The 72,089-nt window shown below is 36.3% G+C and overlaps 5 protein-coding genes across 5 annotated transcripts; 4 read left to right on the forward strand and 1 right to left on the reverse strand.

Annotated features, from left to right (window-relative positions):
- Window positions 1-14,427: 14,427 nt before the first annotated feature.
- Window positions 14,428-16,101, reverse strand: LOC113335714. The gene is made up of 2 exons (XM_026581730.1): window positions 15,511-16,101; window positions 14,428-15,432 (listed from the first exon to the last, which is right to left on the reverse strand). Exons 1-2 carry the CDS (start codon window positions 16,099-16,101, stop codon window positions 14,428-14,430), a joined length of 1,596 nt encoding a protein of 531 aa, XP_026437515.1.
- Window positions 16,102-47,294: 31,193 nt separating this feature from the next.
- Window positions 47,295-48,555, forward strand: LOC113335511 (ethylene-responsive transcription factor ERF017-like). The gene has a single exon (XM_026581546.1). The coding sequence runs from the start codon at window positions 47,469-47,471 to the stop codon at window positions 48,111-48,113; it is 645 nt and encodes a 214-aa protein (XP_026437331.1). The 5' UTR covers window positions 47,295-47,468; the 3' UTR covers window positions 48,114-48,555.
- A 41-nt stretch (window positions 48,556-48,596) lies between these two features.
- LOC113335715 (ethylene-responsive transcription factor ERF017-like) lies at window positions 48,597-49,370 on the forward strand. Its single transcript, XM_026581731.1, has 2 exons — window positions 48,597-48,653; window positions 48,894-49,370. The coding sequence occupies exons 1-2, from the start codon at window positions 48,597-48,599 to the stop codon at window positions 49,368-49,370; spliced, it is 534 nt and encodes a 177-aa protein (XP_026437516.1).
- A 1,927-nt stretch (window positions 49,371-51,297) lies between these two features.
- Window positions 51,298-52,433, forward strand: LOC113335564 (ethylene-responsive transcription factor ERF017-like). Its single transcript, XM_026581596.1, has one exon. The coding sequence runs from the start codon at window positions 51,451-51,453 to the stop codon at window positions 52,081-52,083; it is 633 nt and encodes a 210-aa protein (XP_026437381.1). The 5' UTR covers window positions 51,298-51,450; the 3' UTR covers window positions 52,084-52,433.
- Window positions 52,434-67,572: 15,139 nt separating this feature from the next.
- On the forward strand, window positions 67,573-71,174 carry LOC113335778 (beta-galactosidase 15-like). Its single transcript, XM_026581819.1, has 11 exons — window positions 67,573-67,751; window positions 67,851-67,946; window positions 68,032-68,144; window positions 68,241-68,310; window positions 68,417-68,653; window positions 68,757-68,951; window positions 69,060-69,628; window positions 69,729-69,945; window positions 70,042-70,266; window positions 70,360-70,571; window positions 70,665-71,174. The coding sequence occupies exons 1-11, from the start codon at window positions 67,587-67,589 to the stop codon at window positions 71,047-71,049; spliced, it is 2,484 nt and encodes an 827-aa protein (XP_026437604.1). The 5' UTR covers window positions 67,573-67,586; the 3' UTR covers window positions 71,050-71,174.
- Window positions 71,175-72,089: the final 915 nt, after the last annotated feature.

The following is a 72,089-nucleotide window of genomic DNA, read 5'->3' on the forward strand; positions in this document are numbered from 1 at the left end:
TTCAAGTCTCCACCGGTTCCTTGAGTAGTCCTTCGTCTTGTATGATGATTGTCATGGAGTTCTTGAGCTCAACTACACTTTCTATCCTAGTCCGAGACCTTAGCTATAGTATACTAGAAATCAAGACTTATAGTTTTAATCACTAACATTGACAAACATGCTTCAGATAGCAACGCATGCGAGTTCGACCGAGCAATGCTCTAACAATCTCCCCCTTTGTCAATTTCAGAGACAAAACTATCAATACATATGGAATACAAAAAATAAATAAATTAACTTTTGTAGCTCCTATTCCATACGCCTAATCTTCAACATTACTTGAAATCTTCGTCACTTCCAAGTACTCCAATAATCCCAAAGGTTGTTAGGTCAGCATCATCATTGTTGAAAATCCATAGCTATAAGAAAAAGAAAACAAGAGTTCTCAATCATTGTTATACAGTGTCATAGTATCATTACACAGCGTCAAAGTTCAATTGTATCACAACTTCAACAACAATACTATGGTGATATGTATCACTCCCCCTAGTCAATACTCCATCTCACATGGAAACCACTCCCCCTTACATAATGATCCGAAAACCATATGTATTTCTAGTGTGAACTACATATTAATTCTGCCCCCTTTTGTCAATAAAATTGGCAAAAGTACAAGAACGGGATCCTAATGAAATTTCCGAAAGAGACATTTCTTGACCAAAAGAAAGCAAAAATATATCATCTTATGTATATGCAATCATAAAGCCGAAGCTAAATGCATTCATCAAGGAGTTTGTAAAGATGCAAGATAACCCCTATAATATTCCACAGCCGCACTCCCCACACAGATTTGACAATTAAACACAAGTTCAATTAAGAACTCTCCCCCATAAAATGTCATTCCCGAAAGAACAACAAGAGCGACCTTAATTTCGAAGGAAAAGAAGGATTTCTTTGGACATAAAAATCAGATACAAGTATGAATTTGAATCCAAAAATATTCAATTAAACTAACCACAAGAGAACCCATGATTAATTTAATAGACAAATGCTCAACATAAGTGAACTTATGGAGACTTAAAAACATACAATTAGATTAATCACAAGAGAACCCATAATTAATCTAATCGAAATACACAACCAAACTAATCACAAAAGTAATCAATTTAATTGGTCATGCTCGACATAAGAAAACTTACGGAGCAAAAACTAAGTAACCAAACAAGATGATTAATTTAGTTGAATATGCTCGCCATAAAGTACCTCACGGAACAACAACATAGCTAATCATAAAAATAATCAACTTGGTTGTTTTATGCTCAACATAAGACACTTTACGTAGCCTCACAATAATACATAAAATATGGATCAGGGAAGATCAAAACCGCGGAATACACAAGGATTCATTCTATTTTCCATCACTATTCGCATAACGACATTCAATAGACATAATCCTTCCAAACAAAATATTTTAACCTATCTTCCATCAATAATTGACATAATAGGCTTAACTTTTGTATTTTTCAAAAGTCTATTTATTCTTTTATCAATACATGCATATCGACATACGAAAGACTTTACTTTTGACAACGTATGGGACAGTTATAGTTCACGGACGTAAATACACATATCCCATAAAAAATTTGCAAAATATAAAACCATAAAGATTAATACTGCAAAAATCATCTTCCAAACAAGTTTAGAATTTAAACCAATAAATCTAAAAACAAGAAGATGAAAACGTTGGACATAGCTATGTGTAATCACAATAATGGCTATTCCAAACTCTAGTTATTCTTCTAATAAAAACAAGAAAATAGAAGATTTACTAGGCAGTAAGACCTTTGAATAATTCTTTATCGTCCCCGAACTCCTTGTCGTCAACAACCATTGGAACATAAGGTTCATCAAGGTAGGAGTTTATATCAATAAACCTTCTCGGCTGATGCTGTCGAGCCGGGGCCTTCTGAATCTCATGAGTCTTATAGACAAAAGCCTTTATTTGTTGAATCTCCTTTCGCATCTCCGTCAACTCTTCAAGAACTGTTGGAGGCGACGCATCACACATGAGTTCAAATTGGAGGTTCCAATCGGGTGGTTGGATAATAGGGGCAGAAGTCAACAATGATTTAAGCTTCTCAAAAGATGTAACACAGACTTCATCAAATACAAAGGTAGTATCTTTAGCAAGTAGGTTCGATAGGAGTAAAGCAATCTTACTAAAGTCTTTGATGAAACGACGATAAAATCCAGCATGGCCAAGGAAAGATCTAACATCTGTTATATTCTTAGGTGGTCTTAATTTTGAAATTAGTTCAACCTTGGCTTTATCAACTTCTATTCCCTTAGAGGTTACCACATGTCCTGACACTATTCCATATTTAACCATAAAATGACACTTTTCCCAATTAAGGACTAAGTTCTTTTCTTTACAACGTTCTAGAAGTAGTGTAAGGTGGTTCAAGCATTCATCGAAAGAGGATCCAAAAACCGAAAAATCGTCCATAAGGACCTCGAGAAATCGCCCAACCATGTTTGAAAAGATACTTAGCATGCAACGTTGGAATGTTGTGGGTGCATTACACAACCTAAAAGGCATACGCCTGTAAGCAAAAGTACCAAATGGACATGTGAAGGTTGTTTTCTCTTGGTCCTCCAGTGCTATAGGGATTTGGTTGTGGCGCCGCCGACGCGGACTTGTATATAGATTGATTTATTTTTTTTAGGTTTATTATTTTTTTTTTTAGAATTGTTTGTTCCTTTTTACGTTTCTTTTTGTCTTTATTTTGCAGGTTCAAAGTGAAAACTAAGGACTTGGAGAGGAAAAATCTTAAAGCAAAAAGCGAAAAGAGAAGAAAAAAAGGACAATTTTAGGATTTAATTTTTAATTTGTAATTTTTTTAGAGTGTGTGAGGAAAACTGTAATTTTTTATTTATTTATTTTGGACTTTGGACTTTAAACAATTGGACTTTTTTTTTTAACCCTACGGAAGGGTATTATTATTAAAAAAAAAGATTATTATATAAACTGTGTGCAGGGAAGGACGACGATTACTATATCGTCTCGGCCCCTCGGGTTCGCACACGGCATAGGAGTCGTGGCCCGAGTCGACGACAACGGTTCATCGCCCGTCTGGAACGGGAGGTAAGTCCAATCGAAACACCCGCGAATCTCCTGCAAGCGGGTTACTGTCTGCCTTAAGGTGATAATTGTTTGAGGACGAACCAGACTGTCTTTATTTTCCTAGTAAAGGGCAAGGCCTGGCCTAAACAAGATAAGGGTTCGGATTTCATCGCCGTTCCCTTCTTGCCCGCCTTAGGAAAACGAAACCTAACGCGAACCCAAGCTTAAAATTTGGAATAGAACGATACCGATAGGGTAACGAGCTTAATAGGAAACTCGTTCGAAAAATATTGGTTGCTCTTTAAGCACACTCCAAAGTTCATGATGGTTTCTGTGAGTTGAATGCGTGACTGCGCCGCCTTGTGATAGCGGTGAGGCATTGGGTATCAAAGCTCCACTGAGCTTCCCTCGCCTCAATTCAACTTACTTTGACTCGGATTGATTCCAGAGGGGTTTGCTCAAATTGCAACGAATTCCCTTTCGAAAGATAGAAGCTGGTCTAGAAACAATCTAAGTGGAGCCATCATGCTTTTTGTTTGCTAGAAATCTTTAGGTTTGCTTTGGTGGAGTCGAGTCGGCCTTGTTTGTGATTGTATAGAATCCCTCTGTAGTTTATATTTCTTCGGTGATGAATCCTTTTGAGGAGACGCCACTTGAGATGACGTTGCGAGAATATATGTCTAGAAATTCTCGTTATCAAGAGACGTCTTCGGAAATGACTCTTGGTGAATATATGCGTAGGCAGCGATATATGGATACTCCAACTTTTATTGAGGAATCACCTCTAACGATCTATGAGAAATATTATAAACATAGACCATGTAGTTGGAAACAAAGATTGAGAATTATTAAATGTCAAAAAATATATTATGATGATGAAGATAGTGCTGATGAAGAATCGGAAATGTGTGGGAATAGTGATCAGGAATTTGTTACCCCAGTTGAGCCTTATAATGATTATATTATTTCTGGTTCAGATCCTAATAATTTTAAAAATTATTCACCTATTCAAAAGGACGAGGATTTGACTAGAGATACCCCCGTTTCAGACGATGTAGTATGTCTTGTTTATGAAACCAAGAAAGGTTTAGAGGAACCGGTTTATCCTGAGAATATAGTTTTAGAGTCATACGATTTAGAAACAATAGTCTTAAATGAACTCGTAGAGGTGAGTGAGGATGCACCGCAAGATTACAACTTAGAAGAATCAATTTCCCATTTTCAAGAATCTGATGACCTACAAATTAGGGAAGTTGTGACTAGTCTATCTAGAGACACTGAAAACTCTAAGTTTGGGGGTGAGTATCATCCTCCATGTGCTTTAACTCTTAGTAAGGTCCCTCACTTGGGACTTGACATCAATGCCTCAACCATCTTACAAGATTATCTTCATACTCGTTTTCCAGAACCTAATGATATCCAACAAGAGTCTCAACTGTTAGAAACCCATCCTCTGGTTGATGTGGTTAACCCAGACAATAATACCAATATTGATTTTGTTTTCCCACCAAATAGTTTTCTTCCAAATGTGGGAACATATAGATTTCAAATGTGTCGAATGTTAAGTTGTGAGACTAAACCTAAATGCCTTAGGAAATTAGAATCGACATATTTGCTTAAGAATGACCACTACTCTCATTGTGGTCAATTATGTAAGTCAAACTTTATTGACTTAGAGGATCCTCAGTTATTTAGGTTATTATTATTTTGTGATTCTAAGTTCTTATTTGAGTTTTTCCAGACTCTAGGACCTAATAATTTGGATCCAACCTATGAGGAAATGCATCCGAGGAAAATATTTTATTTAGACACTTTCATAGAACCTGAACCTGAACCACAATTAGATATAAATATCTTAATCAGGAAACTAGATAAGGGCATGTTATTCTTGTTCACTTTCTTGAGTTATTGTAGTTTCCTTTGGTCAACTCTATTTCGTTTTGAAGACCCACAGTTATTTCGACTGTTACTTTATGGTTCGAGTTGACTAATCCTTTCCTAAGTCTGGATGAAGACTTTAAACTTAGCACTTCTTGGGAGGTATCCCATGCTCATGCAACACGGTAATATCTTTCCTTAACTCTTTTTGCTTCAAGTGGTAACAATTTCTCCTCGTTCATGCTGTTAATTTTATCATTGGAAACATTGAGGACAATGTTAGATTTAAGTTTGGGGGTATGGGAAAATCTTTTAGTTGCAATAATAAACTCCAGAGCCTAGAAATTTATGCGTATTCAGGATGGCACTAACTAATCTAAGTGGATGGAAACATCTTGGTTGTAGGAGTTGAGGAACCAATCTGATTAGATGGAAACATCTATAGAGTCTATTCATAAAAGCATAGAGCTCAGATGTTAGAAATAACATGATAGTTGCACCATATCTCGTTGAGTCCTTTTCACTTCTATTTTCATTTTGTTTTTAAACTATTTTTCTCTAAGTGATAGGTGGGGCCCACGATTCAAGTTGTTACCAATGCTAGGGTGAATTAGAGTGATTGAGATACCATGAAGAAAAAAAAAAGAAGAAAAAAAAATGGTAGTTACCAAAAAGTTGAGAAAAAATAAAAAAAAATAAAAAATATTGAGACTAGACCATTTGACCAAAAGGAATAAATTCAATAAAGTCGACCACTGGTGCCCTTGTATATGCCAGTTGTGTTGAACTAGAGTTAGGTTATCGACCACTGGTACCCTTGTATATGCCAGTGTGTTGATATTAGTCAGACTAGTGTCTCAATCCATTAGGATAGGTTCATTTTGGCGGAGGCCTTCAGACAGATATGGGAAACGCCGTTCACTTAGTAAACATCAAAACCATCTATGTTTGTCTATATTCATCTCTTAATATTTCCATGTGATTAGTTTGACTCCGAATATGATGTCCATAGTGCAACTATCTGAGTAGATCTCTGTCACTTATATATGAATTTTAGTATGCTTGAGTGCAAACTCGTGTTCATCAATTGGAATTTCACATCAGGGTACTTCCTCTTGTAGTCAATAAGTATGCCAACCAAGGAGATTCTTTAGTGCCTTACAAGGTTCGTTGTAGATAGCTAGGGTATGGAGTATAAAGGCTTTGTGAGTACACCTCTGGTAAACCCTCCGGAGACAACACTCCGCCACTAGGGCCACCTAGTGGTTTAACGGCTTGCTGCACGTGCTAAGTGTAGTCATTTTACTTTCTAGATTAGATTTGCTCGAGGACTAGCAAATAATAAGTTTGGGGGTATTTGATAGACACATTTTTGTGTCTAATTTGTCCTCAATGTCCGTATTGTTGGAACTCTATTTTTGTACTAATATTGTGTTTTTATGTATTTTTAGGAAATAAACATTTTTGGAAAATTCGGCTCGAAAAGTTGATTTTGGCACCCCCGGAGGACAAGTGTTATTCGGACTCTCGCTTTTGGATAAGGGGTAACCTAATTACTAAGGGACACCCCCAGGTCACCCCCAAAGAAGCTGCTATTCGCACCCCAGTTCTGGTTAGGGGGAGGACATCTTCTTCCCAAATTCAAAAACCAAAAATTGGCGGGAAAAATTGTTCTTGAAGTGTCGTGACTAGGGTTGAGTATTTGAAGGTGTTCCAGTGAGATTCAATGGCCCAAATTAAACGGGTTTGTTCCTAGGGCCTAGATAGAGCTGGTATGGGTGTTGGATTCGGTCAAAATTGGTTAGATAACCGGTGGTTATCAAATCAGGGAAGATATTCTAAAATAGGAAAAATATTCTATTCTTGGAATTCTTGGATGGAAGAGACGTGCATGGGTTGATTCTATTGGCTAGAAACAATCCATACAGATCAAGGATGACGCGTGAGAAGAGATAAAACAGGGAACAATCCGTAACAAATCAGAGAATTAAAGAAAAAAAATATCGGAAATATTTTCATTCACTGCCGAGTAATGGGAAGATTTTTTGGATTAATGAGAAGTTATTCTTGGTCCATAGGTGTATAAGTATAACTCTTGGGTTAGCATAGAGGGTTGTCGAGAGTTTGGGGTCGAGAGGAGGTCTAGAGAAGCAGAAATCAAGAGTTGATGAAACTCTGTTGCTGCTGCTGCTGATGATGAAGAACACCAAGAACACGAAGAACGGACCTGCAACAACAGTCGTTTTTCTACAGTAATAACGACTCACACATGTGGGTCGTACGTCAGGCAGTCTTATTTTCCACAGCGTTTGCGACACAGCGGCAGCAGTCTTATTTTGTCACTGAGGGTCGTAATTCTCTGGTTTTATTGTATTTCTCATATTCTCATCATTTGTAAACCATTTTTGAGCCATAATAAATTATTTTAAGAGAATTTTTACTATGATGAGTTAAACCCCAACACTGGGACGACGGAGGAGGCCGAGCTTCATACATGGGTAATTTTATTAATTCTTTTTAAGACTTTTGCATTAAAAATTAATTGAAATATGATTTGATTAAATTGGGTGTTATTTGATTAGATGGGTCACGCTTAGCTTAGGTGATTTGATGTTCCATGCTTAACATTTACAATCAATGTTTTGAGAATCTACTTTGGCAAAATAAGAGTCCATATATGTTTTGAGCGATTATTGTTGAGAATAAATCATTGAGCCCTATGTTATGAAGATTGGCCGAATCATTAGTCCCAGTACCTCTCTACCAATTTTTCAATATTTTTGTATATAATTTTTATAAATCTAAAAATCCTTCACCTTCACAAGTCTTACAGTTCGAACCTTCATTACTACAACCCCCATTAAATCTTTAATCATTTTGGCGCCGCCGACGCGGATTTGTGTTTAGGTAGAATTTTTAGGTTTTTATTATTTTTTTTACTATTATTTGTTCCTTTTTAAGTTTCTTTTTGTGTCTTTGATTTACAGGTTCGAAGTGGAATACTAAGGACTTGGGAACAAAAAGCTTAAAGCTAAAAGCTAAAAGAGAAGAAAAAAAGACATAATTTTTTTTTTAGGATTTGTAAATAGGCTTTATCTTTCATAATTTTTGTAATTTTTGGACTTTTTATTTGGACTTTATTCTGGACAATTGGACTTTATTCTTTTTTTAACCCTACGGAAGGGTATTATTATTAAAAAAAAATTATATAAACTGTGTGCAGGGAAGGACGACGATTACTATATCGTCTCGGCCCCTCGGGTTCGTACACGGGATAGGAGTCGTGGCCCGAGTCGATGACAACGGTTCATCCCCCTTCTGGTACGGGAGGTAAGTCCAATCGAAACACTCGCGAATCCCCTGCAAGCGAGTTACTGTATGCCTTAAGGTGATAATTGTTTGAGGATGAACCAGACTGTCTTTATTTTCCTAGTAAAGGGCAAGGCCTGGCCTAAACAAGATAAGGGTTCGGATTTCATCACCGTTCCCTTCTTGCCCGTTTTAGGAAAACAAAACCTAACGCGAACTCAATCTTTAAAATCTGATTAGAAAGAGACCTATAGGGTATCGAGCTTGTTAGGAAAAAATTTCGAAGGATATTGGTTACCTTTTAAGCAACTTCAAAGTTCATGGTGACTTCTGGGAGTTGAAACAAGCCGCCTTGTAACGCCGGTGAGGCCTTGGGTATCAAATCTCCATTGAGCTTCCCTTGCCTCAGTTTCATCTCACATTAGATCGAATTGATCTAGAGGGGTTTCTCAAACTGTAACGAATTCCCCTTCGGGAGATAGAAGCTGGTCTAGAAACAATCTAAGTGGAGCCATCATGCTTTTTGTTTGCTAGAAATCTTTAGGTTTGATTTGGTGGAGTCGAGTCGGCCTTGTTTGTGATTGTATAGAATCCCTCTGTAGTTTATATTTCTTCGGTGATGAATCCTTTTGAGGAGACGCCACCTGCGATGACGTTGCGAGAATATATGTCTAGAAATTCTCGTTATCAAGAGACGTCTTCGGAAATGACTCTTGGTGAATATATGCGTGGGAAGCGATATATGGATACTCCAACTTTTATTGAGGAATCACCTCTAATGATCTATGAGAAATATTATAAACATAGACCATGTAGTTGGGAACAAATCTTGAGAATTCGTGAATATCAAAAATTATATTGTGATGATGATGAGGAGGAGGATGGTGATGATGATTATAATGATATTTCTAGTTCAAATCCAAATAATTTTAATAATTATTTACCTATTCAAAAGGACGAGGATTTGAGTAGAAATACCCCCATTTTAGACGATGATTACGAAACCGATGATGGTTTAGAGGAACCAGTTTATCTTGAGAGTACTGTTTTCGAGTCAAACGATTTAGAAACAATAGTCTTAGAAGAACTCGTAGAGATTAGCGGGGATGAACCTGACTTAGAAAAATGAATCGCCCACTTTCAGGAATCTGATGACCTAGAAATTAGGGAGATTATGACCAGTCTACCTAGAGACGCCGAAAACTCTAAGTTTGGGGGTGATTATCATTCTCCATGTTCTTTAACTCTTAAAAATATCCCTCACTTGGGACTTGACATCAATGCCTCACCCATCTTACGAGACTATCTTCGTACTCGTTTTCCAGAACCTAATGATATCCAACAAGAGTCTCAACTGTTAGAAACCCATCCTCTGGTTGATGTGGTTAACCCAGGCAATAATACCAAGATTGATTTTGTTTTCCCACCAAATAGTTTTCTACCAAATGTGGGAACATATAGATTTCAAATGTGTCGAATATTAAGTTGTGAGACTAAACCTAAATTCTTTAGGAAATTAGAATCGACACATTTGCTTAAGGATGACCACTACTCTCATTGTGGTCAATTATGTAAGTCATATCTGATTGACTTAGAGGATCCACAATTATTTAGGTTATTACTTCGTGATTCTAAGTTCGTATTTGAGTTTTTCCAGACTCTAGGACCTAGTAATTTAGATCCAATCTATGAGGAAATGCATCCAAGAAAAATATTTTATTTAGAACCTTTCATAGAACCTGAACCTGAACCACAACTAGATATAAATATCTTAATCAGGAAACTAGGTAAGGGCACGCTAGTCTTGTTCATTTTCTTGGTTCACTGCAATTTCCTGTTGTCATCTCTTTTTGGTTTTAAAGACCCGCAGTTATTCCGGCTAATGTTATACGGTTCGAGTTGACTAAACCTTTTCTAAGTCTGGCTGAAGACTTTAAACTTAGCACTTTTTGGGAGGTAACCCAATCTCATGCAACACAGTAATATCCTTCCTTAACTCTTTTGCTTCAAATAGTAACCGTTTCTCCTTGTTCATGCTTTTAATTTCATCTTTAGAACATTGAGGACAATGTTAAATAATAAGTTTGGGGGTATTTCATTTTGTTATAGTTTTGAAAGTGGTAGTAAAAGTTCGTTGCTCGGAGTTGTAAAGATTTAAAAATAAAAATATATACAAAAAATATTAACACTGGTTCGAGAAACTGGGACTAAAGATTCGGCCATCTTTCATTTTCAAGTGGTTCAAAATTTAATTCTAGGCGATTATAGTTCAAAACAAAACAAGTATTAACTCTATTCTTTGCCAAAGTAGATTCTATAAAATATTACTTGTATTTTATGAGCATGGCGCATCAATAATCCCTAAGACTAAGCATGCTTCATCAAATAAAATCACAAATAATTAATTAAAATCTTAATTCAATTAAAATTGGTGCAAAAATTAAATAAAGAATTAATTTAAATTACCACATGGATGAAACACGGCCTCCTCCGTCGTCTCAGTGCTTGGGGTTTAACTCGTCATGTCAAAAACACGCTCAAAATATTTATTTATTGTTCAAAGGGTGTTTACAAGGATGAAAATGGAGATGAAATAATAAAACAGTGAATGTGCGACCCACAAAAAGCGTCCAAAATCCACGACACAGTATAAGTGTTGTTGACGCAGTGACTCTAAGACCCACACCAACGACCCACGGATGTTAGTCAATTTCACTGTTGAAAAACGAATGCTGATGCAGGTCCGTTCTTCGTGTTCTTCATATTCATCATCATCAGCAGCAGCAGAAACCGAGTTTGGGAAAACTCGAATTTCTTCTTCTCTGGCTCTCCTCAGCCCCCCAAACTCTCGACAGCCTCTCTGTAGCACATTAGGAACATATTTATACGTAATTGAACCATTGAATCTCCTCCATTAACTCCAAATAATCTTCATTTACTCGGCCATTGAAGAAAAATATTTCGGAATATTTTCTTCCCTGAATTATCTCTATACGCGTCTGGAGCTGTAAATGGTGAGTATATTTTCTTTGTTTATCTTAAACACACTTCAGAATATAGCCAATCCCCATCCAAACACGAGCAGCACACTTCCAACTCATCAAAACCCCGTGAAATATTTTCCATGCACGCGTCTGCTCTGATTTCATCTGATGGATTTTCCAGCCAAATTTGATCGCATACAACACCCATATCCTTCCTGTCTAGCCCAACAGAAGATACCCAATGAGTTTCAGCCATTGAATCGTCCTGAAACTCCTTCAAAAATCGATTGGCAAATATGCCAGTAAATAACCAAATTTTCCCGCCAATTTTGGAATTTGAATTTGGGAAGAAAACTGGCCTCCCCCTAATCCAGTTCTGGTGTCCCTTTAGCAACTGGGGCTGAAATAGTAATTTTTGGGTGGAAATAGTAATTTTTCTGGTTTCCTCCGGGACATTTCTGGGAGTTTCCGGGACATTTCTGGGGTGCCTTTAGTACTTTTCTCCGGGGTGTAAATCATCACTTTTTGAGCAACTCTTTCCATACAAGGGTATTTTCTCCAAAAACACCTAAACAAACATAAAAACACCATAATGAGAACAAATGGGTACTAATAAAATACATAAAAGAGATCAAAATAGACACATAAATGCGTCTATCAAATACCCCCAAACTTATTATTTGCTAGTCCTCGAGCAAATTTATTCTAGAAAAGTGACCGAGTTAATCTCGGGTGGGTTTATCAGAGGTGTACCCACAAAAACCAATACTCCAGACCCTAGCTATCTACGCAGAACCTTGGAAAGCACTAAAGAACCTCCTTGGTTGGCATACAAATATTGACTCTAAGAGGAAGAACCCTGATGCGAAATTCCAATTGATGTACACGAGTTTGCACTCAAGCATACTAAAATTCATATAAGTGACAGAGCTCTACTAAGATAGTTTCACGATGGAAATCATACTCGGAGTCATACTAATCACATGAAAAAATTAAGAAGATGGAAAAAGAAATATGTAGATGGTTGAAAAGCGAACGGTGTTTCCCATATCTGTCTGAAGGCCTCTGCCAAGATGAACCTAACCTAAATGACTGAGATACCGGTCTGACTAATATTAACACACTGGCATATACAAGGGAACCAGTGGTCAATAACTTAAATCTAGATCAACAAACTGGCAAATACAAGGGAACCAGCAGTTGACTACACATAACAATAACCATTTTTTTTTAACGGCATAAATAGATATTTTTGATCCAAGCGCATACTTCTTGTCAGCAGATTACACGATAGTTCCCACGGGTCCTGCATTCCACGCTTGCTTAGGCGACGGAAATAGGGAGAACACACGCATATTGCTATCCAAGTGTTAATACTTATTCCGATTGGTCTAACTGGTCCAGTCTTTTTTTTTTTTAGTAATCTCAGAATATTTTATTAAGCTCAATTGGTGTTTACAATGAAGAGAAAATGGAGAAAAGGGTGAAAATCGGTAAACTGCAACGCTTATAAGCATTACAGAACACCGTTACAAAGAACGATAAAAGAGTGCTGCCATTGTCTGCGTAGCTGACTACGACCCACAGAGACCGGTCGTTGTCACTGTTGGGGAACGACTGTCTTTGGCCGTCTGTTCTTCGTGTTCTTCCTCTTCATCAATGGAAGCAGCAGCAGCAGAGAAAAATGGTGATTCTCCCTCTGCAGCCTTCTCTCCTATCCTCCCAACTCTCGACACCCTTTCTCCTTGACCTCAGTGAGCTATTTATACCCAACAACATCGATATCTTCCATCATAACTCCATATAATCTTCTCTTCAATTCTTTGCAGACGCGAGAATAATATTTTTGATTTTTTTCCTGTTTAATCGAAATCGTGTTTACCAAATACTCTCTTGGCTTCTGACGCTCTCTCAATCTTTCCTAGCTTAGATATATTCGAATCCCATGAGATAACGCACGTATATCCTCCAACAGAATCCAATATTTTCCAAAATATTCTCCCGTGAAAACAGCTCCCATGTTTGGACTTTGATCTTCTCTCCCGGTCATTTCAGCCCAACTTCATCGCTAAAATCACTTGCATTCGGCCTGTTTAGCCTTAACAGGCTTAGCCCAATGATTTCCAGTGATCGAATCTTCCAAAAACACGTCCAAGAATCGAGTAAAATTTCATGCAGGCGTGATTGATTTCTCCCGCCATTTTCAAATTCAAATCGTGAAAAGGTGTCCCCTTAGCAAACAGTGGTGTCCCCTTAGGAATTTGGGCTGAAATAGTAATTCTTGGGTTGAAATAGTAATTTTTCTGGTTTCCTCCGGGACATTTCTGGGATGTTTCCGGTACATTTCTGGGGTGCCTTTAGTACTTTTCTCCGGGATGTAAATCATCACTTTTTGAGCAACTCTTTCCATACAAGGGTATTTTCTCCAAAAACACCTAAACAAACATAAAAACACAATATTAGTACAAAAATAGAGTTCCAACAATACAGGCATTGAGGACAAATTAGACACAAAAATGTGTCTATCAGGTTGTAACCAGAGTATCCATCTAGGAAACAATAATGGTTGTGGCCAGCTAATATTTCTAGCATCTGGTCGATGAATGGTAGAGGAAAGTGGTCTTTCCTAGTTGCTGAGTTCAGCTTACGGTAGTCTATACAAACTCTCCACCTGGTAGTAACAGGGGTATGGATCAATTCATTATTTTCATTTGCAACTACAGTAATCCCAGACTTCTTTGGGACAACCTGGACAGCACTGACCCATTTACTATCAGAGATGGGGTATATGATACCCGCATCTAATAATTTGAGCACCTCAGTGCGGACAACTTCCTTCATATTAGGATTTAAACGTCTCTGCATTTCTCTTGAGGTTTTGGCACCTTCTTCTAGGTAGATGTGGTGCATACAATCAGCAGGACTAATTCCTTTCAAATCTTCTATAGTCCACCCTATTGCGGTCTTGTGCTCTTGGAGAACACTAACTAGTCTACTCTCCTGATCGGGCTCTAAGTCAGAGGCAATTATGGAAGGAAGAGTATTGTCATTACTAAGAAATATATATTTAAGTGTATCTGGTAGCGGCTTTAATTCAAGGGTGGGTTCCTTAACTGATGATGGGAGGGGCTTATCTATGGTCGGCGGAAGAGGTTATAGTTTACGCTTCCATTTCCCATATTTCATTACTGGCGCAAAGTCTAACAATGCATTAACTTCTTTAAAATGACTATCCTCATCATAGTAGGCTCCAAAGTGGGCCAAGCACGCCTCTAAAGGATCGCTAACAATATTAGTGGTAAAAGTATTCTCAACTAAAGAATCAATCATGCATATAGACTCATAGTGTTTAGGGTCCGGTGGGGCTTGTAACGCCTTAAAAGCGTTCACTGAGATTTTCTGATTCCCAAAGGAAAATTCTACTAGGCCAGTTTGACAATGTATGACTGCATTTGCAGTGGCTAGAAACGAACGACCTAGGATGATTGGGATATTTATATCTTGACTAGAGACAGGTTGAGTGTCTAAAATCACAAAGTCAACTGGATAGATAAAGTTTTCTACCTGAACCAAAACGTCTTCAATAATTCCACGTGGGATTTTGACTGACCTATCGGCTAACTGTAGTGTTATCCTAGTTGTTTTAATCTCACCTAGTCCAAGTTGTTCATATACCGAGAACGGTAAAAGATTCACACTAGCCCCAAGATCTAACAGAGAATTTTCTATCTTTTGGATACCTATAACACATGTGACTGTAGGACAACCAGGATCTTTAAATTTGACTAGGTACCTTTGTGAGATTATGGAACTAACTTGTTGGGTCAAAAATACCTTTTTATGGACACTCGCGTCTCTCTTGACAGTGCACATCTCTTTTAGGAACTTGGCCATAACAGGTACATGTTTTATTGCATCTAATAAAGGCAGGTTGATCTTAACTTGCTTAAAAATGTCTAGGATTTCAGCATCTGTACTAGGCTTTTTCTTAAAGAGTCTCTGAGGAAATGGTGCGGGTGGTATGTACACTCTCTCAGGGATATCTTCCTCACTTGGACTCTTAGCACTCTCAGGCCCATTAAGGTCTTTAGACGTAGTTTGGTCAACCTCAGTCTCTTTTTCAGCTGGACTTTTGTACTTAGGTGGTTCTACCGAGTTCTATAGAGTTTTACCACTCCTAAGGGTGATAACTGCTTTGACATGTTCATTGTGGTTAGAACTACCCGACCCATTAACCTGGTTAACTCCTTTCGGATTTGGAGTCGACTGGTTAGGAAATTTCTCGTTTTTCCTATCATTTAACCTATTTGACAGTTGACTTATCTGAGTCTCTATGTTGGTAATAGCTCGGTCACTGTTTTGTTGGTTACGTTGAACTTCATCGAACCTCTGTCCTAAAAGTTTAAAAGTTTGGGTAGTCTCGGCATTATTTTGGGCACTACCTTTAATAAAGAGTCTTAGAGTTTCTTCTAGAGAAGACACCTTTTGTTCAACTGGGCTCGGTTCTTGGACTTGAGTTTGGTTCCTATGAAAACCTGGTGGTGGGTTGCTAGATGGGCCACCCTGTTGGGCACCTTTAGACCACGAAAAATTAGGGTTATGTCTCCAACCAGGGTTATACGTATTAGAATAGGGATCAAACTTGGGTCTACCCTCAAATTTAGAGTTCATACCACCATGTAGGGCACTAACCTGGTCACGAGTAGTTTCAGTTGAGTAAAACAGGGGGAACTGAGGTCCAGTATGACTTTGGTCACCATAAATGGTACATGGATAAGTTCTGGGCTCACTGTTACAGCTCATAGTCTGGGTAGACCTTTGGTTCATTTCTAAGGCCTCTAGATGCCTAAGGATATCAGACCCATTATCAACTCTATTGACCTGTGGATAGGGTTCCTAGTTATTTCGGGATCCCTCATTGAAGCCCATTGACGAGTCTTTTCAGCTAACTCGATGAACTCGTCAAAACATTCATCTGGTTCTTGATGGGTAAATTATCCACCACTCATTGTTTCTACCTGCATTCGGGTTTCACTATCAAGGCCCTCATATAAGATTTGAGCCATGTGGGCTTTATCAAAGCCATGGTGCGGGCATTGGTATAACAATTCATTAAACCTTTCTATGTAATCATGTAGGCTTTCACCTATTTTCTTCTTAAAGGTTTGGATAGACTGCCTAACAGCAGCAGTCTTGTGGTGTGGGTAGAACTTCTTAACAAAGGCCTCTACAAGGCCATTCCAGGTGGTGATTGTTTTAGAGGGAATCAAATGGTACCACTCATTGGATCTCTCTTCTAGGGAAAAAGAAAACAAACGCAACCTAAGCACATCTTTTGTGAAGTTCGGATAATTCATTGTATCACAGATCATTTCAAAGTCTCTTATTTGGGTATACGGGTTTTCATTCTCTATTCCCCTAAATTTTCGAAGCATGCTAAATGTCCCAGGTTTAATATCAAAAACTTAACTGTAGTGGCAGGTAAAACAACCCCAGGTTCACGTGTCACTCTAAACGGGTTCAAACGGTCCCTAAGATTTTTGGTTGGTGGGACATCTTCGTCCTTTTCATTAACCATTTCGGAAAAAATAGAAGTATTACCTAGATCCGTGTAACGGTTCAGACTCAAATTAAAAAGGTCGTTTTTCTCAAGTCTATCTCCTACCCGTTTCCAACTTTGCATACAAACGCAAGAATACTAGTGAAGCAAGAAAATCGTGCACATGCAAATGCAGGGTTTACTAAATTAGGTAAGCTTGGGCTACCTCAGCAAAATATACTTAAAGGTACGAGGCTGAGGCTTGTGGAATTTCGGCTGGTAACTCTCGTAAGGCCCAAGGCACGGGTTCAGCATACTTTTCCACAGGTTTCCTAAATTCGGTAATTCTGACGATGCAATATGGTGTGTGCAACGTGTATTTTTTATTTATTTTTTTTTTCAAAAATAAAATAAAATATATATACACAAAAAGGAAATAAAACCTAAAAAATAATAAAATTTGGGTCTTGTTACTTACCTCTTTTGGTAGGCAATTCCACAATATATATAGAATATTATCTGCACAATAAAAACAAGAAAAATACCCAAGTAAAATCAAAGAAAATAAAATAAATTGAACAAAAACTAAAAAGAAAAAAAAGAAAAAGAAAAATCTAAAACCTAACCTAAAGGCAAGTCCGCGACGGTGGCGTCAAAAGCAGTTGGAGGCAACGCATGAAGATTTGGTTTTTACAAATAAAAACTGATGTAGTTTTTACAAGTGGTAAGAAAGAGATTCGTTGCTCGGACTTTTATGAAGATTTGGTTTTTGATTATTAAAAGAAAATACTAAGACAAACTAATTAAAATTGATTTTTGGTTTATCAAGGAGAGATGATTCTAGGGTTTTGGATTCCACTACTTCCAATATTTGTAAATTCAATAACAATTTCTTTGACAAAATACTCCTATTTTACTCAAAACAGTTTCGAACCCAATCTCATGTTTTGGAAGATATAACGCTACAAGCTCTTTTTTAATGACTCTCGTCTATATTCTAAGGCCTAATTTTCCTTCGCTTATAAAAGAACGGTATCTAAACTACCCAAAACAATTTTCACGAAGCATATAAAGAAGAGAAAAAATTTAATAATTTAAAAAGCACAATATTGGAGTATTTTTGTCAAAAAAAAAGAATTACTAAAAATTACGCATCAAAAATAGCTGCTTCCAAAACCCTAGAAAAGAGATTTAGCTACTCATGGATCGAAAATTGAAGAAAACTTGATTAATCATTATATTCAAAGAGATATAAATATGCTTACAATGATTTTTGGTCGCCAAAGGTATTCAGCCACGAAGCTGTTACAATAGCTCAGTTGTGAAAGATCTACTGCAACTAAAATAATGTACGATATTTTTCTTCTGCTGTTGAATATAAGACTGCCACTTGCCTGTAGAATTAGAACACCGAGCTTATTGGGCCATTAAACAGCTAAACTTTGACCTATCTACTGCTGGTGATCACCGTAGACTACAACTCAGTAAGTTAGAAGAAATTCGTAATGATGCTTACCAGAGTGCGAAAATTTACAAGGAGAAAACTAAGATATTTCATGATAAATCGACTCTTCGAAAGACATTTGAACCAGGTCAGAAAGTTCTCCTTTACAATTCTCGTCTACATCTATTCCCTGGTAAATTGAGGTCCCGGTGGTCCGGACCATACTTTGTCAAAATTGTTTTTCCTCATGGTGCAGTTGAAGTTGAAAATCCTAAGAACGGAGAAACTTTCAAGGTCAACGGTCAACGGTTGAAACCATTCATGGAGTTACCCAGTCATGCAATAGAAGAATCGGAGCTGAGAGATCCTGTCTACCAGGATTAATTTTACCGGTAACAAAGTCTGGCTGAAGACACTAAACTTAGCGCTTATTGGGAGGCAACCCATACATGGTGATATTAAGGTCCCTCTGGAGGACCCTGCTGTTGTTGTACATTGTTTTTTTTTTTTTCTTTCTTTCTTTCTCCCATGGAAGGATTGCTACGCTTCATCCAGGTACTATCTTTCTGACTTACCTCTTTATTCCTCTTGTCACTTCTATTTTTGGTACTGCACTTTAATTTGAAACATTGAGGACAATGTTAGGTTTAAGTTTGGCGGTGAGGGAAAAACTTTTAGTTAGTTTTTAATAAAATAAAAAAAAATTTAAATAAAGTAAAAAAAAAAAACTTCAGAGCCTAGAAATTTGTGCGAAATCAGGATGACACTAACCAATCTAAGTGGATGGAAACATCTTGGTTGTAGGAGTTAAGGAACCCAATAACATAGTCTATTCATAGAAAGACAGAGTTCAGGTGTTATAATGGAATCATCACACTACGTTCTGTTTTTATTTTATTTTATTTGAAATATTATGTTTCTTTAAGTGATTTGGTGGGGCCCATACATCGAATTGTTACCACTTCCGAATGAAATAAAGTGATTGAGTTACTAAATAATAAATAGACCAGACCAATCAGACCAAACAAAATAATAATAAAAAAAATTGATTAACACTTGGATAGCAATATGTGTGTGTTTTCACTGTCTCCGTCGCCTAAGCAAGCGTGGAACGCATGATCCATGGGAACTATCATGTAATCTGCTGACAAGAAGCATGCGCTTGGATCCAAAAGATCAAATCATGCAGTTAAAAAAAAAGTTAAAAAAAAATGGAAAAATGAAAAGTTTATTTTTGTTCAATAAAATCGACCGATGGTTCCCTTGTATATGCCAGTTGAGTTGATATAGAATTAAGATGATCGACCGCTGGTTCCCTTGTATATGCCAAGCAGTGTTGATATTAGTCCAGACCAGTATCTCAATCCATTAGGATTCATAGGTTCATCTTGGCGGAGGCCTTCAGACAGATATGGGAAACACCGTTCACCTTAGACAACATTGTTTGAACTATCTATCTCTATAGTCCATCTTCTTAATCTATCCATTTGTGGGATTCCAATTACTGATATCCATAGTGCGATTATCTGAATAGAACTCTGTCACTTGTACATATATATATGAATATGATTCGCATCAGGGTACTTTCTCTTGTGATCAATGAGAGTATGCCAACCAAGGAGATTCTTTAGTGTCATTCCTGAGTTCTTCACAGATATATAGGGTCTGGAGTAAAAGGTTTTGTGGGTATACCTCTTGTAAACCCTCCCGAGACTATAACTCGGCCTCTAGGGCCACCTAGGGGTTTAAAGGCTTGTTATACGTACTAAGTGTGACTGTATCCTCAACGAGATGGAGTTGTATGTTTTAAAATTAGTTTAGTTTGATTTTCTCGAGGACGAGCAAAGTCTAAGTGTGGGGAAATTTGATAGGTGTCTAAAACACCTTGATATTTATCTATTGTTTATGTTTATTTGCTAAGTTTTCTTGTAAATTATGTATTTTATGTTTGATTTTGAGTTTTAGGTACTTTGGAGCAAAATAAGAAGAAACGTCGCTTAAAAGGGGCTAAAGTGTCATTTCATGTGCAACTGCTGTTGGAGGCGATTTAGTTCTCAAGAACACCAGAAAACTTCTAAGAGTTTGAAGGAACGGCTCTTAGATTCCTCACATTCCTTCTTTTTCTTTTCAAGGTAGGAGCTAACGGAGATTTCTATTTTTCCTTCATGACTGATGGCTTAACAATCATATTAATATCTTTTTCATCAGAAGACATCATGCTTGGAGTATCCATACGAATGTGTTTGTGAGAGGAAATCACAAATTGAACTCAACAAGTAGTCTTGATATAAAAAGAGGTTTTGAGGAAGGAAAAAGAATGTAGGGTTTCGAAACCTTTAAACAGGTTCGTACACGTCCAACTCACAACCCTATAAAGAGTAGAATTGTGGATAATAACCCTCCTTTGTTGATAGACAGGGAAGAACAAAAACTAAGAAAAGAAGAAAGAAAAATTTTCTTAAAGCCTGATCGGTATAAAATCATTGTATCTTTTGATCAGGCACATGAGACAAGATTTTCAAAACAAGACAATCAAGTTGCGTTGCGGTGAACAACAATTTGTCCACCATTTTCCTCTTGAGAGGAATCCACGGACCTCTGTCTATCAAAACGATTCGACCATACTCTCTTCTCTAATGGTCTTGGTTTATCCTTGGAAACTAACTTCTTAGATGAAGATAAGATCCTACATACCTCAACAGTCTTCTGAGCACGTTTAAGATTATTTGCTAGTTGATTTGCTCTTCGTTAAAGTTTGTTGACATGCCTCAATTGGTGTTTGTACTTGTAACACCTTGAAAGTTCATGACCCTTTAGAGAACAATACGAGCACGTCAAACTAGGATAAAATTCAGGCTTCTGAGATGTGTACGCAGCTAGACACATGGTGGAACCTGAAACATTACAAACAGAGTTTCCAAGAAATGGGTAAATTTTTTCTTCCAGATTAGTTGGATTTTCTTCTGAAAGAATATTGAGATTGATGTATGTATTACTACAGTTATCAAAATCGATATGTTCACCAAGAAGTGCAACACTTGATTTCTCGTCTTCATTGGAATCATAGTTGTCAGATATTTCATCAAGAGTTGCAGCAAGACCTTTGTTCCTAGTGTAATTTCTACGATTTGGGCACTCGTTTGAAAAATGACCAAATTCCTTACACTTAAAGCACTGAGGCATATCCTCATCATCAGTTTCATCTATTTCCTTGTTTTTAGGAGGAATACGATTATGAGGTTTAACTGATGCTTTAGGCTTATCTATGGAGAACCGTTTACTTCTATTCAATAGAAAATCCCTAAACTGTCTTGTAATCATCGAGACTGACTTGTCAAGATCTTCATATGATGAATCTGTCTCAGAGTGATCATCTTCAGAGATATACACTATTTTACTCTTATCAAGTAATTTAGTGTTCTTTTGTGCTTTGAACGCAACATCCTTAGTTTTGGATGAATGTTCGTGATCAAAGATCTTAAGTTTCCCAACCAGCGTATTTCTGGAGAGATTATCAAGGTTATTTCCCTCAACGATGGCATGCTTCTTAGAGTCTTATCTAGATGGCAGCGATCTGATAATTTTCGTCACAATGTCATTTTCAGGAATAGTCTTACCCAATGCAACAGATGCATTAACAATTTCAGACACTTTGTGATTAAACTCATCAAATGTTTCTTCATCTACCATATACGAAGGTTTTCCCAATCGGAATTAAGGTTTTGAAGCCTATCTTCCTTTTCACTAGAGTTACCTTCGAATACGGTTTCTAAGATATCCCACACATCTTTAGACCTTGTGCAATTTGACACATGGTGCTGAAGATTTGGGGTAATGGCATGTATAATGGCATTCAAACCGTCAAAATTTTTCTTTGCAGCATTTATCTCGGTAGGAGTATATTCACCAATAGGCTTGGGAACGTTTGCATCTCCAAATGCCATGACGGGAGTATTATAGCCATTAAAAACATATACCCATGATTGAAAATCACGTGCTTGAAGAAAAGCTCGCATAGCAATTTTCCACCACAAGTAATTAGAGCCATCGAAGACTGGTGGTACGTTAATTGAGATAACACCTCTGTCCATAGAGTCAGATCGCTACAAACACATACATGTAAGGTCTTAAACGTGTTTGCCTGCTCTGATACTAATTGAAAAAGTGGGGGTACAATAACCACACCCAATATTTCGCTTAGCAATCTATATGGAAAACTCCAATATACTTTCTAGAGAATCAACTACACAGTCAGACTCAATCTAGATAAAAAGTATATCAAAGAATTTATATCTCAATCTCTCGATTTGATATATACTCAAGCAAATAGAAATCTGCGAGTCTTTATCAAATACTATAAAGATAACTTGGATGGTACCAAAGACCAATATCCAAGTGTCAATCAATTGAAATCAACAATCAAAAGGTTAGATATTCTAATTGATTGAACAACATACAACCTGTGATATTTCAATTATATAACAAAATATAATGCGAAAAAGAAATAACACAGACACCAGAATTTTGTTAACGAGGAAACCGCAAATGCAGAAAAACCCTGGGACCTAGTCCAGATTGAACACAAACTTTATTAAGCCGCTACAGACACTAGCCTACTCCAAATTAACTTCGGTCTAGACTGTAGTTAATCCCAATCAATCTCACACTGATCCAAGGTACAATTATGCTCCAACGTCTCTGATCCCAACAGGATACTACGTACTTGAATCCCTTAGTTGATCTCACCCACAACCATAAGTTTCTACGACCCAAAGTCGAAGACTTTAATAAACAAATCTGTATCACACAGAAAAGTCTACGGTAATAGATAAATCCGTCTCCCACGAATATACCTACGAGTTTTGTTCCGTATTTTGATAAATCAAGGCGAACATGAACCAATTGATAAACCAGACTTATATTCCCGAAGAACAGCCTAGTATTATCAATCACCTCACAATAATCCTAATCGACGCATCGAAAAAAGATATTGTGGAATCACAAACGATGAGACGAAGTGTTTGTGATTTCTTTTATATCTTGCCTATCGGAGATATCAATCTCAATCCAATTATTACAATTGTACTCGTACGATAGAAACAACAATATCAGATCACACAACTACGAGAAAGTAGTATCGGTCTGGCTTCACAATCCCAATGAAGTCTTTAAGTCGTTACCCTGGTTTAGAAGAAGAAACCAAAGGTTAAAGGAGACTCGACTCTAGCTTAGCACAACTAGTATCACACAGAAGGTGCGAGGATTAGGTTTCCCAGTTGCTAGAGTTCTCCCTTATATAGTGTTTCAAATCAGGGCTTGCAATCAATGTTTGCTTGGTAACAAAGCATTCAATATTCACCGTTATATGAAAACCTGATTTAGATTCAAGCTAATATCTTTCAACCGTTAGATCGAAAACTAGCTTGTTACACACAAATGAAATGCACGTTTCTAGGCTTGTGTAACCATACCCAAACTTGTACATTTGTTGGTTCAATAATAGTCAACCAAATGGTTAGCCATATGATCACTTTCATATCAACCATATTCTTCTTCACCATATTTAGTTCAAGTGACTCAAATGAACTAGTTAGAGAGTTTTTCAATTGTAAGGAAATCTTATGTAACTACACAAGATACAATCGAAGTAAAAACGAGTTGATTCACTCGAATCGGTTCATGAACTATATAGCCACGGTTTGCATTTTCATTCCTTAGTTTATATAAGAATAAGTTCACAAACATCGTATTTAGATATAACCTACTCAAGTTCGCGGACTGGGTTCGCGGACTTAAGTTCCCGGACGGAGTTCACAAACTCCAGCAGAAATTCTCGAGGTGAGAACTTCCGCCAGTTCGCGGATTTGGCTCGCGCCACCATGCCGGTTCTCTTGATCAACAAAGTTCGCAAACTTCGGTTCAAGGAATAAGGACTTATACATATATGTGTTTCCACAATAATGCTTATATCCTCCAATGGTTATATAATCTAAACTCTCATTTCAATCATTGGAACATTCTTAGAGGATGTTGATATCCTATAGTTGTTATTCACAAACTATTTTTCGTCAAAGTAAGCAATTTCCAAAGTGATTGAAACTTGTCATGACTTTCGTCACTAGGTAAAGATGAACTTGGTTAAAGCGAAAGCTTACCAACAAATATTTCGAGAAATAAATAGGCGAGATAAACTCGTCTCGAAATAGCAAATGTGTATAATCTAAGTCTATATAACAAAACGACTTTTGTCTCAAGATAGGAGATAAATATACTTTTGAGCGATACATAAGTTCAAGTCTCCACATACATTTTAGTCGATGAAGATCCACCGGTTCCTTGAGTAGTCCTTCGTATTGTATGATGATTTCCATGGAGTTCTTGAGCTCAACTACACTTTCTATCCTAGTCCGAGACCTTAGCTATAGTAGACTATAAATCAAGACTTATAGTTTTGATCACTAACATTGAAAAACATGCTTGAGATAAAAACGCATGCGAGTTCGACTGAGCAATGCTCTAACAAGTTCCATTTATTTGCAATTACACTAGATACACATACATGCTCTTCACTTCAATCCACTAAGTCTTCTTCCCTGCTACTCACCTCAATTATCCACTCTACAACGAAACTCAATTCTTGTATCTCTCAATTATTTGTAACTCAAGATAAATCCATAGATTCAACAACAAAATTGCATAACTTAACTAAATTCATGTTGAAGAACTATTACCTCAATTTAGGATAAGCAATTGAATTCAGGTTCTTCTTCACCTGGCTCAATTCATCAACCTCAGAACAGCTCATCAATAATCTTCAACACCAACAATGGTTATGTGAAAACCCTGACAAATTCCCAATCTTTTATTTTTCTAATTCGAATTCAAGATGTAACCCTAACTTCCATATCAATCATAACCATCTCAAATCTCCCCCTTAAACTTTCAATTTCATCTTCAAACTCTTATTCTGGATTTCCCCTGACCCTAACTTCACTGATTTCTCGAATTAGGATCTTATTTTAAAATCAAACCCTCAAATAGGCACGACCATCTTCTTCTTCATGTTCTAATCTTCAAACCTGGCTTTAATTTATCTTATTCATCAATTCTAAACAATTATCCGAGAAACCCTAATTTGTTGAACATCAAATCAACACAACACGCATCTCCTCATCAACGTCAGTAACATATACTACTTAATCTACTCCTTCTTATCAACCGACTCTCTCATCGAAATCTCAATTATCTCTCGGGTTCACTAGTAGAAGAAAAAGGAAAAAGAAGAAAGAAGAAAGAATAATGAGCTTATCTGCTCGGTTCGGTGAAGATAAAGCAAACCAAAATTGTTAAAGGCACCCGAAAACTTGATACAGGCGGCCAAGACGGCTAAACTGCAAGATGACTATTTTTTCCCTTCAAACAAATCTGATGAAATCTTATTCGTCCGGTATCCGAATGACACGCTCGAGTAGTCCATCTCGCATAACTATTCGAGACCTATCTAACGATACTAGTTTCGTAGCTAAATTATTGTCAGATTAATTTCTTTTAATTAACGTTGGTGTTAAAATAATCGAGTCATTAGCATCGAAATCGTCTCTTGACTAGTCAACTAGCGTTGACGAGCTTGAGAGTCCTTACATTCTCCTCACCTTATAACATTTTCGTCCTCGAAAATGGAACCGTCCTTCTGGTCTTCAAAACTCCTCACCTTAAAGAGAAACACTATCTCTCAAATGAATCTATAGTTTATCAATCAAAATTATCGACCTCAGGTATACTGATTTAAGCACTAACTGGATAATTAAGTCTATGTTCTTCACATTAATTTTCTATCTCAATAAATTAAGGGTTCTAAATATATGTCAAAAACACTCAAATAAGTTTCAAAATGAATTTGGGATCTATTAGTATTACTAAACTCACGATTCTCCAGTACTAGATTGACTAAGTGCCCTCAATTTTTAACTAATTATTCTCTAATTTCTATTGAAGATTCTAAACTATAGTATTGGTTTAACCTATAATTTTTTACTTCATACTATATATACACACAACAACAAAAAAACGAACTCAATCATTCAATCAAATAAATCTTTCACAACCCAACCCAGTTCTAACTAATCTGGTTATTTATATGGTACTAAGCGCTCCGTCTACGATGTGGTCGGGCCACATCCAATGATTATGTGGCCCATCTTTATTTCTTGACACCTGTATAACCTAAAAACCTGCCCCCTCTAAATCCCCGTAAAGCATTCACTTTTTGAGAAAAAGTAGGAAGTTAATTTCTTTTTTAGTTAAATAGTTGTGTAATAAAACAGTTTTTAAACTTTTTTTTCTACTTTACAATATGTGTTAAAATATAAAGATGGGCCACATACTTGAAGTATGTGGCCCAACCACATCGTAGCCGCTCCGGGTACTAAGTATGATCTATCATTTCCCATGTAAGATCTAATAGTGAGCTCTGATACCAAGTTGTGATGCCCCAACTCCTAAAATTGCTTATCTATAGGATTACAACCTAATTGAAGCATCAATCCATATTATCAATCCTAAGAACCATCTTCACATAAAGTGCTAACAAACAAACCCAAACTCTCTGATATAGTATGTTTGAAAGTCTCTCATGTTATATAAATATATAAATGTGTTGTTTTACAAAATAAAGAAAGAATACATATAATACAGATACACGACAACACTATACTCGGTAGAGCACTAAGATACGAAAACGGATATCTTCACATGCTTCATTCCTTCTGATTACTGAAACTGAAGTGGGAACAAGTGAGCACATCGTCCCAAAGGGTTCCCAAAGAAACATATAACTTCTAAGTAATCACTAACATGATTCACAGTTCAAAGAACATAAATTGAAAAGAAGAGTAATGAATCTAAGCATTAAGCATTTCATGCAACAAGAAACAAGTGTTATCCTAACCTCGCCAAACTCATTGGAGAAGACGACGCGAGAACAACCCTAACCAATAATAATAACATCATCCACACATAGTTCCCATACAAACCATGATTCAGAATATTACCATCAAGATCAGAAAGTTAGTCAAACAAGTATAATATGCACACGAGTGATTTCCTTCAAATAGAATAATATATATAATATCATAACAGATGAATTACCACCCTACTAGGTAATATTCAAACAAATGTTACCGCCCTACTATATTAATAAGCAATACTACTAAAACGGATGAATTACCGCCCTACTATGAAATAGTTATAATACTATTAAAACGGATGAATTACCGCGCTACTAGGTAATATTGTCGACAGATGATTTACCACCTTACTTAACTTAGCTAAGAGCTGTGGGGAAACACAGACACTCCTTGCAGGGAAACCTCACAATGCATATCACAAATAATACATCGAAGCAAACATGGTACATACATATAAAACATATACGTCATACTCAAAGATACATGAATAATACATCAAAGAACACGCAATCATGCACCCCGATAGTAAGGACTCATCATACTCGCAGATAAAGAAAGCTTAATGATTACAAGAAGGTTATAGAGTTCCCACCTGTTTTGATGACAAGCCTCGCCTACCTCGAGATCTTCAATCCACTGGTTCATCTTTTGTATCGATCGTTGTTAATAAAGACTAACTGTTAATCACACAAGCACTCTAAGAGATAAGCCAAAAGGCTCACACGAGGCTCGTATCATAATCTCATACAATTCTCTAGTTATAGGCTAAGTGAACTATCTAATGGTTCTAAGCCCATTTATGGATTTACACCTTTCCATTCTTTATCTTTAGCATAAATAAGGTTCACTAATTCAATTGGATCGTATTTATAGTTCATTCAATAGGTCTCATGAATATCTACAACTTGTAGAAGGAACCAAAGGCTAATTCGGACCATAAGTGGTCCAATTCATCAAACTATGAAAACTGGCCAAAGCCCAAGCCCATGACCCGCGGCTTACTCCGACCCGACCCATCAAACCGGCACGTTAACAAAAGGTTTGGTCCAACAGAGTCATCTGACAGTCGTTAACGGTCAACATGGTCAACTAGTAGTCAATGCGAGTCAAAGGTCGAGTCAAATAGGGATCACTGAGTCAGCACAGGATTGACTCAGGCAGAATGACTAGGTCAGTTGACTAGGTTGAAAGACACAAGGCCTAAACCCTTGCACAGGCCAGAGCTATTGCTCAGGCCAAAGATTACAAGTGCACAATCATTGTGCAACACAACTCTACAATACCACTACACATATCATTCATCCAAAACAACTTCATAATACATTTTCAAATTCAATTCAACTAAACTTCATAATTTGACTACGACTATAAGCTTAGCCTACCTGCAAAAGCAGTAGCTGCTCCACATTCTTTCTACATTCTACTATAACAATGATCTACATGATGGAAGCAACTCCAGGTCTACAATCTTTGGTTAAACACACACTCCTTTCAAACCCTAAATCATTGCCTCTCTGCCAACAGATTCAAGTACCAGCTCATTCCACACACGTACACACCTGTAATTTCTCTTACAATCTATACTTCATAGTCTTACTTCAGCCATAACCCTTATGTCCACACTATAATTCAACTCTTTCCTTCCACTATCAGTTCCATTTCAACAAGAACATCTCTACATTCATTCATACAATTCAGCATAATCCATTTCAGGCTTCTTTTTTGCATACTACATCACCACCATTACAATATCACTACCAAGTTCAGTTCACATTCATTACTGCAAACCCATCCACAACTGTAATCTTAGTTCGACAATATCCCAACTCCATTTTCATTTCACCTGCACATTCAAACTCCACAACTACAACTCCAGCAGCCCATGCAGCCGTGAATACCAACACCAACAGTTCCATTTATGTGCAATTGCACTAGCTAGACATACATGCTCTTCACTTCAATCCACTAAATCTTCTTCCCTGCCACTCACCTCAATTATCCACTCTACAATGAAACTCAATTCTTGTATCCTCTCAATTATTTGTAACTCAAGATAAATCCATAGATTCAACAACAAAATTGCATAACTTAACTAAATTCATGTAGAAGAACTATTACCTCAATTTAGGATAAGCAATTGAATTCAGGTTCTTCTTCACCTGGCTCAATTCAGCAACCTCAGAACAGCTCATCAATAATCTTCAACACCATCAATGGTTATGTCAAAACCCTGAAAAATTCCCAATCCTTTATTTTTCTAATTCGAATTCAAGACGTAACCCTAACTTCCATATCAATCATACCCATCTCAAATCTCCCCCTTAAACTCTCAATTTCATCTTCAAACTCTTTTTCTGGATTTACCCTGACTTCACTGTTTTCTCGAATTAAGATCTTATTTTAAAATCAAACCCTCAAATAGGCACGACCATCTTCTTCTTCATGTTCTAATCTTCAAACCCGTCTTTAATTTATCTTATTCATCACCAATCGAACTTCTAAACAATTATCTGAGAAACCCTAATTTGTTGAACAAAAAATCAACACAACACGCATCTCTTCATCAACATCAGTAACATATACTACTTAATCTACTCCTTCTTATCAACCGATTCTCTCAGCGAAATCTCAATTATCTCTTGGGTTCACTAGCAGAAGAAAAAGGAAGAAGAATAAAGAATAATGAGCTTATTTGCTCGGTTCGATAAAGATAAGGAAAACCAAAATTATTAAAGGCACCCGAAAACTTGAAACGGGCAGCCAAGGCGGCTAAACTACAAGATGACTATTTTTTCCCTTCAAACAAATCTGATGAAATCTTCTTCGTCCGGTATCCGAATGACACGCTCGAGTAGTCCATCTCGCATAACATTTCGAGACCTATCTAACGATACTAGTTTCGTAGCTAAATTATTTTTAGATTAATTTCTATTAATTAATGTTCGTGTTAAACTAATCGAGTCATTAGCGGCGAAATCGTCTCTTGACTAGTCAAATAGCGTTGACGAGCTTGGGGGTCCTTACATTTAAGGTTTCTTGGAGCTTTCAAGATACTGTTTTCAAGCATTTTGAATCATGGAAGATGAATAATCTTAAAGGAAGGTGTAAGAAGATATGGTGGCTTGTTAATTATGCTATTTTTTAGCAGTTATGGAAGGAGAGGAACTCAAGAAACTTTGGAGGAAGGCATAAGTTAGTTCATGAGCTTATTATGCTCATTAAAAACACTGTGATTTTATGGTGTTTTGAAAAAGAGGTTTTTAGACGGGTTTAGTGTTAATCAAATCCTATTTCACTGGGACACTGTGATACACATGTGATGTTTGTGTGACTGAGTCCATGGGTTTGTAATTTTTTTCACTCTTTAATATAACCTTCTTTTTCAAAAAAAAACTTTAATCTATTTTTGAACGACCGAAGGGAGGCCTTCTATGTGTTCACTATGGGAGCCAAAAATGCAATTACACGCAACGCTTTTTTTCAATTTTTCCTCGCAAAAATTGAACGTCGATTGGTGTTTTTTCTACGAAATTGGATGGACAATCGGAGAGTCATCAACCCCCGCTATGGCTATGCGCAATCAAAACGATCGGAAGTCGAGCGGATTGACGGTAAATGCGGCGTGAAAAATGCAAAAAAACCGTCACCTATACTCTCAATTTTAATCCCGACCATTGATTACCAGAAAAATTCAGCTAGACGATCTAAAACTACCGTTGTTATTACAAAATTGTTACAAACAATCGTTACAAACAATTGTTACAAAATAAGTATCATATATATGTTATTAAACTACAGTTACCAAAATTGTTGCAAACACTTTTACGAAATTGTTATAAAAACCCATCCCCTTATAATTCCACCGTAACACTTCCAAACTTCGGTCGGCCCCCCACCGCATTGCGGTAATCTAGTTATAAAAATATTTAAAAAGAAAAAGGAAAAATAAATACCTCATATCTAATACCGGATTGTGGTGGGCTAGCTAAATGTGCCTGTGCAGCCTGTCCTTCTGATGATGTTATCCTCTTTCTTTCTGCTTGTTTTTGCTTTAGTCCGGTGGGTCTACATTTGGCTGTCCCCTCCCTCTGTACTGATGCTTTTTCTGCTCAGTAAAACAAATTTCTTTGGGAACTGATCTAGTCACAGTTTTCATTTTTGGCCACAGTCGTATGGAGAATCCAAATTTTGCCACGGTATTCTCACAGATATTAACTAGCCAAGTGGTTGGTTATGCATAGTATTGATGTGGATGGCCTTTTGCGCCTAACATGACAAAAACAAATAAATAAATAATAATAATAATAAAAAAATTAACCAATCCAACATAATTGAGCTTCTTATTTCTCCCTGCCTCGGACTTTGACCCAACTGCCTTATTTTGACTCCCCCGCTTGTTTGTCATAACCAGATCTTGTTTGATCCTTTTCAAAACCTTCACACAACAAGCCTTCCAAAACTGCCAAGGATTGTTTAGATGATCACTAAGAAAGAGTTTATTCTGTTGGCCAAAGATTGTTTAGATCAATTTGTATACAGTACTATACAAACCGCGCGCTTTGGCAGAAGTCACCAAATTCAATATGTGGTCCTTCATAGGAATTAAAGTAAGGAAAGTTATTGTGATTTTTACACAAAACAGAAACATCAAATCGTTGATGTCTAACCTGAAGTAGTCTCATCACATTTGTTCCTCTTGCACTTGTAGTGTGAAGTACTATAACACGTTCATCTGGACTCAGTACTCCCCAGTGGAGTATGGATCATCATGTTCCTTCTCACTCACTAGCATACTCTAACCCTTGAAAAAACCAGTATCAAAGGCTCTAGCGGCTTTTTCCGGTGTATCAACATGCATGATCCCAAAATGGAACTTATATTATGCAAAGAAAATAATTGAAACATGGGAGACTCGAAGGAATTTCCGGAATAAGCAGCTACAAAGAATACGCTTGCTACAAGGTGCAAATCTCATCTGGTTTTTGCCTAGTTTACATTTTTTATTAATAACAAAAGTTTTGATTACAAAAGTATAAGACAAAAAAGGCCAAATTAAAAGAACCTATACTATATTCCTTCAACAAGTGCAAGTCTAGTGAGCATTACACTCTTCGGGTTGTGTAACTTCAAGCATGGCTATTCATTGATATAATCTTCTCCGGAAACGTGGATATATATTTTTTTTTTTTTTGAAGGAATAAATTTCTTGATTTCATTGATAAAATTTCAAATATATCAAGAACGAAAAACATGAAAAATTACATAGATTCTGTATCACAAAAACAAGACAATTGTGATATAATATATATTGTTGGAAAACGATTAAATAAATATGATTTTTAAGGTTTTAATAAAAACTATAATTTATTGTTTTCTTTTGTGAATGAAAAACTTATTAGTCCCACACCGTGGAGTTTTCACTTTTTAATTGTTTTAAGAGACTATATAAGCTTTTTAGTCCCACATCGGGGAGTTCATCTTTTTTAAGTTGTATTATTCCATTATATAAAGAAATTCACTACTTTTGTAAAATCTATGGGAAAGGGGTTGCTCTATATTTTAGAGGGATCCCCAAAGGAAAATATTTTATACTCCCTCCGTTTCCAAAAGACAGTCCGGTTTGACTTTGTCAAGATATTAAGGAGACTATGGTAGTTTACATTACCACCCTTAATTACTTGCCTCATTTATTTCAATAAATATGTTAGTAGGAAAAACTACCAAAAATTGTATTGGGATTGTAAATAGAAAATAAAAAAAAGGAAACTAAAACATATCGATTTATAAAAACAGTATCAATAAAGATTGTACTTATGGAGTATAACCTTAATAAAGAATTTAATTTGGAACCATACATATATTGTCTTCAAAAGGATATATTTTTTTCCTTTATTATATTTCATTAATATTCTAGATTGAGTCTCATTAAAATATAAATTATGAATATAAAAAACTCAAGGGTATGTTAGAGAGTTCATTGGAAAAATATGACTATAAACAGAAGCTGGACACATTTTTGAAACATACCAAAATGGAATGGAGGACGGTCTTTCAGAAACAGAGGGAGTATTGTATTCTTATGCGTTTGCGATTTTCCTTAAGGGCTTTTTCGGAGTTGCCAAGCTCAAGTTGAGCATCTAATACATATTCTAGTAGGTGTAGTAGGGTATTTTATCCCGGAGATAGCCGTCCTGTGAGGGCTATAGCATCACTCTTGAGTGTAGCCGGGCGCTAATGTCTTAAGGGAAACGTGTTGAACACGTGACTCACTTTGTTTTTCCAAAGTTTTGCCTTGTTGCTGTTGCGGAGATCTGGAGAGCTCGTTCGTTTCATCAAATCGATCACTTTCATTATAAAGGAGCTAAGTATCAATAAATTTTGCTTATTTTATTTTTCTTTGTTTTTGATTATTGCACCCAACAATCTTAAGACATTATAATTTGTAATAATCATGGATATTAATTGTGAATTGAAAAACAAAAAACAAATTTTTGGTCAGCTATGGAGTTTCGAATTTATCTCTTAACCTAGAAAGATTTTCGATGAAACCTTTTGACCGAATGTAGTAGACATCATGATAGTTATCCACATAAAATTTCAGAATTTTCGGAGTTGTAAAAGTATTTATTTGATATTTTGCAAAACAGAAAAACGTTCCTGAAAAATTCTGTTGGGAAAAAATTTGTTGTTAACTAAAGTAGTTTTTATGGGGTAACCATGAGTTTTTTGAAATGGTGATTCAAACGAAGTTTGTAGATCTAGATGTTATCTTCAAAAATCATATTTTATTTTCCGATTCGGAACTAAGGTTTGTGAGATGTGGTGTATTAGGTGATTGGCCTAGTCAGAGTATAAACGAAGATTGTGACATGAAACTGGAAAGGGACATGGCTAACAGGACCATGTAGATGAACACAAGTCTTCCAAAGCTGACAAAGGCGAGAACATCAAATGCGAATATAAGCGTAGTCTTCATAAAAAAGGTATGTTTCGTAAACCTGAATTTGGCATTACTTTAATTAAGGATGATTGTTATGTTCGTAAAATTCCTGGCCATACGGCAGTAAAGTGTAGACAACATAAAAACCTTAATAAGTAAGAAGTTAATGCTAATTTAGTTGCAATGATGTCGGAAGTTATTTTAAATAACCAATGGGAGAGACTGGGTGGACTCTGGAGCCACTAAGAATGCATGTTTGTTGAAACAGAGACCTGTTCACCTCTTATCATAGGATAAGGGATGTCGAGAAACTATTTATGAATAACTCATCTGCGACTGAGGTTGCATAAAAGGAAAAGGTCGAGCAGAAGCTCATATCTGTAATATTCTCACGTTGAACGAAGTTTTCATGTTCTGGGCAAATGCAAGAATCTTGTATCTTGTTCTGTTGTAGATAGTAAAAGATTTAAAATTTCAATTGAATCTGGAAAACTTGTTGTAACTATGCAGTGATTTTTTAGGCAAGAATTATAGGACTTTGGGTCTATATAATCTTAACGGAAAAACTGTTGAAGTGAACAAAGTTGATTCTTGTGATTTCTTTGTGTTATTGAATGTTTTGTGTGGTACACTTGGAACCCTGAACCCTGAACCCTGAACCCTGAACCCTGAACCCTGAACCCTGAACCCTATAAGTCAATGCTTAAACTGGCCAACATAGGCTGCGTACCCAAATTTAGTTTGGATTTTGAAAACAAAAGTGAAATCTGTGTAGAATCAAAATATGCTATGAAATCTTTTAGCAAAAATATTCAGAGTAATTCTAAGCCCTTAGAATTAATTCAGTTAGGCCTAGTTGACATGAGTTCAACCCAAAACCACTAAGGTAAAAGATGGTTTATAACTTTCGTAGATTATTGTACGAGGTACTATCTTGTATACTTTCTTAGGGATAAGGATGATGCCTTAGAAGCCTTAAGATGTACAAACTTGAAGTTCAAAACCACTTAGAAGTCTTGAACATAACAACTGTATCCTTAAGGATATGATAATTTCCATGTTGATTAGTTCAGGATTCCCTGCGGCCTTGTGGGGGAGGCAGTCCTCTTAGCTAGTATATCCTGAATAGAGTACCCTTTTAAGGATCAGAGAAAACTCCATATGATTTATGGAAAGGTAGATGACCTCCTTATGCATGCGTCAAAGTGTGGGGGTGTTTGACTAAGATTGTCATTCCTCTTCCTAAAAGAACTAGATAAAAACCAAAAAGTTTGATTATGTCTTCATACATGGTATGCTGAGTATACTTCTACATATAGATTTTTGGTTATGTGTTCTGATTTTTCAGACTTTGGTGTGATTTTTCTGACTTTGTTATGAATATTATTACAGAATCTAGGGATGCTGAATTCTTTGAACATGTTTATTCTAAACTTGTACCTCATTAGAGATGTGTTGTTGATCCACTAGATTTATTTTCAAATAGTCAGAACTTATTTTAAAGGAATATGAAGTTGATGTTGAGCCTAAGAGAAGTAAAACAATTAGACTTGAGACTTCTTATGAAACCGACTTCATAACATGCTTAGCTTAGTCTAAGCCCCAGACTTGTAAAGAAGCCTTTATATCTACTGAAACCTCATTCTGGTAAGAAGCTTCATTTAGTGAAATGGACTCAGTCCGTAAGAACCAGACTTGGGAGCTTGCTAGTTTACCTCCAGAGAGTAAGACCATGGGATGTAAATGAGTCTTTAAGAGGAAACCATAGGTAGATGGAACTGTGGAAAAATATTAAGCTAAGTTGGTAGCTAAAGGCTATAATTTAAAAGAAGATGTATATTTCCTTGATTCTTATTCACTTGTGACGAGAATTACTTCTATTGAGATGCTAATTGATATTGCTGCCATAAACAAATTGGAGATACATCAGATGGATGTTAAGACAGCTTTTCTAAAACCGTGAATTAGATAAAGAAATTTACATAGACCAACCTGAGGACTTTGTAGTGAAAGGTTATGAAGACAAAGTTTGTAAATTGAACGAATCTTTGTATAGTTTTCAAATAAGCACGTAAACAATGACATGGAAAATTTGATCATGTGATAATGTGTAGTGGATTTAAGTTAATGAATCTGACAAATGTATTTACAAGTAACTTGTTAAGGATGCATGTGTGATTGTATGATTGTATGTTGATGATATGCTTATAATTGATACAAACATAGATGTGATTAATTCCACTAAAAACATGCACTGAATGAGAACGTTGACTAGAAAGACTTATGCTCTTCTGATGTAATCTTAGGGATGAGGATTAGAAGATAATCAAAAAAATTATAGTCTTAGTCGTTCTCATTATGTTGAATTTGTGCTTATGAGATACAATCAGTCTGATTTTAAGCCTGCGTGTACTCCGTACGATTCTTCTTGTAGACTCGAGAAAAATAAGGGTAATGGAGTATCTTAAATTGAATACTCAAGAGTTACAGGATGTCTGATGAATTTAATGAACTGTAAGAGTCCAGACATTTCCTATATTGTGAGTAAATTAAGTATATATACTTGTAGTCCAGAACAAGAGTATTGGGATGCACTTAGTAGAGTATTATGGTACCTAAAATACTCTATTACCTTTTGTTTGATTTATGAAAGGTATATTGTTGTCCTTGAGGGACTTTGTGATGAAAACTGGATAGTTGACTCAGAGGAGTCTCAGTCTACGAGTGGATATGTTTTCACTCTAGCAAGAGGGTTTGTTTTTGGAAGATTTTCAGACAAACATATATTGATCAATTTATTATGGAATCTGAGAGTATTGAGTTAGATAAAGCACGAGAGGGGGCCGAGTGCCTAAGATGCTTTTTAGAAGACATTCCCCTCTTGCATAGGCCTGTGCCAACTATATATATACATTGTGCTAGCCAAGCTATAATAGCTAAAGCTAAAAATAACTAATCTCAATCGGCATTATTTACATTGATTGGATAAAGTCCAAGGAGAATATCGCACAGCCTTTGACGAAAGGTTTATCCAAAGAGATAGTTAGAAATGCATCGAGGGGGATGGGGCTTAAGCTCATAAATTAAACTTGCCATGAAGGATACTCAACCTTGCTGACTGGAGATCCCAAGATCAAGGTTTCGAATGAGACAACTTATTTGTGGTGGGTAAAGGTAAACACTATCAGAGAATTTCATTCTCTGTCCCTTCCATATGGTGTAGACGTGATAGTGTGACTGCATGTGAAGGATGGCTTTTAAGAAGTCTTAATGAGTTATATAGTTTCAATTTAAGATTGAAGTGGGGTGTAGCAGTAACACTCTTTATGGAAACTCACCTATCTGAATAAGGAAGTAGGGCCGCTTCCTATGAGAATAAGAGCTTTGATTCTCTAGATCATTCTGTGAAACAGGATATGTCCAGGGCCAAATTGGACAAAACGGCACGAGCTTGGCAGCAACCTTGGAGATATCATCCGTGGTTGTTATTGCGAATTACATCAAACGCTAGCAGTTTAAGACATAGTTCACTGTCTCTAGCAAGTAATTCTGGTAATATCTCACTAAGCAAAGGTTCAAGACCTCATGGACACCTCTGCCTAAAATGATATTTCCTGCATTTTTTATGTGATTTTCGTTTTGATGGTTTTGGTATTACTGGAACTTAGGACCTAATGGTCACTGAGGGTTCACTGGTCCATGCTTTTTAACTTTGGTGAAAGGAACCTTTAGTCTTACTTGTGAGGAACTAAAGATGAAAGATCTCTATACTATATGATTTTTGCAATCCATAGTATGACCCTGGGGTCAACACACTGTTGTGTGAAGGAGATGATGTTGGAATGGTTAGTATGACTTCAACATGCACGATCTATCTGTCTGTTCAGTCAGTTCGGGTCGTGAGATTGGGTTATTGATTTACCAAGATCTATCTGTGTTTCGTGTTTTATTGAGTTTTCATTCATGTGGGGGATTGTTGGAAAACGATTAATTAAATATGATTTTTAAGGTTTTAATAAAAACTATAATTTATTGTTTTCTTTTGTGAATGAAAAACTTATTAGTCCCACACCGTGGAGTTTCCACTTTTTAGTTGTTTTAAGAGACTATATAAGCTTTTTAGTCCCACATCGGGGAGTTCATCTTTTTTAAGTTGTATTATTCCATTATATAAATAAATTCACTACTTTTGTAAAATCTATGGGAAAGGGGTTGCTCTATATTTTAGAGTGACCCCCAAGGGAAAATATTTTATATTGTTTTCTTATGCGTTCACGATTTTCCTTAAGGGTTTTTTCGGAGTTGCCAAGCTCAAGTTGAGCATCTACTACATATGCTAGTAGTAGGTATAGTAGGGTGTTTTATCCTAGAGATATCATCCTATGAGGACTATAGCATCACTCTTGAGTGTAGTAGGGCGCTAATGTCTTAAGGACAACGTGTTGAACACGTGACTCACTCTGTTTTTCCAAAGTTTTGCCTTGTTGCTGTTGCGGAGATCTGGAGATCTCGTTCGTTTCATCAAATCGATCACTTTAATTATAAAGGAACTAAGTATCAATAACTTTTGCTTATTTGATTTTTCCTTGTGTTTTGATTATTGCACCCAACATATATAAAATACATGATTTTCATATAAGAAATTGATGATATTAGGGGGATGGCTTTTGAATTCTGATTCAACCATTTGAACTTGTCTTCTTCTTCAATAAGATTGAAATCTCCCATGAAATAAGAGTAATATGCACTGTGCTTCATCATGATCCAAACCGGTAGTCGTTGATCTTCATGGAAATATAGACCTACGTCACGCTGAAATAAATCGTTTTCAGTGATCCATTTGAAACGATTATCACAATCGAAATAAACACCCTTTAGGCTATAAAAACAAACCATTAAAATAAGAAAAACCCTAGAATTTAATTACAGAAAATCACAATAAGTAGTGATCGTTTTATTTAAAATTATAAATATTAAACTAAATATACCCAAATCTGTGTGGAAGATGATAGGTGTTGTAAAACACCTAATTTTATGTCTAGTATTTATGCTTTCTTTGCGAGTTTTCATGTAAATTATGTATCTTATATGTGAGTTTGAGTTTATTAGGTGTTTTGGAGTCATTGGAGAAAAAGGAAGTGTAACTCGTTTAAATCTTGGATTTCATCTCATCATCTTGGGGAGAGCGAAAAGACGAAGCCCGTGGTGAAAGAATGTGACTGTTCCGATTTCGCATGAAAAAGTTACGAGCAAAATCATTGATTAAGCTTGTCAGTTCCCTAGAACTGACATTACATGTAAAGGGGAGTTTTGGAGGAGAGCGGCGATTCTACTAGGGTTTGCTTTCGTATATTTTTCATTTCTTTATTTTATGAAAATGATTATAATGAACTCCATTACTATGAGTAACTAAACACAATTATTGGTTATGGGATAAAAGTTGATTTCTCAAGCATGATATTTAAATCAATGGATTAGTTTTGTCTCAACTTTATTGTTTATGATTCATTGTTAACATTGTTGCATGATTTGAGTGCTAGTTTGATTGAGTCCGGAATCAATTAGATTGGTCTTCATATCTATTGCTAGATTAGGTTTTATTATACGAAAAAGTGATAAATTCCTGATTACAAGTAGCATAAATGTGAGTAGTGCTTGTAGTGATATATCCTACTAGTCACATATGAATCATAACCTTAGTTAAATCGAATTAGTGATTTTACACGTTCGGTTGCTTTGATTAGTCTTATTCCATAAAACTTATTGCTCTTAGGGAGTTAAACTTAATTGTGCTTTTACACTTTAGGTTGCTTTCTAGGTAGAATTCACATATGCATCTTTTAATGTGGTTGTGACGAAATCAGGGAATTAGCGGGATATTCTTGCGATCAAGGTATCCTAGGACTTTTAGTAAATGAGAGATTAAAATACCAATTCTAGTCATTGATGAAAATACATGTTCGTGAATGATACTATCCCGTAAAAAATATCTTCCTCTTATTGATTATTTTCATATTTTATTGCTTTCAATTATTTTTATTGTTTTGCTAAAACAAAAATCCCCCCCCCCCCCCCCTTGGTTATTAAGAAACTGAATTTATAACAACAAAAGCCTCTTTGTGGGAACGAACTCTTTCTTACCACGTACTTCATTTATATTTAGTAGAGTGAGAAAGTGAAATTATTTTTGACGCATACGACAGCGATCAAATTTTGGCGCCTTTGCCGGGGAGGCATCTGCTTGTTATATAGTTTTGATTTCTTATTTTTACGTTGTTTTTAATTTCGTTTTGAGAATTGTGTTTCAGGTACCTTACTGAAATACAAACTGGGAGAAGCAATGGGTGATGCAAATCGCACATTCAAGGAGCTAGCTTCTCAGAAGTTGGATCAACAACAATGGTGTATTGAAGCAACTTCCAATTTTGATATCAAGTCAGGATTGATCAGTCAAATACCAAAGTTCCATGGATGTGTATGGGAAGATCCGAACAAGCATCTTATGGAGTTTCAATGGTTGATGACAAACATGATACCCAATGGGGCTAATGCAGATGAAGGAATGTTGCGTGCTTTTCCTTTCTCTTTACTCAATGCAGCTAAAGATTGGTTATGTTACTTACCGCCTGGTAGTATTACAACATGGAATGGGTTGAAGAAACTTTTATTGGAGAGATATTTTCCTGCGTCGAAAGCGACTCAAATTCGCAAGGATATTTGTGGGATGAAACAAAGTGTGGGGGAATCGTTGTATGAATGTTGGGAACGGTACAAGAGATTGGTAGCAAGCTGCCCTCATCACCAATTTATTGACGCAATGATTATCCAATACTTTTATGAAGGTCTCCAAGCAAGTGATAGGAATCTTATTGACGCTGCAAGTGGTGGTGCACTTATGAACAAGACGGTGACACAAGCTAGAGAGTTGATTGAGAGTATGGCAGCAAATTCTGAACAATTTTCGAGTCGTGGATCAGAACCATCTACCAAGGGAGTTAATCAAGTTGACGAGATTATTAAATTACGTCAACAAATGAGAAATATGATGGCAATGATGCAACAAATTGCAGCAGTGGTTGTAAAACCATCACATCCAACTTATGAGAACGTAGAGCATGTCAATACTATATTTTCAACTCAGCCGTATGGTATTCACTCCAACACTCACGAGCAAGTTGCAAGTACAAGTTATGTTTACAACCATCCGAGTGAGTTCCAACAACAAGTGCAACAACCGCAACAAGCCTAAAATTCAGAATTGGCAAAGATGGTTACTTTGGTGGAGGCTCTAATGTCCGTGGTACAACAATAATGCAATTAAGGATTTGCAATCACAAGTTGGTCAACCACAACCACAACAACAACCTCAAAATCAAGGGTCCAATATGAAAGAGTTGCTGAAATCTTTTATGCAAAGAACAGAGGGTGCGGTCAAGAACTTGCAAACACAAGTTGGTTCAATGGCCGAGGAGATTAATCAGTTGTATGCACAAAATAGTGAGAAACTCCCTTCCAACCTCTTAACCCAGGAGATTGTGTCAATGCTATTATGTTTGGAAGTGGTACACAACTTGTGAAACCTGAAATTACTGATTCGGGTAAAGAAGAAGCCCAAAAGGAACCAGTTTTGGAGGAAAAGGATGTTGATTTCCCTAAAACTCCCGAGGTAACTAAATCCAACTCTAAATATCTTCTTTCTACTTAAGGTCCTCCTTTACCTTTTCATGGCAGGTTCGCTAAATCTAATAGGAAGGTGGAACAAGATAGGGATATTTGAGATGTTTTTAACAAGGTCCAAGTGAATATACCACTCATTGAAGTAATTAGGAAATCTCCTCCCTATGCAAAGTGTGTAAAGGAATTGTGCGCTAACAAACACAAGCTAACGGGTAATGAGGTAATGAGTGTGGGGCAGAATGCTTCGGGGTATCTTCGAAAGAAACTCCCACCTAAATTGAAAGATCCCGGTAGTTTCACAATTGCATACACAATTGGAAAACGAGGTTTACAAAAGCTATGTTAGATTTACGAGCTTCCATTAATGTTATGCCTACTTCTATTTATGATGCTTTAAACCTTGGTCCTCTTAAGAAAACCGGCATAGTTATTTAACTTGTCGATAGATCTAATGTTTACCCGAAAGGGATTGCTGAGGATGTTTTGGTGCAGGTAAAAGGACTAATATTTCCAGTGGATTTCTACGTTTTAGACATGAGTGATGTGAATTCATCCTCGTCTACACCTTTACTGTTGGGTAGACCATTTATGAGTACCGCTAGAACGAAGATTGATGTCCACAATGGCACCTTGACTATGGAGTTCGATGAAGAGGTCATTCACTTCAACATATTTGAGGCGAGGAGGCACTTTAGTAACATTCAATCAGATTTCCATAATGTTTTGGAAGCCGGCTAAGGCTTAGCAAACAAGGAGGTAGTCGGGCTGACGAATTTAAACCAAGCGCTGCATGGGAGGCATCCCATTGGTTTTGTATCTCTTATCTTTTATTTTCTTTTCTTATCTTGTTTTTTTAGCTTTTTATTGTCTTTTTTTTTTTTTTTTTATTTCTTGTCATATTTCATGTAAGATTTCCCACCTTGACTTACTTTGAATGACTCAATTTACATTGAGGACAATGTAAAGTTTAAGTGTGGGGGAGTAGTTAAGCTTGCATTGTAACTTTCTTTGAAATTTTTATGAAATTTTCAACTTTTGTGTAAAATAGTGAATAAAAAGCTCCAACTTGTAGTTAGTTTAGAATCACATAGTATACATGTCGCTAAGAATACATCGAGATTCTCATAAGAGTGACAGAACTTAGAGATGACAGAGAACATGATCGGGTTTCTTACTTGTATGAGAGTTAAAGTTGGATTTAACCATCCCAGTGGCAAATGAGGTGCAGACTGAATTCAGTATTAGAGTAGTGGTCCCCTATACTGGAGACTACCCATGTTACATCATGAGAGGCACCGACCTTCACTTCTTTGTACCTGTCTAAATATGTGCTTTTAGAGTGTGTGTCACCGTACGTAAACTCCGGGTAGAATGGTGAGATACCCAACCTCCCACCAATAGAAGCACTATTTTGATCTCTTGAGTGCTATTTTATCAATCATGAATGGTGACATCGAATTGCTAACTTACATACCACTTGTAATCTTGTTCGCAGTTAGCACCATCCACTTTATCTCTCTCTACACCAATAGGTCCATAAAAACACCATCATCATCAACAAGAGGAGCATCACAAACTTGAAGGAAAGTTGAAGACGTTTAAGGTTTACAAGCAACAGTACAGAAATGAGCAGATTTCAGATTCAAGTAAAGCAACAAGACAAGGAGCAGAATTTTTACAAGTTGAAGACTATTTTACAAGAGCGAATATTATCAAGATGAGAATTTAAGAATTTTATGATATCGAGACATACAAGTTGTGAAGAATCGAGCGGTAAAGTACTTACACCATGGCCTTTGTACTTGCATTTTTATTTTATCTTTATTTTTATTTGTTGATTTGTATTTTATTTTCTCTTGTCTTAAATTTAAAAAAAAAGAAAAAAATAAAAAATAAAATATTCATTGCATCATATTTGGTTTGTTTAGTTCGTTTTTGGTTTTGTATTCATTCAATAAAGCCAATGGAAGAAGAAATAGTTATAATGGAGTTTCAAACAACAAGGAATTAGAGGAAAGAATCACAATGTCAAGATTCTTCGAAGTTCAAGATTTCATCATCAAGAGTTGAAGACCGAAGACGAAGATGAAGACAAGAATTGAAGACCGAAGACGTTTCTATGGATGCTGTGAGAGTGGTGCTAACTGCACGCCGAACGGATAACGAGGTAAGTAAAATATGTGGTTGATTTCCTTTCTTAGAGATCGTCAGAAAAAAGGGTTTTCAAAATGAATAAAATATGTGGGTTTTCAAAACAATTTCTTGTGAGGCAGAGTCGCAGGATTCTCTCTTAATTCCTACCTGAACACATGTGTGACCCATAAAAAGATGTTTATTATTGAGAGCAACTTCATAAAACCCTTTCTTGTGAGGCAGAGTCGAGACTTTCGATCACTCCGAAGCCGAATTTCTTTCGATAAGGTATGGTTATTTCTCTCTCAACTTTTAAGGATGAGATTGTGTTCATTTATGTGTCTAACTTCTTATGACTAGTGTGCAGAATCCCTATGTCTTCTTAGCGCGTTGGATGCTATCTTTACGGAGAACTAGTAAGTTGGAAGAGTAGGTTTTGTGGATATATCTCTAGTAAACCCTCATGAGATGGAGTTGTTTGTATCCTTTAGAAAAAGTTTTGTTTCATTTGCTCGAGGACTAGCAAAGTCTAAGTGTGGGGGAATTTGATAGATGTTGTAAAACACCTAATTTTATATCTAGTATTTATGCTTTCTTTGCGAGTTTTCATGTAAATTATGTATCTTATGTGTGAGTTTGAGTTTATTAGGTGTTTTGGAGTCATTGGAGCAAAAGGAAGTGTAACTCGTTTAAATCTTGGATTTCATCTCATCATCTTGGGGAGAGCGAAAAGACGAAGCCCGTGGTGAAATAATGTGACCGTTCCGATTTCGCATGAAAAAGTTACAAGCAAAATCATTGATTAAGCTTGTCAGTTCCCTAGAACTGACATTACATGTAAAGGGGAGTTTTGGAGGAGAGCGGCGATTCTACTAGGGTTTGCTTTCGTATATTTTTCATTTCTTTATTTTATGAAAATGATTATAATGAACTCCATTACTATGAGTAACTAAACACAATTATTGGTTATGGGATAAAAGTTGATTCCTCAAGCATGATATGTAAATCAATGGATTAGTTTTGTCTCAACTGTATTTTTTATGATTCATTGTTAATATTGTTGCATGATTTGAGTGCTAGTTTGATTGAGTCCGGAATCAATTAGATTGGTCTTCATATCTATTGCTAGATTAGGTTTTATTATACGAAAAAGTGATAAATTCCTGATTACAAGTAGCATAAATGTGAGTAGTGCTGTAGTGATATATCCTACTAGTCACATATGAATCATAACCTTAGTTAAATCGAATTAGTGATTTTACACGTTCGGTTGCTTTGATTAGTCTTATTCCATAAAACTTATTGCTCTTAGGGAGTTAAACTTAATTGTGCTTTTACACTTTAGGTTGCTTTCTAGGTAGAATTCACATATGCATCTTTTAATGTGGTTGTGATGAAATCAGGGAATTAGCGGGATATTCTTGCGATCAAAGTATCCTAGGACTTTTAGTAAATGAGAGATTAAAATACCAATTCTAGTCATTGATGAAAATACATGTTCGTGAATGATACTATCCTGTAACCAATATCTTCCTCTTATTGATTGTTTTCATATTTTATTCCTTTCAATTATTTTTATTGTTTTGCTAAAACAAAAATCTCCCCCTTGGTTATTAAGAAACTGAATTTTATAACAACAAAAGCCTTTCTGTGGGAACGAATTCTTTCTTACCACGTACTTCATTTGTATTTAGTAGAGTGAGAAAATGAAATTATTTTTAACGCATACGACAACGATCAGAAGATCTTAATATTCAGATCAAACCATAAAAATTGAGACCTATTCAACAAGGATTGAAGAAGGAAAGGGAACAGTTGGGTATTTTTTTCTCTGGAGCAGTTTTGAGAGAGAGAAGTTTTTGAAACGTGGATATATTTGACTCAAAAAGAAACCACATATATTTTCATCCCATGGCAGTTGGTGTACGTCGGCTTTCTCTATAATATAGTTTGTTCTCTTTTTGTCAAAAATAAATTAAAAAAGAAGGGAATATATATATATATATATATATATGTCATGTCTAGGACGGATTGTGGTGGCTACTCATGAAGTGTCTTTCTGCCTGTTTTCTTTTATCCAAATCTGGTGGTCCCTTTTTTGTAGAGTTGCTGTTTTGATCAGTATTACAAAGTTACAAACATCTCATCTCCTGAATTGGTCACGGTTTACTATTTTAGTCACAGTTGTATAGAGAATCAAAACTTTGCCACAATATTGCCAACAGTTTTTTTTTTTTTTTTGTTTGAGACTTGGTCATGAGAATCAACTAAGGAAGTGTTTGGTTATGCGTAGTATTGATCTGGAAGATGGCCACTTATGTGAATAATTTTTTTTTCCAACCAAACCAAACTAGCATAGCATAAATTAGGGAATGGTTTTGCTGAGTTGAGTGCGCTACAACATCAGTAGCGAATTTAGGTTCTCAGATCTAAGTTTTGGCCATTTCAGTGATCATCTTTATCTTACTCCATTGCGTTTCTTCTTAATGAAAATGAATTTAACTGTCGTCTGATGCATATAATTGTTCGACATGGGTTGAAAGCCCATTCTACTTTGACCTTCTTGCCTGCTGCATATGCAAGTATCCTAGGATCCTACTACAACACTATTATCACCTTCGAGTTAAAACATTTGGATGTTGATCCCGATGATCACGATTATAAGACTCACAACATGAATAGGGAATATGTAATTTAGAAAATCAACATCCCACCCTTGCTAACCATGCAACTACGGAAGATTGGGCCTCAATTTCATTAGAAGAGGGACTAAGCTTTACCTTTAACGAAGGAACCCAGTGATCCTCCCAAATATAAGTGTCGAACCCATCTCAAATTTCCCAAAACATGTTACCATACAAAATGACAAACAGATAACGAGACAGGGGTTGCCTTCTCTGAAACTCCTTGAGGGGGTGAACAGTACTTCGCAGGGGAGCCATTAAGGAAAACATATATCGAAGTTGTTAAAATGCTCTGCAATGCAAGTGCAGTTTTGATTACACAAACAAATTTGATAGAACTCACCAAGTTCAACAGGTGGTCCTTCGTAGGAAATAAAGAAAGGACAGTTAAAGAGATTTTTTATAAAAAACAAAGACAAAAACATCAAATCGTTGTTGCCATCCTGAACTAGTCCCACCACCTTTATACTTCCTCTTCTATTTTGTACTATGACACTCTGTACCGCGTTTGTAACAACTCAAAACCTAGTTACTCTTGTCTTGTCCATCCACGTGCCCGTTTCAATATCGTTTTTACAGTCTGTATCTAGTTTGCAGTACCTCAACACGGTCATTTAGACTCACTCACTCTCCGATGAATCATGACTTTCCTTCTAACCAGTAAGTAGCCGCCAAAACAATTACATATATATAGAAATTATGGCAAAGTCATGCAAAGGTATTCAATCATCAAACTCATTCATGTACGCACTCCAATCTTTCAAAAAAAAAAAAGAAAAATCTGTACGTAACCAATTTATCATATTTCCTAATGAGTCGGAACGATGCAGTTGATAATTCATCATCGTCATCGTCCCCAAGTCTTAGAAATTGTAAAAGTAGGGATCAATCTAAATATAAGGGTATAACGAAACGTAAATGGGGTAAATGGGTATCGGAAATTCGACTACCAAAAAGTCGAGAACGAATTTGGTTAGGTTCTCATGATTCACCGAAGAAAGCAGCTAGAGCTTTTGATGCTGCACTGTTTTGTCTACGCGGTAAAGGAGCTAATTTCAATTTCCCCGACAATCCTCCTAATATTCAAGGTGTCAGCTCACAGATGACTCGAGCTAAAATTAAAGAAGTTGCTGCTAAGTACGCGAATGAAGAAGAGGAAGACAATGAAGATGAAGATATAAATCGATTAGAAAACGAAACTACTGTTAACAATAATGGTAACAATGGTAATGTGGATAAGGAACTCCTGGACTTGTTGTCGGTTTTGGGGGGTACGGGTGATTATACGTCAAGTACAGTTAATAATGAGTCGGATTTCTGTGATTATTCCGGTGCTAATGATTTTCCAGGAGATATTTTGGCATTGACATCACCACAACGAGAAGTTTGTGGTGATTACGAAGATGAAAATGATGGTGATATTTTTTATAACCACTCATCTCTTTGGAATTTTTAAATTAGTCAGATAAACTAACTCGACCAAGTTTTAGTGTGGCTAGTTTTATGGGTATTTCTGGTGCTTTTCTCTAGTTTAAGTTCCTAGTTGGCATAGAAAATTATATCAAAATCAGAATGGGATTACACCCATCTGGCTTGCTGAAGCATAGGAAATTATATTAAACTTAAAAGACGGGGTTATACGTGGGAGTCATATTATCTTTGAAGACGTTGTGGCTGCATTTAAAATTATGGTCGAGCAGCCTTTTGGGACCAAGAAATATTGAGATACGAACTTCACCATTTTTAGATTTTAATTTCAACCGTTGATCTTTGACGGTTGGTTTTCAAAATGATAGATGATCGTCGTATATATTTTGAAATATGCTTTTTTTTGGTAAAAAAATATATTTGTATAAAAAATATAAGGTCAATCTATTATGCCTGGGCATTGGTTTTAAGAGATGAGGACCCAAAATTTCCTAATTAATCCTATTAATCCATGAATGACCTGGAAGAATATACAGAGCAGAAGAACTGGGAGATGTCTATCGTGAACGTAGGTTATTCAACAATATACATGTAGCCGAAGAAAAATAATTAAGGAAAGTTGCACTCAAAAATGTCAAGTTAATCTTCAGTTTTCAACAGCCTTCTCATTCATATACAAATAAACTTAGATGGTACTTTGTATGCCTAGTGGATAACAATTTTATTTTTTAAGCAAAATCATTGTAAACGTCAAATATTCAAAAATAAAATTCCAAATTTCTAATTGGGTAGAAAATGTGGGTTCGAGCGGAGTTATCATTATGATACGGTACTTGATAATTCATCATCGTCATTGTCCCCAAGTCTAAGGATTAGCAAAAGTAGGGATCAATCGAGATATAAGGGTATAACGAAACGTAAATGGGGTAAATGGGTATCAGAAATTCGACTACCAAAGAGTCGAGAACGAATTTGGTTAGGTTCTCATGATACACCGAAGAAAGCAGCTAGAGCTTTTGATGCTGCACTGCTTTCTCTACGCGGTCAAGGAGCTAATTTCAATTTCCCTGATAATCCTCCTAATATACAAGGTGTTAGCTCACAGATGACTCGAGCTAAAATTAAAGAAGTTGCTGTTAAGTACGCTAATGAAGAAGAGGAAGAAAATGAAGCTGAAGATATAAATCGATTAGAAAACGAAACTACTAATGATAATAATGGCAACAATGGTAATGTGGATAGGGAACTCCTGGACTTGTTGTCGGCTTTGTGGGGGTACGGGTGATTATACGTCAAGTACAGTTAATAATGAGTCGGATTTCTGTGATTATTCCGGTGCTAATGATTTTCCATTAGCATTGACATCACCACAACTAGAAGTTTGTGGTGTTTACAGAGATGAAAATGATGGTGAGGTTTTCTATAACGGAAATTGGGTTAATTGCCTAAATATTTTTAAAACATGATTTTAGCGGAGAATCAAAATTAATATGGGTGAAACGGAAACCAAAAAAATGGCAAGAATGAATCTAGATTCATCCTGGCTTAAATTTTAAAAATAGCGAGGGTGAAACTGGATGCATCCTGATGTAAATTAAAAATAAGAAAAATCATTTGAAAATAGATAAGATGAAACTGTTTTTATCCTGGCTATTTTTACATTCCCGTCAATTTAAACAGTATCAATTTTACATGTCTTTTTCACCCAGGATGTAAACTATTTCTAACAAATTTTTCACAAAATTGGTTAAAAAGACCAAAATCAACAATTTCTGGGTGAAATGGACAGTTAGATTTTGATACTGTTTAAATGGACAAAAATGTAAAAATAGGCAGGATGTAACCAGTTTCATCGTGTCCATTTTCAAATATTTTTTCTTATTTTTAATTTACACAGGATGTATCCAGTTTCATCCTTGAATTTTTAAAATTTAAGCTAGGATGAGTCCAGTTTCATCCTTGCTATTTTTTTTTTGGCATTTCACCCAAACTATTTTTTACTCGTCCATTTGAACCGTGATTTAAAAATATTTGGACAAATGACCCATTTTCCGCAAATATTTTATATAGCCTAAATGACAATGAATTTGAAGTTAATATTTTGATGAAACGTACCTTTTATCGTATTATAGATTACTACAAAGAAAATGAGCACAATCCGAAACGTATAACACCACCGTCATCATAAGTTTATGCTATGTAAAATATGTTAATTGTATAAGATAATTATGAAGATCCATCGAAAATCTTATTTGAACACCATCTTAAAAGATTTGTACTAATTTTTAATAAAACCTAAATAACAATGAATTTGAAGTTAATATTTTGATGATATGTTTCTCTTATTATACAATTCGAGATACCAAATTCAACCATTTACCGACCTTAATTTCAGCCGTTAATTTCCAACGGTTGATTTCCCAAGTAGTAAATGGTGGTGTTATACATTTTGAATTGTGTTCATTTTTGCAGAATTGTCTAGTTTATAAGAATAACAAATCACCAGAATATTAACTTTAAATTCATTATCATTTGGGATCGAACAGAAGTTTGTGCAAATATTACGGGAGAGCGTTTAAGTACTTCATTATAAACTATTCCATAATTTGCCACAGTTGTATAAGGATCAAAATTTTGCCACGACATTGCTATAACAAAATCTGAACTCTTCTGAGACTTTTAAACTCTTTTGAAACTTAGGTTGGAGAAGTGGTCACCAGAGTTAAGCAGCAAACTCTTTGGCTATGCGTGGTATTGATGTGGATGACCTTTTTGTGTCTAACACAACTTAAAAGCTGCTTTTGCAAAATCTTAAAAGCCAAACAATGGAATGGTTTTGCTCACTAGTGGGAGCTACAACATCAGTACCGAATTTATGGACAGTAGTACAAAAACCAAACTCACCGGGTTCAATATATGGTCCTTCATAGGAATTAAGGATAGGAAAGTTACAGAGATTTTTATGGTTTGCACAACACAAAAACAAAAACTTCAAAATCATTGATGTCAACTTGAACTAGTCTGATCGTCACGTTTATTTATTTCTACCGCGTTTATGTAATCTTAAACTCTAGATCCTTTTCTTTTGTCCATCCACTTGTCCGTTTCTAGACTCTTTTTACGGTCTGTTTGTAACGTGCGGCACTTCAACGCGTTCAGTTAGACTCACTCACTCAGTCACTCTCTCATGGGTCGTCACTTTCCTTTTCACTCACAAGCCGAGAAAACCAGCAGCCAAAACCATTAGGTATATATAGAAATGGCGAAGTCATGCAGATGTATTCAATCATCGAACTCATTCATGTACGTACTCAATTTACCATATCATATCCTTGCAACATTTGAGTTTTTAGCTAGGGTTCATAATGATTCGGAACGGTACAGTTGATAATCCATCAGCGTCGTCATCATCATATAGTCATACCAATGGTAATAGTAGTGAACAGCAGTCTAAATATAGGGGCGTAAGAAAACGTAAATGGGGTAAATGGGTATCAGAAATTCGACTACCAAATAGTCGAGAAAGAATTTGGTTAGGTTCTCATGATACACCGGAGAGAGCAGCTAGAGCTTTTGATGCTGCACAGTTTTGTCTACGTGGTCAAGAAGCTAAATTCAATTTCCCTGACAATCCTCCGGATATTCAAGGTGCTAGCTCGTTGTCTCGAGCTGAAATTCAAGAAGTTGCTGCTAAGTACGCGAATGAAGAAGAAGAAGTACAACATAATGAAGATATAATTAGGTTTGGAAATGAACATACTAATGATAATAATGTTCATATGGATTGGGAACTCTTGGATTTATTGTCAGTTTCCAGGGATACGGATGATACGCTGAGTATGGCTAATGGTGTGTCGGATTTTGGAGTTTTTTCCGATGCCAATGATTTTCCGGGAGAGTTTTTGACGCTATCACCACAACTTGAATTTGTTGGTGATTACGAAGATGAAAATGATGGTGGAGTTTTTAGTCACCACTCATCTCTTTGGAATTTTTAAATTATTGAACCAACTCGGGCGAGTTTTAGTATGCCGAGTTAACGATTTTTACGTAGGAGTTTGTTTAATTGCATACAAGTAGTGACTGTGGATGGCTCCTTTTTGTGCCATCCTTTGAATCACAGTAAAACCCTTGAGGCTATGAACTCGAGTCGACTTTTTTTCAGACAATAGTGATCAGAGTCAAATCGGGTAATTCAGTGTTTATTATCACGCCCGGTTCACGGTAGAGAATATCAGCCACAGTATGTAATTCTTGATTCTTTCTTCTCGTTTTTTGTCATTTTGTTTTAAATGATTTTTCTTAAAAACTTTTCTTTATAGAAAAGTGGTGAATTGTATTGTATTTTTGAAAGGTTTTTTTTAAGGGCAAAGCAATATTAGTCAACCAAAATTGATACTAATTATTAAATTATAGTAAAACAAGAATGTTGCATACTGCAGACACCCGAGTATGTTGGAAATAAATAAAATTCACTCAAATTAATACTTCCTCCGTCCCATTATTAAATGACCTAGTTCAAGTTTGCATAATTTTTAAGGCAAGTAAGGAGAAAAGTATTTTTAAGCATTTTTTAAGTATATGTTGGATAATAAATAGTGAAATTTTGAAATGGTTTATCTCTCAAACTACACCACGGATTTTCGCAAACTTCGTGCCATTGAATAGCATTTTAAAACACCTATATAACGAATATAAACATGACTATCAAATTATACATATTTCTTATATTTCTTATAATCAATTAAAGGATAATTTTAAAAATATCTCCTTATTTAGTGATAGAGGTCACTTAATGGTGGGACAAAATCTAAAAGTAACTAGGTCACTTATTAGTGGGACGGAGGGAGTAGTATAAGAAACTACCCACACATTGTCATAGATCGAGTCAATTTCAAATAAATGTTGCGACATTTCCAGCTACGGAAAGATATACTAATCTGTAATCATATAAACTTCCTTACCACAATTAGCTTATTCGACTGAACCATGATCAAGCATGATGGGTAATTCAATTTCCCCCGGCATTTCAATTAGAAACTTTTTCCGTAGTCGGAAAATCACAAGGAAGTAAGGCACTAGTCGACCCAATTTTTATTTACCAGAAGCCTAGTCAATAAACTGTAATGTGTTGAATTGCTAACTTTTAAGTGATCAACTGCTTGTAATGTATATGTATGGTTGCTACTCGCTAGTTTCAGCACAATAAATTCATTTTATTAGCTAGCATAAAACAAATGTGTCAAACAGAACGAATTGACATGCATGAATTCAACATAGATCAAATATGATACGCCAAGGGTATAGCTAGAAGGAGAGAAATGGGTTTGGTGCCTAAAGGGCTGGAGGATCTAATTCTTGATGTAAAATCGATATTGGTGTTGTGGAAATCAGATGATGGCACTTTCCACTTGATTCAATTGAACGGCATTCTGTTAGAACAAGTCTTATGGTGGAATCCAACCATCTTCCATCTTCCACGCCACCTCAGCACTTGGAATTGTGGATGGAAACACAAGTGTAATGGTGGAATAGTAGAAACGCTATTCTTAATGGAGCTAAAAAAACGCAATTAAGAATGAAGCTAAAAAAACGCAATTAAGAATGGAGTTTTTTTTTTCAGCCGTTAGAGTTCAACAACTCATTTTAAATATACGGATACAAAAAACGCAATTCTTAATGGCGTTTTTTTAGCGCCAATCTTATTTGCGTTTAGCGCTATTCTTATTGGCGTTTAGATGGATTCCACGAACCTTTTCACCAAACCATGGAACCCTCCTTGGATTTTTTGTGAAAAGCCCTAACTTGGAAACCACTAAATTTGACATTTCATGATTTTTCCACACTTGGAATAGGTTGGATTCCACCATAAGAGTTGCTCTTAGGGTGTTGAAACATAGCCTTGAGCTAATAGTGATGGTTGGCACATCCTTTTTGTTACAGTAATGATCTTTTTCTCCAAAATAAATGAACTACGGAAATACAAGATAATCTCATAAGAGCATCACAAGGCCATGGGTTATAAAAGCTACCCTAAATGGTTTCAGTAGTAAATAAAAATGGTATTTTTGTGCGTCCATCACATTGGGAGAGTGGTATATATTTTCCCGAAGGGAGACTCAAAAAGAAAAGAAAAACAAAGTAAAACAACTCATGTTTATTGAGGATTGTGGTCGACTCATGAAGTGTGACTGCTCCCACTTGATCTTTCAATCTTATCCTCGTGCTGCTTGTTTTATTTTTTGTCCACATTATCTGGTAGTCCCCTCGGCTGCTTTTCTGATTTTCATCTTCAGATTTAGTGACGGTTTACATTTTTGGCCACGAATTAAAATGTTGCTATCGTATTGTTGGCAGATTTTTAATTCTTCGGAGATTTAAAATGGAGCTGTAACTACTGGAAATCCAGTAGCACATCCAAGAAAGAGAAGAAACAGATCTAAGACATGATAAATATTTTTGATGAGAAATTTTTTATTGATTAACCATTCAAAGCGGTGAAGAATACAAGCTTTTTGAGTACAAGGAAACCCTAATCTCTCACTCTAAGCCAAGCTCTCCCTCACCAAAGAATCCGACCCTCATACATTGTCCAAGGACCCATATTTATAGACCAATGATTAAAGATTTAATGGGGGTTGTAGTAATGAAGGTTCGAACTCTAAGACTTGTGAAGGTGAAGGATTTTTAGATTTATAAAAATTATATACAAAAATATTGACAAATTGGTAGAGAGGTAGTGGGACTAATGATTCAGCCAATCTTCATAACATAGGGCTCAATGATTTATTCTCAACAATAACCGCTCAAAACATATATGGACTCTTCTTTTGCCAAAGTAGATTCTCAAAACATTAATTGTAAATGTTAAGCATGGAACATCAAATCACCTAAGCTAAGCATGACCCATCTAATCAAATAACACCCAATTTAATCAAAACATATTTCAATTAATTTTTAATGCAAAAGTCTTAAAAAGAATTAATAAAATTACCCATGTATGAAGCTCGGCCTCCTCCGTCGTCCCAGTGTTGGGGTTTAACTCATCATAGTAAAAATGTCTTAAAATAATTTATTATGGCTCAAAAATGGTTTACAAATGATGAGAATATGAGAAATACAATAAAACCAGAGAATTACGACCCTCAGTGACAAAATAAGACTGCTGTCGCTGTGTCGCAAACGCTGTGGAAAATAAGACTGCCTGACGTACGACCCACAGGTGTGAGTCGTTATTACTGTAGAAAAACGACTGCTGTTGCAGGTCCGTTCGTCGTGTTCTTGGTGTTCTTCATCAGCAGCAGCAGCAGCAACAGAGTTTCATCAACTCTTGATTTCTGCTTCTCTGGACCTCCTCTCGACCCCAAACTCTCGACAACCCTCTATGCTAACCCAAGAGTTATACTTATATACCTTTGGACCAAGAATAACTTCTCATTAATCCAAAAAATCTTCCCATTACTCGGCAGTGAATGAAAATATTTCCGATATTTTTTTCTTTAATTCTCTGATTTGTTACGGATTGTTCCCTGTTTTATCTCTTCTCACGCGTCATCCTTGAGCTGTAGGGATTGTTTCCAGCCAATAGAATCAACTCATGCATGTCTCTTCCATCCAAGAATTCCAAGAATAGAATATTTCTCTATTTTAGAATATCTTCCCTGATTTGATTACCACCGGTTATCTAACCAATTTTGACCGAATCCAACACCCATACCAGCTCTATCTAGGCCCTAGGAATAAACCCGTTTAATTTGGGCCATTGAATCTCACTAGAACACCTTCAAATCCTCAACCCTAGTCACGACACTTCAAGAACAATTTTTCGCGCCAATTTTTGGTTTTTGAATTTGGGAAGAAGATGTCCTCCCCCTAACCAGAACTGGGGTGCGAATAGCAGCTGCCTTGGGGGTGACCTGGGGATGTCCCTTAGTAATTAGGTTACCCCGTATCCAAAAGCGAGAGTCCGAATAACACTTGTCCTCCGGGGGTTCCAAAATCAACTTTTCGAGCCGAATTTTCCAAAAATGTTTATTTCCTAAAAATACATAAAAACACAATATTAGTACAAAAATAGAGTTCCAACAATACGGACATTGAGGACAAATTAGACACAAAAATGTGTCTATCAAATACCCCCAAACTTATTATTTGCAGTCCTCGAGCAAATATAATCTAGAAAGTAAAATGACTACACTTAGCACGTGCAGCAAGCCGTTAAACCACTAGGTGGCCCTAGTGGCGGAGTGTTGTCTCCGGAGGGTTACCAGAGGTGTACCACAAACCTTTATACTCCAGACCCTAGCTATCTACAACGAACCTTGGAAGGCACTAAAGAATCTCCTTGGTTGGCATACTTATTGACTACAAGAGGAAGTACCCTGATGAAATTCCAATTGATGTACACGAGTTTGCACTCAAGCATACTAAAATTCATATATAAGTGACAGAGCTCTACTCAGATAGTTGCACTATGGACATCATATTCGGAGTCAAACTAATCACATGGAAAGATTAAGAGATGGATATAGAAAACATAGATGGTTTTGATGTTTACTAAGTGAACGGCGTTTCCCATATCTGTCTGAAGGCCTCCGCCAAAATGAACCTATCCTAATGGATTGAGATACTAGTCTGACTAATATCAACACACTGGCATATACAAGGGTACCAGTGGTCGATAACCTAACTCTAGTTCAACACAACTGGCATATACAAGGGTACCAGTGGTCGACTTTATTGAATTTATTCCTTTTGGTCAAATGGTCTGGTCTCATATATTTTTTTTTTTTTCAACTTTTTGGTAACTACCATTTTTTTTTTCTTTTTTTTTCATGGTATCTCAATCACTCTAATTCACCCTAGCATTGGTAACAACTTGAATCGTGGGCCCCACCTATCACTTAGAAAAATAGTTTAAAAACAAAATAAAAATAGAAGTGAAAAGGACTCAACGAGATATGGTGCAACTATCATGTTATTTCTAACACCTGAGCTCTGTGCTTTTATGAATAGACTCTATAGATGTTTCCATCTAATCAGATTGGTTCCTCAACTCCTACAACCAAGATGTTTCCATCCACTTAGATTAGTTAGTGCCATCCTGAATACGCATAAATTTCTAGGCTCTGGAGTTTATTTATTGCAACTAAAAGATTTTCCCATACCCCCAAACTTAAATCTAACATTGTCCTCAATGTTTCCAATGATAAAATTAACAGCATGAACGAGGAGAAATTGTTACCACTTGAAGCAAAAAGAGTTAAGGAAAGATATTACCGTGTTGCATGAGCATGGGATACCTCCCAAGAAGTGCTAAGTTTAAAGTCTTCAGCCAGACTTAGGAAAGGATTAGTCAACTCGAACCATAAAGTAACAGTCGAAATAACCGTGGGTCTTCAAAACGAAATAGAGTTGACCAAAGGAAACTACAATAACTCAAGAAAGTGAACAAGAATAACATGCCCTTATCTAGTTTCCTGATTAAGATATTTATATCTAATTGTGGTTCAGGTTCATGTTCTATGAAAGGGTCTAAATAAAATATTTTCCTCGGATGCATTTCCTCATAGGTTGGATCCAAATTATTAGGTCCTAGAGTCTGGAAAAACTCAAATAAGAACTTAGAATCACAAAATAATAATAACCTAAATAACTGAGGATCCTCTAAGTCAATCAAGTTTGACTTACATAATTGACCACAATGAGAGTAGTGGTCATTCTTAAGCAAATGTGTCGATTCTAATTTCCTAAGGCATTTAGGTTTAGTCTCACAACTTAATATTCGACACATTTAAAATCTATATGTTCCCACATTTGGAAGAAAACTATTTGGTGGGAAAACAAAATCAATCTTGGTATTATTTCCTGGGTTAACCACATCAACCAGAGGATGGGTTTCTAATAGTTGAGACTCTTGTTGGATATCATTAGGTTGTGGAAAACGAGTATGAAGATAATCTTGTAAGATGGTTGAGGCATTGATGTCAAGTCGCAAGTGAGGGACCTTACTAAGAGTTAAAGCACATGGAGGATGATACTCACCCCCAAACTTAGAGTTTTCAGTGTCTCTAGATAGACTAATCACAACTTCCCTAATTTGTAGGTCATCAGATTCCTGAAAATGGGAAATTGATTCTTCTAAGTTGTAATCTTGCGGTGCATCCTCACTCACCTCTACGAGTTCATCTAAGACTATTGTTTCTAAATCGTATGACTCTAAAACAGTAATCTCAGGATAAACTGGTTTCTCTAAACCTTTCTTGGTTTCGTAAACAAGACATACTACATCGTCTGAAACGGGGGTATCTCTAGTCAAATCCTCGTCCTTTTGAATAGGTGAATAATTTTTAAAATTATTAGGATCTGAACCAGAAATAATATAATCATTATAAGGTTCAACTGGGGTAACAAATTCCTCATCACTATTCCCACACATTTCCGATTCTTCATCAGCACTATCTTCATCATCATAATATATTTTTTGACATTTAATAATTCTCAATCTTTGTTTCCAACTACATGGTCTATGTTTATAATATTTCTCATAGATCGTTAGAGGTGATTCCTCAATAAAAGTTGGAGTATCCATATATCGCTGCCTACGCATATATTCACCAAGAGTCATTTCCGAAGACGTCTCTTGATAACGAGAAATTGTAGACATATATTCTCGCAACGTCATCTCAAGTGGCATCTCCTCAAAAGGATTCATCACCGAAGAAATATAAACTACAGAGGGATTCTATACAATCACAAACAAGGCCGACTCGACTTCACCAAAGCAAACCTAAAGATTTCTAGCAAACAAAAAGCATGATGGATCCACTTAGATTGTTTCTAGACCAGCTTCTATCTCTCGAAGGGGAATTCGTTACAGTTTGAGCAACCCCTCTGGATCAATTCGAGCTAATGTGAGATGCAACTGAGGCGAGGGAAGCTCAATGGAGATTTGATACCCAAGGCCTTACCGGCGTTACAAGGCGGCTTGTTTCAACTCCCAGAAGTCACCATGAACTTTGAAGTTGCTTAAAAGGTAACCAATATCCTTCGATTTTTTTTCCTAACAAGCTCGATACCCTATAGGTCTCTTTCTAATCAGATTTTAAAGCTTGAGTTCGCGTTAGGTTTTGTTTTCCTAAAACAGGCAAGAAGGGAACAGTGATGAAATCCGAACCCTTATCTTGTTTAGGACAGGCCTTGCCCTTTACTAGGAAAATAAAGATAGTCCGGTTCATCCTCAAACAATTATCACCTTAAGGCATACAGTAACTCGCTTGCAGGGGATTCGCGGGTGTTTCGATTGGACTTACCTCCCGTACCAGAAGGGGGATAAACCGTTGTCGTCGACTCGGGCCACGACTCCTATCCCGTGTACGAACCCGAGGGGCCGAGACGATATAGTAATCGTCGTCCTTCCCTGCACACAGTTTATATAATTTTTTTTTTTTAATAATAATACCCTTCCGTAGGGTTAAAAAAAGAATAAAGTCCAATTGTCCAGAATAAAGTCCAAATAAAAAGTCCAAAAATTACAAAAATTATGAAAGATTAAGCCTATTTACAAATCCTAAAAAAAAATTATGTCTTTTTTTTCTTCTCTTTTAGCTTTTAGCTTTAAGCTTTTTGTTCCCAATTCCTTAGTATTCCACTTCGAACCTGTAAATCAAAGACACAAAAAGAAACTTAAAAAGGAACAAATAATAGTAAAAAAAATAATAAAAACCTAAAAATTCTACCTAAACACAAATCCGCGTCGGCGGCGCCAAAATGATTAAAGATTTAATGGGGGTTGTAGTAATGAAGGTTCGAACTCTAAGACTTGTGAAGGTGAAGGATTTTTAGATTTATAAAAATTATATACAAAAATATTCACAAATTGGTAGAGAGGTACTGAGACTAATGATTCGGCCAATCTTCATAACATAGGGCTCAATGATTTATTCTCAACAATAATCGCTCAAAACATATATGGACTCTTATTTTGCCAAAGTAGATTCTCAAAACATTGATTGTAAATGTTAAGCATGGAACATCAAATCACCTAAGATAAGCATGACCCATCTAATCAAATAACACCCAATTTAATCAAATCATATTTCAATTAATTTTTAATGCAAAAGTCTTAAAAAGAATTAATAAAATTACCCATGTATGAAGCTCGGCCTCCTCCGTCGTCCCAGTGTTGGGGTTTAACTCATCATAGTAAAAATGCTCTCAAAATAATTTATTATGGATCAAAAATGGTTTACAAATGATGAGAATATGAGAAATACAATAAAACCAGAGAACTACGACCCTCAGTGACAAAATAAGACTGCTGCCGCTGTGTCGCAAACGCTGTGGAAAATAAGACTGTCTGACGTACGACCCACAGGTGTGAGTCGTTATTACTGTAGAAAAACGACTGTTGTTGCAGGTCCGTTCTTCGTGTTCTTGATGTTCTTCATCAGCACCAGCAGCAGCAACAGAGTTTCATCAACTCTTGATTTCTTCTTCTCTGGACCTCCTCTCGACCCCAAACTCTCGACAACCCTCTATGCTAACCCAAGAGTTATATTTATACACCTTTGGACCAAGAATAACTTCTCATTAATCCAAAAAATCTTCCCATTACTCGGCAGTGAATGAAAATATTCCCGATATTTTTTTCTTTAATTCTCTGATTTGTTACGGATTGTTCCCTGTTTTATCTCTTCTCACGCGTCATCCTTGAGCTATAGGGATTGTTTCCAGCCAATAGAATCAACCCATGCACGTCTCTTCCATCCAAGAATTCCAAGAATATAATATTTTTCCTATTTTAGAATATCTTCCCTGATTTGATAACCACCGGTTATCTAACCAATTTTGACCGAATCCAACACCCATACCAGCTCTATCTAGGCCCTAGGAACAAACCCGTTTAATTTGGGCCATTGAATCTCACTGGAACACCTTCAAATCCTCAACCCTAGTCACGACACTTCAAGAACAATTTTTCGCGCCAATTTTTGGTTTTTGAATTTGGGAAGAAGATGTCCTCCCCATAACCAGAACTGGGGTGCGAATAACAGATGCCTTGGGGGTGATCTGGGGGTGTCCCTTAGTAATTAGGTTACCCCTTATCCAAAAGAGAGAGTCCGAATAACACTTGTCCTCAGGGGTGCCAAAATTAACTTTTCGAGCCGAATTTTCCAAAAATGTTTATTTCCTAAAAATACATAAAAACACAATATTTGTACAAAAATAGAGTTCCAACAATACGGACATTGAGGACAAATTAGACACAAAAATGTGTCTATCAACCAACCAACCTTAGTGGTGTACATCTCATTTTTCTTCGCCTGGATCTCGTGGAGATGCTTTATACTTCGCTCAGATCATTTTCTGTGAAAATTTTCCCCTTTCTTTCGCTGACAACTTTGGATGTTTGTCGGGACAGCTGTCTTATTTCTTGCTTAATAATTTACTTACTTCGCAAGTTATCTTTCTAGCCAAGTAACCTTACTCCGTCCATCTTTATTCCGTGGCTGGTGTCTTGCCGGGTACTCCAACTGATTCTTTGCAGCTTAAATTCCTTATACGAGGTACTTAGTTTTTAGGATGCTTCGTGCTTTGTGTTATTAGTTAGTGGCGAGGTAATTCTGACATTTAATTTGACAAGTCATTGACCGAGATCTTTAAGTGAGATTCTTCAGTCCCATTTCGTGCCTTCCTGTGTGGCCACGTGGCGAGCCTATTTTGTGTACCTACATTTTGCCTTTTCTTATTTCGTTCGAATCTTATGAGAATGGAATAAGAACCGGTTGAGATTCCTTGGATGCCACATTCTCCACCTTCTTACTTCCACGTGACCACGTTCTCCTGGTAACCGGCTATTACCGGTCAAGTTTCCTCAAACGTGTCGACAACTTGCTCTACCAGTAATCCTCCACATGCTATAAATATTTTGTTTTAGCCTTAGTTTAAGTTTCTTTTCTCTTCTCCGTGAACTCAATCTTATTACTTCCCTTGCTCTTGCTTCCTTTCTCCCGACTTTCTCACTTCTCCTTCATCGTTATGGCTCCAATGATTGTGTCAACACCTACCACACTCAAAACCTTGGAGGAATTCCAGGAAGATTTTCAAAAGATGGGTTTAACTTTAGCCCCTTCCATTGATTCTCCCGTAACCCCCGCTATCTTTGCAACTTAAGAAATGGAACTGAACTATAGATGGATTCAATCCGATACATGGTATTTAGACAAGATGATTGTCATTGTTGGTCAATTGAGAGCTGGGTTGTCTTTTCCCCTCTATAACCCTTCTAACCCGGTTTTTCTTGAGATATTGAATAAGCTCCAGTGTGGATGATCACGCACCTAAAAAGTGACGCAGGGTCTTGGACTTGGCTCATTTGACTGCAATGAGGAGCTCTGTTGCTGCTCCAAGTCAACCTTCAGCTCCTAAGTATCAATCTTCCCAGTCTCGTACAACTGCTTCCCCAAAGGTTGATGATTCTCTTATTCCTCCTCCTCTACGCGAGCATCCTGAGAAACCCATGACAAAACCCCCTTCTTGTGAAAAGGGGAAGCAAGCGTCTTTGTCTGTGATGTCTAACCCCATCTATGATCCCTGTTAGAGAACTTCTCGGTCAAACTCGTCTGCGTTGCTATCTCAAGCATGTTTGTCAATGTTAGTGATCAAAACTATAAGTCTTGATTTCTAGTCTCTTATATCTAAGTCTCGGACTAGGATAGTAAGTGTAGTTGAGCTCAAGGACTTCATGGCGATTCATCATACAAGTAGAAGATCTAATCAAGGAACCGGTAGAACTTCTCGACAAAAAGGTATGTGGAGACTTGAACTTATCTGTCACTCAAAAGTATATCTATTCTATCTCCTACTCTTTGAGACAAAAGTCGTATTCTATATATATAGACTAGATAACACATATTTGGTATTTCGAGCCGAGTATACCTCGCCTATCTATATCTCGAAATATGTGTTGGTAAGCTTTTGGCTTCGACCAATTTTATCTTTACCTAATGACGAAAGTCATGAATGTTTTAATCACTTTGAAAATTGCTTTGACGAGAAATATTGTAACAACTATATAACGTCCTCTAAGAATGTTCCAATGGATTCCTTGAACCGAAGTTTTCGAACTTTGTTGATCAAGAGAACCGGAAGTATGGCAAGTGCCAAGTCCGCGAACTCAGTCGGCGAACTGCCGAAGTTCTCAAACCCGAGAATTTCTGCTGGAGTTAACAAACTACTTGCGTGAGCCAAGTTCGCGAACCCAGTCCACGAACCGGCGTAGTTCTCGAACCCGAGAATTTCTACTGGAGTTTGTAAACTCTATCCGGTGTCTTAAGTCCGCGAACCTAGTCTGCGAACTTGAGAAGGTTATATATCTACAGATGATTTCTGAACTTAATCTTAAAAGACTAAGGAATGCTTTTGCAAACCGTGGCTATTAAATTTCATGAACCGGTTCGAATGAATCAAATCATCTTTGCTTAAATTATGTCTTGTGTAGTTACATAAGATTTCCTTGCAATTGAACAACTCTCTTAACTAGTTCATTTGAGTCAATTGAACTAGTTATGGTGAAGATGAACATGGTTGGTATGAAACGCTTATATGGTGAACCTCTTTGGGTAGACTATTGTTGAACCAACAATGTACACGTTTGGGTGCGGTTACCAAACCTAGAAGAGTACAATCATTTGTGTATGACAAGCTAAGTTTTCGATCTAATGGTTGAGAAATATTAGCTTGAATCTAAATCAGGTTTTCATCTAACGGTGAATATTGATTGCTTTGCAAATAAGGCAAAACCCTGATTTGAAGACTATATAAAGGAGACATTTAGCATTGAGAAAATGAATCCCCACACGTCCGTGTGATACTAGTTTCTCTGTTAGAGTCGTTTCTCCTTTAACCTTTGGTTTTCTTCTTCTAAAACCAGGTTAACGACTTAAATACTTCATTGGGATTGTGAAGCCAGACCGATACTACTTTTACTGTAGTTGTGTTATCTGATCTTGCATCTTCTATCGTACGAGTACAATCATATTGATTGGCTTGAGATCGTGAGAGTTCTCTGATAGGCAAGATATAAAAAGTAATCACAAACACCTTCGTCTCATCGTTTGTGATACCACGACATCTTGTTTCGCTACCATACGATTAAGATTTTTGTGAGGTGATTGATTAATCTAGGCTTTTCTTCGTGAATATTTGACCGGATTATCAATTGGTTCTTGTTCACCTTGATTATTATCAAAAGACGGAACAAAAACTTTTAGGGGTTTTCTGTGGGAGACAGATTGATCATTTGATAGACTTGTCTGTGTGAGACAGATTTTTTTATTGTTAAATCCTGCGATTTTGGGTCGTAAAAACTCTTAGTTGTGAGTGAGATCAGCTAAGGGAATCAAGTGCGCAGTATCCTGCTGGGATCAGAGGCGTAGGGAGTACAACTGTACCTTGGATCAGTGGGAGACTGATTGGGGTTCAACTATAGTCCAGTCCGAAGTTAGCTTGGAGTAGGCTAGTGTCTGTAGCGGCTTAATACAGTTTGTATTCAATTTGGACTAGCTACCGGGGTTTTTCTGCATTTGCGGTTTCCTCGTTAACAAAATTCTGGAGTCTGTGTTTGTAGGATCAGAATCTCGCAATGATAATGTTTCAGAAAAATTATTAATGACACAACACTTTAGCGTCGCAGAACAATTCCAGAAATGATAAAATAAATGACGACAACTAAGATCACGAGAAAGATATGATAGTCCTGCGAAAATTAGAGAGTTTGCGAAATTAATATTTGTAAGGTTGCGAGAATATCGCAGACCATATCCGAAAATAAAGGACAGATTAGCTGTCATCCACTATGTATTTCCTTATAAATAGTCATTCGATTTGTAGAGTGGGGAGATCTTTTTTGGGTAAGAAACAAGTAAATAGGAAAGAGAAAGTTTAGAGAAGAGATCATTCTTGAGTTCTTTATCTTTTCTTGTAAGAATATCCAAAGATTAATCAATAAAATTATGAAAATAAACCTAAAATGAGTTGATTAATAATGAAATCCTATGAAGAGTGTAGTGTAGGATTTCCTGCAACTACATAATGGCGCTAGGAACAGGGAATTGAAGATCGAAAGTTGAAGATTGTTGATTGAGAATATTCAAGTCAAGAAAGTGATTAAACAAATCAGTGAATCAGTTAGAAGAAAGATGAATAGAATTGAAAAGTTAATGAAGAATTCAAGATGTAAGGTTGCGAGAATGTTGCAGACCATATCCGAGCTGTCATCCACTATGTATTTCCTTATAAATAGTCATTCGAGTTGTAGAGTGGGGAGATCTTTTTTGGGTAAGAAACAAGTAAGTAAGAGAGATAAAGCTTAGAGCAGAGATCATTCTTGAGTTCTTTATCTTTTCTTGTAAGAATATCCTAAGATTAATCAATAAAATTAGGAATATAAACCTAAAATGAGTTGATTAATAATGAAATCATATGAAGAGTATAGTTTAGGATTTCCTGCAAATCAGTGAATCAGTTAGAAGAAAGATGAATAGAATTGAAAAGTTAATGAAGAATTCAAGTTGTAAGGTTGCGAGAATGTCGCAGACCATATCCGAAAATAAAGGACAGATTAGCTGTCATCCACTATGTATTTCCTTATAAATAGTCATTCGAGTTGTAGAGTGGGGAGATCTTTTTGGGTAAGAAACAAGTAAGTAAGAGAGATAAAGCTTAGAGCAGAGATCATTCTTGAGTTCTTTATCTTTTCTTGTAAGAATATCCAAAGATTAATCAATAAAATTAGGAATATAAACCTAAAATGAGTTGATTAATAATGAAATCATATGAAGAGTATAGTTTAGGATTTCCTGCAACTACATAATGGCGCTAGAAACAGGGAATTGAAGATCGAAAGTTGAAGATTGTTGATTTAGAATATTCAAGTCAAGAAAGTGATTAAACAAATCAGTGAATCAGTTAGAAGAAACATATGATTCGAAGACTCCCTAACATTATTGCATAGGACACACTGTTCACTCTCTATGTCAACACCTCGATGACGCGGCATATCTCTAGTTGGAAGAGAATCATGAAAAGTAGCTCACAAAATGAAACTAACCTTGTTGGGAATATAACGCAACACTCATCCAAGTCACCTATGAGTTTATCACTGAATTATTGTGCATCTTGGTGTATCTATTCTCCAACATGTCACCAATGATATCATCCCTGGTCTTATTGTGCGTAAAAGATTACCAGCAGAATCAGCTCCCAACAACTCTGAATCCATTGAAATCATTCTCCAACATGTCACCAATGATATCATCCCTGGTCTTACTCATAGGCAGATTCCAAATTACTTTGCTTATTTTCCTTTTATTGGTTCCATTGCTGGTTTCCTCGGCGAAATGCTAAGTACTAGATTTAATGTTGTGGGATTCAATTGGATGTCTTCACCAGCTGCAACTGAGTTACAAAGTATTGTTATGAATTGGCTTGGTCAAATGCTTACACATCTACATGTGAAGCCATTTTATGTACACTAACTGCTGTAAGAGATAAAAGTGTTGAACATAATAGGTAGAGAAAATGTTAACAAGCAAGTTGTCTATGCTTCTGGTTAAACCAACTTAAGAACTTCCCTTTAGGGGTCATGTGAAAATGGCAAAGCATTTTCAAGGGCTCATTGACATGGATAACAGGTTCTAGTTTGTGGTTCTTAGAACATTTGCCATATGGTCTGATGCAACTGCAATATTCAAACAAAAAATTGAAGCCCAAAATTCAATATTGCTTGAACTATGGTAGCACATGATTCGATGCTCAAATAAATGTGATCAATGCCAAACTGCTTGAACTAGTCAATACGTCTGGCCAGATATAATGACTCATGTTGTCGTTGGAGGAGTGTACATCATTCTGTTTTATGTATAGCTCGGTTCTTTTGGTGGTATACGTAGCAAATGCAGCAATAAAGCCACCATACACCACCCATACCTGCCACTACACCATCATAAGCATCATAACCATCAGTGTTTGAGTTTAACTTAAACTACTTCCCCTAGGTTTCTCCACAAGGTAAGAAATTAATAACCCTGGTACAATAAAACCCGACCTTAGTATATGCACGGTAAAAAAATATATAACCCAGATAAAAAATCGTAAAAGATTAAATTAAGATAATTACATATATCAGCTAAAATTTCATCTGCACCGTAAGATTTTGCAATGGTGAGTGAAAACAAGATTTCATCTGATATCCAGCTACTACTAATATTCAGAATCACCACACAGAACACTCAATCCTAGGTTTTCTTTTGGATAAAGGGGATAAATCATTTTCTAGTTATCCAAACATAAAACTGGATAATCCTAATCTCTTTTATATCTATCTTAATAATCCCTAATTCGATCTCTATCATCTAGATAATACTAGTATAAATAGTTCATCGTTTTTTCAAGTTCCTCACACAATTTTTTTTCGAAGTACAGAAAAGAAAAAGAAAGAATGGGTTTTCTCAAAAATATTTGCTTAGTTTTTATTTTACTCAGTTTATGTTCAGGTTTTGGTTTTGGTACTGATGTTAGTTATGATGGGCGAGCTATGATAATCAATGGTGATCGTCAAATTATCTTGTCTGGTTCCATCCACTATCCTCGGAGCACACCCGAGGTAAATATATTGTTATTTAATCATGATTTTTTAGACTATACAATTTGTTTTGTTTAAGTTTATATTGATTTTTTTTTGCTGTGTTGTTTTTCTCCTCAGATGTGGCCCGATTTGATCAAGAAATCAAAAGAAGGTGGACTTGATGCTATTGAGACATATGTGTTTTGGAATGCACATGAACCTCTTCGTCGTCAGGTTATTCTCGAGATATCATATCACGTTTATTATATTCTTTTACATACATTTTCGGTCTAATGAGTGCTTTTATTGTTGTTGGCAGTATGATTTTTCTGGTAACTTGGACCTCATAAGGTTTCTCAAGGAAGTTCAAGCCGCGGGTCTTTATGCGATTTTGCGTATCGGACCATATGTTTGTGCTGAATGGAACTATGGGTCTGATTTTTAACCGTATTTTTGGTATTGAATATGTTTTTATGTTTTCGTTTTTTTCGGCTTGCCAAACTAATACGTTTGGATTGGTTTCAACAGTGGTCTTCCAGTTTGGTTGCACAACATGCCCGGAGTTTCTGACCTTAGAACCAACAATGAAGTTTTTATGGCAACTATTTTTACTTTTTATCCTTGCATATTTAAAATTTTAATATTGACTTAATTCAACTAAATTTTTTATCCTTGCGTAACTAAATTAATTTTTTGATTGCTAGAATGAGATGCAAAACTTTACGACTCTAATTGTTGATATGGCAAAAAAGGAAAAGCTTTTTGCTGCACAAGGAGGTCCGATTATTATTGCACAGATCGAGAACGAATATGGAAATGTTATATCAAACTATGGCGATGCTGGAAAATCATATATTAATTGGTGTGCTACAATGGCCGAGTCTCTTAATATTGGCGTTCCATGGATTATGTGTCAACAATCTGATGCACCTGTACCTATGGTAACATTCCAGAACTTTTTACTTTTTTTTTAATCTTTTCATAATAATCTTGATTACTACTCAAGACACTTGTTTTTTTATCTTTTATTTTTTTATGCAACAGATTAACACTTGTAATGGCTGGTATTGCGACTCTTTCACTCCGACTCACCCAAACACGCCTAAGATGTGGACTGAGAATTGGACTGGTTGGTTCAAAAATTGGGGTGGAAAGCATCCTCACAGAACTGCTGAAGATGTTGCTTTTTCCGTTGCTCGTTTCTTCCAACGTGGTGGAACTTTTCAGAATTACTACATGGTAAATAAATTTATTCATACTTTATATAATTATTTATGTAATTGTATATGCTAATGCCATAGTAATTCTTTTTTATATGAATTCTAAGTGTTTGTTGTATTTGTGCAGTACCATGGTGGTACCAACTTTGGCCGAAGTGCTGGTGGTCCTTATATTTCAACTACATATGATTATGATGCTCCCCTAGATGAGTTCGGAAACTTGAACCAACCTAAATGGGGTCACCTGAAAGAGCTTCACCAAGTTCTTAAATCAATGCAAAAAACTCTTACTTATGGAGATATTACCGACACTGATTTCAACAACTCTGTTTCTGTAACCAAATACAGCTTCAATGGAACTTCGAGTTGTTTTTTCAGCAATGCCAATGAAACTTCTGATGCAGAAGTAACTTTTGAAGGAACTAAATTAGTTGTTCCTGCATGGTCTGTCAGTGTTCTTTCGGATTGTAGAAACGATGATTATAATACCGCTAAGATAAATACACAAACATCTGTGATGGTAAAGAAGGCAGATAACGAAGTTGAAGATGCACAATCAGGGTTAAACTGGGTATGGAGGCCCGAGAATACAAAAGATACTACTGTTCTTGGCAAAGGAACTTTTTCCGCGAACCGCCTTCTTGAACAGAAAACAGCATCTAACGATGTTTCTGATTACCTGTGGTACATGACAAGGTATGTAATTATAATCAGTCTTAATCTCAATTCGTTTAACTTTTATCCAACACCAAAAATAATTAATTTTTATTTTTATTTTTTTTTGGTATATATACAGTGTTGATATGAACGAGCAAGATCTTATGTCCGACAAGGATGAAATTCTTTTAAGAGTAAATACTAGTGGTCATGTCCTTCATGCCTTTGTGAACGGTGAGCATGTAGGGTCTCAATGGGCTGCTTATGGAACTTATAAGTTCATGTTCGAACAAAAGATTAGGCTTAACCATGGCAAGAATCAAATAAGTTTGCTTAGTGCAACAGTTGGTTTACAGGTTTGTTTTTGGACTTTGCACTTTTGATTGCACTTTTGATTGCAAACATATCTGACGATAATGGATCTCTGACATGACTTCAATTTTTTTAAACAGAATTATGGCCCAAAATTCGATTCAGTAGACACTGGGTTAGCCGGGGTACAGTTAATTGCCAAAAACAATGATGAGTTAATCATCAAGGACTTGTCGGCTAAAGAGTGGATTTATAAAGTGGGACTACATGGTGAAGATGCAAACCTTCACAGTGTTGAATCACCTTCGGCTTCTAAGTGGTTGACGAAGGAAATCCCTTCGAACAAGTTGCTGACTTGGTACAAGGTATGTAATGTGTTTCCAAGATCGTTGATTTTTGGTGTAGTTTGTTTCCTGCAAGTGTAATACTAAATATAGTGGTATTTTTTGGTATTGCAGACTACATTCAAGGCTCCGTCGGGAACAGATGCAGTTGTTGTTGATCTAAAGGGTATGGGTAAGGGTCATGCTTGGGTAAATGGTAAAAGTATTGGACGCTTCTGGCCATCTTTCTTAGCCGCTAATGATGGTTGCGAAGAAATATGTGATTATCGTGGTTCGTATAGTGACAAAAAGTGTGCTTCTAAGTGCGGTGAACCTTCGCAAAGATGGTTAGTCATGGCCTCCTTATTCTTGTTTATGTTGGCTTGGTTTTCTAACTTTATTAAATAATTCGACGACTAATATTTTTGTTCCATGTGTAGGTATCATGTGCCAAGATCGTTCCTTCGTGCTGATTCCAACACATTGATATTGTTTGAAGAAGTTGGTGGAAATCCTTCAAAAGTGAACTTCCAAACCATTAAAGTTGGGTCTGTTTGTGCCAATGCTTACGAGGGAAGAAGTCTAGAGATATCTTGCCATGGTCGCACGATTTCTGCTATTTCATTTGCAAGCTTTGGTAATCCTCAAGGAAGCTGTGGATCGTTTGAGAGGGGACCTTGCGATTCTGAAAGCTTGATAAGCATTGTCGAAAAAGCATGTGTTGGTAAAGAAACATGTTCAATTGATGTGTCCCTGAAGACTTTGGGATCAAGTGCTTGTGGCGGTATCAATAACAAGCTTGCAGTTGAAGCCACTTGCAGATAGAAGTTTTTTCGATTTGTCTAGGTTTATGTTCATTTACGTTTGATTATAAGAAATCACCTTGATTTCTTCTAGTTCGTTTTGATTTCTTAGAGATTATTTTATGCAATTTCTTTCGTGAGTATTCTGGATGGTATTTTTTTGTTAATGTAGATATTTGATTTTAGTATTTATTCAGGTGTCTATCTTCTGCTCATTCTTCTCTAGTCTTAATATTGCTGCTGCCGCTTGCTTCTCGATGAATATATTGGCAGATCTTTCATCCTGATAAAGGGTTACGATGTTTAATCTGGCACATGTTTGCTTTTCATTCTGTCATATCAGTTTGTTGTCTGTCGCATTTATTGTTATTATGAAACCAAACATGCTAACAATATATGCTTAACTGATCTATTGAGGAATTTGTGGTATGATTATTTACTAATTTCACAACTGTGCACTTTTAATCCTCCATTATGTATCTTGTGCTCGAGTCTTGTGCTCGAGATATGTCGAAGAAGAATTAATGAACTGGTTTCTTTTCATATATTTCTTTGTGCCAGATAAAGAAATAAAGAAATCGACAACATATTGGTTAGGATATCTTTTATAGATCACTGTCCTCCAGATTGTTCGAAATAAAAGTAAGGATTCTATCCATATCAGGATTGGGAATAATGTGGAGAGTTGGTCTTTCGATTTTATAAGAAATCTAAGGGAGGCAGAAATGTAGTTTCAAAGCTGATTGCTGTTAGTGGGTGCAGAGCCTCCAATCCTGGATTTAGAAGATCACGCGGCAAGGTTGTGGAGCTTGACTGCGATGGTTGTTATAGTATAAAATCATTATTTTCTGACCTTTTCTGATCAAATTATTTGTCCTTTATCTCTTTCTTTCCTCACTTTCAGTTAGAATAACTCGATCCGCCAAAGGTAAATTTTTGTACATCTAAACAGACTTTCTTCATATTGATTTTTGCGCATATGTTTGAAAGAGTAATCCTCGCTTCCTGAAGTCATAGATACCCAAAAGTCATTCAATACTGAAGCTGTAAGCTCACTCCTCT

Source organism: Papaver somniferum, unplaced genomic scaffold (assembly GCF_003573695.1).
Source record: "Papaver somniferum cultivar HN1 unplaced genomic scaffold, ASM357369v1 unplaced-scaffold_15, whole genome shotgun sequence".
Taxonomy (NCBI): domain Eukaryota; kingdom Viridiplantae; phylum Streptophyta; class Magnoliopsida; order Ranunculales; family Papaveraceae; genus Papaver; species Papaver somniferum.

What these genes read in the sequence shown, in the direction of transcription:
- LOC113335714 (XM_026581730.1), bottom strand. Translation starts at nt 16,101, where the DNA reads ATGAACCAAAGGTCTACCCAGACTATGAGCTGTAACAGTGAGCCCAGA. An exon ending in ATCCGAAAGGAGTTAACCAG is followed by an intron (nt 15,433 to 15,510) that starts GTTAATGGGTCG and finishes AAAACTCTATAG; the next exon opens with AACTCGGTAGAACCACCTAA.
- LOC113335511 (XM_026581546.1), top strand. Translation starts at nt 47,469, where the DNA reads ATGAGTCGGAACGATGCAGTTGATAATTCATCATCGTCATCGTCCCCA.
- LOC113335715 (XM_026581731.1), top strand. Translation starts at nt 48,597, where the DNA reads ATGAATGACCTGGAAGAATATACAGAGCAGAAGAACTGGGAGATGTCT. An exon ending in GGGAGATGTCTATCGTGAAC is followed by an intron (nt 48,654 to 48,893) that starts GTAGGTTATTCA and finishes TGTGGGTTCGAG; the next exon opens with CGGAGTTATCATTATGATAC.
- LOC113335564 (XM_026581596.1), top strand. Translation starts at nt 51,451, where the DNA reads ATGATTCGGAACGGTACAGTTGATAATCCATCAGCGTCGTCATCATCA.
- LOC113335778 (XM_026581819.1), top strand. Translation starts at nt 67,587, where the DNA reads ATGGGTTTTCTCAAAAATATTTGCTTAGTTTTTATTTTACTCAGTTTA. An exon ending in ATCCTCGGAGCACACCCGAG is followed by an intron (nt 67,752 to 67,850) that starts GTAAATATATTG and finishes TTTTCTCCTCAG; the next exon opens with ATGTGGCCCGATTTGATCAA. An exon ending in TACCTGTGGTACATGACAAG is followed by an intron (nt 69,629 to 69,728) that starts GTATGTAATTAT and finishes GTATATATACAG; the next exon opens with TGTTGATATGAACGAGCAAG.